This window comes from Dioscorea cayenensis, chromosome 20 (assembly GCF_009730915.1).
Source record: "Dioscorea cayenensis subsp. rotundata cultivar TDr96_F1 chromosome 20, TDr96_F1_v2_PseudoChromosome.rev07_lg8_w22 25.fasta, whole genome shotgun sequence".
NCBI classification, from domain to species: domain Eukaryota; kingdom Viridiplantae; phylum Streptophyta; class Magnoliopsida; order Dioscoreales; family Dioscoreaceae; genus Dioscorea; species Dioscorea cayenensis.
The window spans coordinates 3,895,933-3,949,329 of NC_052490.1; the positions used below are offsets into that span (position 1 = coordinate 3,895,933).

The 53,397-nt window shown below is 40.0% G+C and overlaps 1 long non-coding RNA gene and 2 other non-coding genes across 4 annotated transcripts; 1 reads left to right on the forward strand and 2 right to left on the reverse strand.

The window, feature by feature from the left end:
• Window positions 1-13,322: 13,322 nt before the first annotated feature.
• On the reverse strand, window positions 13,323-13,429 carry LOC120252106. The gene has a single exon (XR_005533654.1). It is a non-coding gene; the product is annotated as a small nucleolar RNA R71 (small nucleolar RNA).
• Window positions 13,430-22,414: 8,985 nt separating this feature from the next.
• LOC120252403 lies at window positions 22,415-22,521 on the forward strand. Its single transcript, XR_005533935.1, has one exon. It is a non-coding gene; the product is annotated as a small nucleolar RNA R71 (small nucleolar RNA).
• Window positions 22,522-28,835: 6,314 nt separating this feature from the next.
• Window positions 28,836-35,942, reverse strand: LOC120251897. 2 transcript variants are annotated; one of them, XR_005533517.1, is made up of 3 exons: window positions 35,900-35,942; window positions 35,401-35,782; window positions 28,836-28,864 (listed from the first exon to the last, which is right to left on the reverse strand). It is a non-coding gene; the product is annotated as an uncharacterized LOC120251897 (long non-coding RNA). The 2 variants fall into 2 exon arrangements; XR_005533516.1 differs by lacking the exon at window positions 28,836-28,864 and having other exon boundaries at window positions 35,241-35,782.
• Between the last annotated feature and the right edge of the window lie 17,455 nt (window positions 35,943-53,397).

Consider the following 53,397-nt stretch of genomic DNA (forward strand, 5'->3'; position numbering starts at 1 on the left):
AAAGGCGAGGTTGATGTGTTATTTAATCTCTCCTCCGAGAGATGTATAGAGTTAGGCATGGTTGACCTTAGATTTGGGACTATGTAATTAAGGATTTCCACGACTCACTATTGCATTAATTAGGAAGCATAATAGAGGGTTCTTGCACTTGAAACGATTGTCATAGGAGGAGAAATATTTGGGTACCTCATCTTTATCGATTACCTTACCTTCTCCTTTACTTGTGCTCTTTTAGTTGTTGTTTTTACTTTTGAGAATTGAATCATTGTTGCATATATCAATATTCATCTTTCACATAGCTAAGAAGCGAAATAAGTGTTTTTATTCTCAACTCCCTGTGGATACGATACCCGCTCATCCGGGATTATTACTTCGACAAACCCGTGCACTTGCGGGATATACGCAATGGGACCTTGTCAAGTTTTTGGCGCCGTTGCCTGGGGGAGTAGGCGTTTAGATATACTTTGCACTTTGTTTTCTTAGCTATTTTACCATACATACTATTTCATATCTTCTTATTCTATTATCGTTCTGATTTCTTTTTCTTTCTTTTTGGGTGTAGCTCCAGGTTATGACCCGAGGGAACCCCTCAATATTGATTGAAGGAGATCCCGAGCTTAAAACGCATACTTTAGAAGAAAAAGGAAAGTGCCTATGCAAGAACAGTCTAATCTAGCTGATTTGAAAGTTGAAGAATCAAAAACATGGCGTAACGTAATGAGCAACAGTGAACATTATCCGATTATGCTGGACCTTCAGTAGTTGGAGACACAATCGAGTATTTTTACGTCCCACATGTTACACCAATCCGCATAGCTAAATGGTTTTGCCCGATGAGGATCCAAACAAATCATATAGAGAGTTTTTCTTGAGGTGTGTGATATGTCAAGATAAATAGGGTGACGGATGATGCCATCAAGTTGCGAGCCTTCCCATTTTCCCTAAAGGGGAGAGTGAAGCAATGGCTACACTCATTACCTAGAGCATCAATTACCACATGGGAGGAGATGGTAGAAGCTTTTCTTGCCCATTATTTCCCTCCCAGAAAATCCCCGAAGCTTAGGAATGAGATCTCATCTATGGGAAAGGTTCAAGGAGCTCCTGAGAAAGTGCCCGCAACACGGATTTCCAGAGTGTATGATTGTTCAGATCTTTTACAAAGGTTTGAACCCGAGTACAAGGCAACTCTTGGATGCGGCAGCAGGAGGTACCTTAGGTAGCAAGACCCCCGATGTGGCCAGTTAGTTAATTGAAGAAACGGGGTTAAACATCTACTAATGGAATGCTAGGGAGAAGAAAAAGGTGGCCGGTCTCCATTAGATAGATGCAGTAATTTCATTGGCGGCTCAAGTTGAAAATTTGAGTAAGATGTTAGATCTTCTAACTTCAAATAGAGTAGCGGCCATGACGAATTGCTCAATCTCTATTGGTGATGTATCTTAAGTGGAGAATGTTGATTTTGTAGGTAATAGCATGAGACCTTAAGGAAATCCATATAGCAATACCTACAATCCGGTTTGGAAGAATCATCCCAATTTCTCATGGAGCAATCAGGGTCCACCAAAGGCCATGGGGCCACCGGGTTTCCAACCACAACAACAAGCCCCGCATGTGGAAAATAGAGTTTTAGGTTTGGAAACCTGAAAGAATGATTTGGAGAAGGCCTTGACTAGATTCGTGCAATTCACAAATACAAGGTTTGAAATTGTTGAGGCCACACTTCGCAACTACACCGCACTCTTTACATAACCTTGAAAATCAGGTGCAACAAATTGAGAAGTCACTTTTTGAAAGGCCACATGGAAGCTTGCCGAGCAATACAGAGACCAGCCCTAGAGATCAAGTGAAGGCGATCACTTTGAGAAGTGCTCGTGAGCTTGAAGGTAGGCTTCCGAGTGAGATACCAAAAGAACACACACCCGAGGTTATAGAGGTAGAAGAGGGAACAAGCAAAGAGAAGGAGGTGGCACCCCCACCTTTCAAGCCAAGAATCCCTTATCCCTCTAGATTGAAAAATGACCAATGGGATAAACAGTACAAGAAGTTCCTGATTTTGTTCAAGCAACTCCATATTAATATTCATTTTGTTAATGCATTGGCCCAAATGCCTAAGTATGCGAAGTTCTTAAAAGACTTGTTGACTAACAAGAGAAAGTTGGAGGAGAGTGCTTTGGTGGTTCTAGATGCTTCATGATCGGCGGTGTTGCAAAGGAATTTGCCAAACAAGAAGAAAGACCCGGGAAGCTTCATCATTCCATGTAGCATTGGCAATATGGGTATAGAAATGGCATTGGCGGACTTAGGGGCAAGCATCAACATCATGCCATACACCTTCTTCCGAAAGTTAGGCTTGGGTGAGCATAAACCCACTCGGATGAATTTGCAATTGGCGGACCGAACGGTGAGACATCCGAGGGGTATCATCGAAGATGTACTTATCAAGGTGGACAAGTATATATTTCATGTAGACTTTGTGGTGCTAGACATCGATGAGGATACGGATGTACCCTTGATACTTGGGAGGCCGTTCTTGCAGACTTCCAAGGTATTGAATGACATGGACGGCGGAGAGCTAACTTTGAGAGTTGGAGATGACAAGCTCACATACCACCTTGCTGAAGCCATGCGGCATTCTCTTGATTTTGATGATACTTTATACTTTCTAGACACTACTGATGAGATTATTAATGAATACATGCAAGAAATGATCAATCCGGACCCGTACGAAGGTTTGTTCGACCAAGAAGAGGATTATGAAGAAGTAATGATGCTTGGTTCGACGGAAAAAGAACCATATACCCGGGGGATCTTGAAGAAGGTGCTTCGGAAAATGAAGAGGGCTAGGAGACGCCACCGGAAATGCTCCAAGGTTGTTGGAGATGTACGTGAACCGAAGAAGTTGGATGAACCATTGCTAGGTGGCCCCAAGCCCGATAATACACCCTCTACCTTCAAGAGATTGCGCTCATCATGCTTCCAAGTCAAGGGTAAGAGGGCAACATTCATCATTGAGCCCCCATGAGGTAAGACAAGGTACGTCAAGCTTAGTGATGTTAAACAAGCGCTTCTTGGGAGGCAACCCAAGTCTTTCCTATTTTTCTTAGTCGAATAATGTAGTGTTTCCATGAATAAATTGTTGAGTGTTGGTGTCTTGATTTTTAGATGCTTGTGCTGTGATTTATTTGAGGTTTTGAGTATTCATCGTGCGTTTTCATGTGGATTTGGTCAAGATAGGTCATTTGAGTTTTATTTCATGTTTTTCACTGGTAAAACTTGCATAAAAGAGCAGACTCTGCGATGAGTAGAGGACTCTCCGCATGACCATCGACATGACTATCGAGGGGGGTTTCTATGGATTCATTGCTTTTACATTCTATTTTTTTTATTGTAATTAGCTCCATGGAGAGCTAAACCTCTACTGGGTACTTGGGTATTTGTGAACCCTAGGATTTATTCGCTTCATTGAATCTCTTTATTATGCTATCAATTAATTGTTGTTTATTGTGAGTTCCAATCTTAAATGCTTGATTGTTTGAATACTCCCCTAGAGTGACACTAGGGTTGAGAGTTCTTGTTGGTAACCTTGTGAGTGAGTGACACACCACAAGTGTTAGACAAAGCTAGGTTGGAGAGGGTGGAGAGGGTGAGTCGAGAGGTATAGGAGCGTCTCCTTTCCCCTCCGATGTGTTAGATACTACCTCCGTTCCTCGAGTTCTTTGCGGCCATAATAGAGTGAATGGTCTAAGGTATGACCTTTCGCTGGGGCTTAGTTGCGAGTGCAATGGAGTGAAGCGTAGAAGTGAGCTTAGTATCTAGGGCTTAATTGTGGTTAGGGACCTTCCACCTAGACCCCTGGACCAAAGGGTTTGGTCTATAACTAGGAAGAGATTTATCACTTGGAATCCCTAGACCTCATTGTAATTCTATGTGAGTGTGAGGTTGAGAAGTTATCCAATCTCTCCTCCGGGACATGTATAGAGTTAGGCATGGTTGACCTTAGATTTGGGACTATGTAATTATGGATTTCCACGACTCACTATTGCATTATTTAGGAAGCATAAAAGAGGGTTCTTGCACTTGAAACGATTGTCCTAGGAGGAGCAATATCCGGGTACCCCATCTTTATCGATTGCCTTACCTTCTCCTTTACTTGTGCTCTCTTACTTGTTGGTTTTACTTTTGAGAATTGAATCATTGTCACATATATCACTATTCATCTTTCACATAGCTAAGAAGCGAAATAAGTGTTTTTATTCCCAACTCCCTGTGGATACGATACCCGCTCATTCGGGATTATTAGTTCGACAAACCCCCTGCGACTTATGGATATATGCAAGGAACCTTGTCACACATATGAATAAGTGATAAAAATCTGATAAAAGTTATGCTCAATGTATGAAAAGAATACTTCGTATTACTTATACACAAACACTTATCAAACTCCCCCACACTTAAGCTTTTGCTTGTCCTCAAGCAAAAATAAAACATTAAAGCATCTAAAAAGGAAAATTATAAATGCTTGGCCTTAGGTTAACCAAAAGTATGCAAAAGAAGCATTCTACAAGTAAGGAAAAATTCCAACACCGAATAAGAGAAATCAATGCTCTAGCTAAAACCTTGCATAAAAAATAACAACAAACTAGATATTGTGTAGTATGTGTAAACTCACTCAAGTCAACCCAGCATTGACAACGCCCTTGCATGTGACCCGCAAGTGCATGGGTTTGTCAAAGTAATAAATCTAGGTGAGTGGGTTATCGTATCCATAAAGAATAGTGAATAGAAACACAACGATTGCTACTTAACTAAGTGAATATGAAACAATAATAGTGTTGAAAAAATCAATGTGAACAAGACAAAAGAAAATAAGAAAGAAAGGCACAATAAAATGAGAGAAAAGGCAATCCATAGAATGTGGGGCACTCGGACATTGCTCACCCTAGGGTTATTGATTTAAGTGCAATACCAACTATTATGTCTCCTAACTGATGCTTAATGAGTTGTGAAAATTCTAAAATACATGGTCCCAAACCTAAGGTCAACCGTGACTAACTCTACGCAATGCCCCAGTGGAGAAATCACTCAGTCTCAACAACTCACATTGCATACAAATGCAAGAAGATCTATGGATTCCAAGTGATAAACCCTATTCCTATATGTAGATCTAACCCTTTGGTCCAGACGAAAGACCACTAGTCCCAATTACGCCCCAGATAGTAAGGATTACTTCGACGCTTCACTTTGTTGCTCGCGCAACTAAGCCCAACTGGAGTTTCTCTCTTAGCACTTCACTCTATTGTGACCACAAAGAACTCTAGAAGCATGGAGGTAGGATAAATCACACCGGAAGGGAAAAGGGATGCTCTACAACCTCTCGACTCACCCTCTCAACCCTCTCCAACCTACCAATGTCTAACCCTCATGGTGTGTCACTCATCCACAAAGGCTACCAAAATGGACTCTGAACCCTAGTATCACTCTAAGGGAGAAATCATTTAACAAGCATTCAAGATTGGAACTCAATTATAGACATCAATTAAGGAAAAAACATAATATATGGTCAATAAAACAATAACATCCTAGGGAAACACAAGTCCAAGTACCCCCTAGGAGGTTTAGCTCTCCATGGAGCAAGATACAATCAATAATGAAATTGAAAGTAAAAACATGTAATCCATAACAAAATTGCCTCGGTATTTGTGTCTATGATATTGTGAAATAGCCTCGTCCTCTCCAATGGTCCTCTTGTCAAGCCTAGGGCACACCTCACCGGATCGGTGCCGATGAAAGCTTCCCCAATAACTATCTTCAAAGATCAATATGTTGTTAAAGCCGTAGAACAACTCTAAAACCCTTGCGAAAGCCCCTCTAAACACTAGCCGCAGGCCTCCCAAAAGTTGGAGAAAAGATGGAGAGAACGATGAAAGATGGATGCCCAAATTGGTACAAGTTGTCGCTTTATAAATGGCTGGAATCGGGCATCCACATGTTTGTGTGGAATTTCCACACGCGCATGTGGATTTCTAGAAATTTGATTTTCTGCGGGCTGTGAACAGTAAGTGCTACAATAAATTGCGACAATAGTACTCTGGCAAAATACTCCGGAATCCACACTTTTCATCGAGGTAACATAAATGGGCACACGTCTATGTTGTAGATCGCATCGCTTCTTCAATAAAATGCCATATTGGTGAATATCTTGCTAACATTGTACAAGTCAGAATAGGCAAATGTGACTGCCTTTGTGCCCCTCCGAACAATGTAATTTCATGAGCGCATGAAGGTTGGCACACATTCATGTATCTTTGATTACAACTTGTGTCTTCACATTTGTTCACTCCATGACTTCATCAACAAAGTACAATCACAATCTAATTTGGCTTCTTTCTTTTATAATCGGCTTCATAACCCTTCATGCACAAAAGTTCACAAATACACATGTATTATCGCTTAAATCTGATAAAAATAATACTCATCTTAAGAAAAGAATACTTCATATTACTAATACACAAGCACTGATCAAGCATGTACTTCCCAAAGCTCTAATTGAGAGAAACATATTTATGTACAAAAAGAAAAGAGAAGGAGGTAGCTTCACAGATCCTCTATGGTAGCCCTTTCCTAGGTAGCCGCCAATGTGGCTTTCACACTATTTGACGTGGTAGCTATTTCTACTAGGGTTGTAGCTTTCACTCATCCCATGAGATAGCTCTTTCTCTCGTTAGGGCATAAGTAGTATCCCACTTATGAGAGTAGCTTCATACTTCATAGGTGGTAGCTCTTTTCACCCCAAATGCACAACTAAAACAAGTATTTTTTTTTTTTTCATTTTTTTAGCACAAATAACACAAGAAATAGCACTAATTAGTCCCTTAAACATCGAACCAGAGTTTCCAAAAGAGTTTAAAGAGCGAGTAGTGCAACAAGTGAACAAGTGTCAATCAGGTAAAAATTCCTAAAAATCCAAGTAAAAACTAGAGCATGAAAACATTCTATGATGAAGATTCTCCTAAACTTAAGAATACACTAATTGCAACTAAGGTGAATCGCCATTAGCTATGTGAGCATGCATGAACAAAGCATAGGTATAAAACATGTGTAATGTGAACTTACACCCCCCCCTCCACACACACACACACACACACACACACACTTAAGATGTACATTGCCCTCAATGTACGCATGCAAGCACAATACAAAGTATATCACTAAAAATGTATGTGGGAGCGGGCAATTGAAACAATACTCCCTTGAAGTCCTAGTGACGCATTTGATGGAGCTAAATCCTTGGGAGTTGAGCTCCAACGGTTTGTGAAGCACACACATCCAAGTGTAAAACACATTGACCGTGTTTATGACTAATCCTCAATTTCCATACTAATAAGACCATCTGTAGGCATACACAAGGGGATCAGTAAAGCTCAACAAAAACAAAATAAAACTTGAGTATATAAAAGTAAAGCAATGAAATGCATCTCGAGACAAAAAATAACATAAACTCAGAAATAAGATCCTTTATGAGTATACAATGCCCGAAATAAAATATGGAAAATGAAATACAAAATCATAAAGAACTAAGAGAAGGATGTAGCAAGTGTTGGTGTCTGCGCTGGCTACTCTAATACTATTGTTGGCGGTGCCAAGTCAAATGGTGTCGGTGGATCTGGTGATGGTGATGCTGGAGGAGCCTGAGGGGTAAAGTGTCTCATAATGAATGGTGGGGCGGTGTCGCGCTCAAGTAGCTACTGCAGAATATCAAGACGCGCCATCATCTCTGTGTGCTGAGCGAACTGTATCGGGCGAACCTCGGCGATCTTAGTCTGGAGCACCCTTACAGCATTCTAGAGCCTCTCAAAATGATCATAGGCTCGAGATGGAGAGAAGATACACACTGGGGGGGCAGCTCCTGTGCTGGAGAAGGTGCGTCGGTCTCCACCGGCTCTAGCTGCAGCTCAGGAGCAGGTCGAGACCCCTTAGCTGCATCACCCTCAATATCTGATGGCTCTGGGTGCGGTATATTTAGCACATACACCCTGTCTCTATAGTGTCTGATCATGCCCATCATACACATGGTCTCTAGGCCGAGGGGTGCTGGAACAATCATCTTCTCAACCCCTCTAATCGCATCCAGTAGACCCATTCCGACAATGAGTATGGTAATGTATGGGCCCGAGAAGATCACCCCGATCCTGGTATACTTCCCCTGATGTCATAAGTACTCGGATACGATGTGTCCTAGATGGATCAACGTGCTATGAACCATCGAATAGAGATATACAGTAGCTCTTGCCGGCTCAAGACTCTAGTACTATCACCACGGTCGTTCACCGACCTACTCTAAATGTTGTGCAAGTAGCAGTAAGCAGGTCAAGAAAGGCTCGTGGCCTTGGACACTCTGAGCTCATATTATTCCTATCCACACAACGCTCTGTATGCGCACTACGGTGTCAAAGTACCGGGGTAATATATTGGTACCTGTTAGTATTCCCGTGTCATAGTGAAGCTCTCCTTGTATATTCCTAATCTGACTGAGAACTGCGTGACGTTCATACTATAATGGTGTCCAAATGCTCTGAACTATATGACATCAACGCTGTCAAATCTCCTATATGATCGATCAAACTTAAAAGATAAAAATACCTCCAAGGTCAAAAGACGAATGGCGGGCTCACAAATGTATAATAATCTGTCCAACCTACCCACCATGAGCAACTACTCAACCTCATTCACAATATTATTGGACAACTACACCTCCCTGAGCAAGCTCAAATCTGGTAGTCACATCTGACCAAACTTGAGCTTCCATAAATGCTCAAATCGAGCCTAGTGCTCGAGAATCTAGAATTCTAGGTACTCCAGCTCAGGTGAGGACTCACGAGGATGTTTGCCAGCCACTTTCTTAGTCCTGGGTGACAAGTCTGCAAGCTTTGAAAATAAAAATTGATTAAAACACTCACAGAATTAACACTATAGAAATCTATATGGTCTTGTGGAAATTCCACACGCCTGTGTTGATCTATGGGGCATGAAAACCGCATGGCCACCATACTAAAAACTTAAAAAATATATCAGAACTTCATTCCAAACTCACTCTAAAGCATACATAAACTATTTAGCATAATAACGAAGCACATTCACCAGTTTAATCAATGCAAATCAAGTAATGGTGAAGAAAAGAGAAAAAAAGGGTTTACCAATGAAATAGAGAATGAAAGCTTGAAATCGGCAAGAAAACACTAATAAAATCCGTCGAAAACAACGGTGCGAAGTCATGAGAGTGAATGATAGTGTTCTCTAAGTGTATGGGAGTGAGAAGACGAAGAAACACGAAAATATTTTAAAGAAAACCGACATCTCTTGGTGTTCTGTACATCCACACAGATGTGTTGAAATTACCCATGCCTATGTGACTCCATAGGAAAACATCACAGCGGCAGACATACACCCGTGTGTACTCTCGAGATAGCACACTTTATCTCTGAATGCATCCACATAGGCATGTGGAAATTTCCCACGCCGGTGTGCCTGACCCATAGCGGTACGCACACACCCCTGTAGCTTCCATGTCCAACCGAGAAAAATTCTTAGTGTTCCACACACCCCTGTGAAAATTCAACACGGGCGTGTGGACCTTCACTGGGGTACTCGCAGGGCATTCACACGAAGCTGTGTCTTCTTGGGATGATGGAGAACTCTTTACAGGAACTCACACAGGCTTGTGGTAATTACCCACGCCCGTGTGTAGTTCACATGGTCAAACACAGGCGTAGACACACGCCCCTGTGTATTCTCGGGATAGCCCTCTGAACCTCTGCAGATAAACAAACGAGTGTGTGACCATCATAAGGTCATTCACAGGGGCAAATGCATACCCCTGTGTCTTCTCGGGATGAGCTTTGAATGCAAACACACGCCCATGTGGAATTTCAACACGGCCGTGTGTTTTCTCTAGATTACTTAGAAAAAATAACAGAAAATTTCTAAACATTTACAAGTATTCAAATCCTATCTATATTATGAAAATGTAATCAGAGAAACATAGAAAACATGCTCAAATGACCAAGAAGCTTCACCAAAACGCAATTAAGCACATGAAAACACCAAAGATCCACAAGAAAATCACAACAATAGCATGTAAAAGATCAAGACACCAACACTTAAGATCTTATTCATTCAACCGCTAACTAAAACCTAGAAAAAAGTAAAGACTTGGGTTGGCTCCTAAGAAGCGCTTGTTTAACATCACTTAGCTTGACGTACCTTGCCTTACCTCACGGGGGCTAATAGATAAAAGTTTCCCTCTTACCCATGTCCTGAAAGCACAATGAACATAGTCTTTTGAAGATAGAGGGGGAGTTATTGGATTTGTTATCGCACAAGGGTTCATCGCCCTTACTCTATTCTTTCGCATCATCATTAGTGTTGGGGCATTTCTTGTGACATCTCCTTGCACGCTTCATCATCCGGAGCATCTTCTTCATGATCCCCGGGGTAGGTTGTACCTTCTCCTCTTGACCAAGCATTAAGATTTCTTCATCCTCAACTCCTTGGTGAGGCTGTATGTAAGCTTGTCGTCTCCAACCCTCAGTGTCAACACCCCGCCGTCCATGTCCATATGTGCCTTGGAAGTGCACAAGAATGGCCTCCCAAGTATCAAAGGAACATCTACATCCTCATAGACATCTAAACACTATGAAGTCTACAGGAAATATGTGCTTGTCAATCTTGAATAGCAAGTCTTCAATGATGCCCCTCGGATACCTCTAATAAGTGCTTGTGTGATATTAATGCGAAGCATTCTCTCCTTATGTTGAGCATTACTTTTCTTGGGGTTTTAAACTAATATGTGTGTTTTTATGTTACTTTTATGCAGGTAGGGTTGTGAGGCTGAGTATGAAGGAAATAGGCCAATGTGGATCATAATGCACCAATTTTGGAGGAAATCTTACTAAGGTTCAAACGCGAAGACATAGGTTGATGTGAGATGCTAGAGTGTGTGCCAACCTACCTGTATTCGAGTTGGCACATCCATTTGGAGGGGCACAAAGGCAGTCACACTCGAGCATTCCGACTTATGCACATAGAACAAGAGTTTCACCAATGTGTACACCATTGAAGAAGCAAGAGATCCACGACGTGAACGTGTGCTCGTTTGCGTTACCCTGATGAAAGCATGGAATTGGGAAGCTATTAAGGCCGAATACTGTAGCAGAGCACTGTAGCACCATTGTAGTATGTACTGTATCAGCATTGTTCACAGCCGGCCGAGAAATTAGAGAAACATAGAATCCACACGGGCATGTGGAAATTACACACGCCCATGTGGAAATTCCGCATGGGCGCGTGGAGCATCCACGCCCGTGTAGTCACCTGATTCCAGCCCTATTTAAAGCCGATTTAGCACTGATTTTGGTATTCTTTTCTCCATTTTTTCCCTAACTTGCGAGAGGGCTTCAGCAAGGGTTTCGAGGGGTATTGGCTAGGTTTTTGGAGAGGTTCTACGGCTCCGACATCGCGCGTCGTTTGGAAGAAGGTTATTGGGACAGGTTTCGTCGGGACCGATCCGGCGAGGTGTATCCTATGGCAGACAAAGGATCCCTTGCGACGAGTAGAGGACTATCCATAAGACCATCGACAAAACCATCGTGGGGGTTTCTTTATGGATTCATTGCTTTTACATTCTATTTATTTGATTGTAATTAGCTCCATGGAGAGCTAAACCCCTAGTGGGTACTCGGGTATTGTGAACCCTAGGATGTATTTATTTCTTTAAACCTCTTTATTATGCTTTCAATAAATTGATGTTTATTGTGAGTTCCAACCTTGAATGCTTCATTGTATGAATATTTCCCCTAGAGTGACACTAGGGTTGGGAGTTCTTGTTGGTAACCTTGTGAGTGAGTGACACACCACAAGCGTTAGACAAAGCTAGGTTAGAGAGGATATAGAGGGTGAGTCGAGAGGTATAGAAGCATCCCCTTTCCCCTCCGGTGTGATAGATTCTACCTCCATTCCTCGAGTTCTTTGCGGCCATAATAGAGTGAATGGTCTAAGGGATGAACTTCAGCTGCGGCTTAGTTGCGCCTGCAATGGAGTGAAGCTTTGAGGTGATCTTAGTATCTAGGGCTTAATTGTGCTTAGGGACCTTTTCACCTGGACCAAAGGGTTAGGTCTATAATTAGGAAGAGATTTATCACTTGGAATCCCTAGAGCTCATTGCAACTCTACGCGAGTGCGAGGTGTTGAGATTGTTCGATTTCTCCTCCGAGACATGTATAGAGTTAGGCATAGTTGACCTTAGATTTGGGATTATGTAATTAAGGATTTCCACGACTCACCATTGCATTGATTAGGAGGCATAATAGAGGGTTCTTGCACTTGAAACAATTATCCTTGGCGGAGCATTATCCGGGTACCCCATCTCTATCAATTGCCTTACCCCCCTTCTTTACTTTTGCTCTCTTTCTTATTGCTTTTATTGTTGAGAATTGAATCATTATCACACTCCTTATCATTGATCTTTCACATAGCTAAGAATCGAATTAAGTATTTTTATTCCCTACTCCCTGTGGATTCGATACCCGCTCACCCGGGTTTATTACTTCGACAAACCCGTGCACTTGAGGGATATACGTAAGGGGACCATGTCATGTTTTTGGCGCCATTGCCGGGGAGTAGGCATTTAGAGATACTTTGCACTTTGTTTTCTTAGCTATTTCACCATACATTCTATTTCATATCTTCTCATTCTATCATCGTTTTGATTTTCTTTTTCTTTCTTTTTGTTGCAGCTCCGGGTTATGACCCGAGCGAATCCATCAATATTGATTGAAGGAGACACTGAGCTTGAACGTACACTTAGAAGAAAAGGGAAAGAACCTGTGGAAGAACAGCATAATTCAGCTGATTTGGAAGGAGAGGAATCTGAAAACATGGCAGGTCAGAATGAGCAACAGCGAACATTATCTGACTATGCCAGACCTTCAGTACTGGGGGCGCAATCGAGTATTGTGCGTCCTCCGATTACAGCTCAGAACTTTGAGCTAAAGCCGGCATTCATCCATATGCTGCAGCAGTCCGCACAATTCAACGGTTTGACCAATGAGGATCCAAATAGTCATATAGAGAGCTTTCTCAAGGTGTGCGACATGCTGAAGATAAATGGGGTTACGGATGATGCCATCAAATTCAGAGCCTTCCCATTTTCCTTGAAGGGGAAAGCGAAGCAGTGGCTATACTCATTACCTAGAGCATCAATCACTACATGGGAGGAGATGGTAGAAGCTTTTCTAGCCCATTATTTCCCTCCCGGAAAATCAGCAAAGCTTAGGAATGAGATCTCGTCCTTTGTTCAGTTGGAATTGGAGTCTCTATTCGAGACATGGGAAAGGTTCAAGGAGCTCCTGAGAAAGTGTCCACAACACGGATTCCCGGAGTGGATGATTGTTCAAACCTTCTATAATGGTTTGAACCCGAGTACAAGGCAACTCTTGGATGCGGCAACAAGAGGTACCTTAGGTAGCAAAACCCCCGATGAGGCTCGTCAATTAATTGAGGAAATGGGGTTAAATAGTTACCAATGGGATGCTAGGGAGAAGAAAAAGGTGGCTGGTATCCATGAAATCGATGCGGTGACTTCATTGGCGGCACAAGTAGAGAGTCTGAGTAAAAAGCTAGATCTCATAGCTTCGAATAGAGTTGCGGCCGTGACCAATTGCACCGGTTGTGGTGGAGGACATGCTCCCTCCGATTGCCCGATCTCTTTTGGTGATGTTTCTTCAGTGGAAAACGTTAACTTTGTAGGTAATGGCATTAGACCTCAAGGGAACCCATATAGCAATACTTACAATTCAGGTTGGAAGAATCATCCTAACTTTTCATGTAGTAATCAAGGACAACAAAAGGCCATGGGGCCACCGGGTTTCCATCAACAATAACAAGCACCTCAAGTGGAAAACAAAATTTCAGCCTTGGAAACCCGAATGACGGATTTAGAGAAGCACTTGGCTAGATTTGTTCAATCTGCAAATACACGGTTTGAATCAGTCGAGGCTACACTTCGTAACCATAACGCTTCTTTACACAACCTTGAAAATCAGGTGGGGCAAATTGCGAAGTCTCTTTCTGAAAGGCCACATGGAAGTTTACCAAGCACTACGGAAATCAACCCTAGAGAACATGTGAAGGCGATCACTTTGAGAAGTGGTCCTGAGGTTGAAGGGAGGCTTCCGAGTGAGAAGCCGAAAGAACATGCACCCGAGGTTGTAGGGGTTGAGGAGGGAGCAAAGAAAGAGAAAGAGGTAGCATCCCCACCTTTCAAGCCAAGAATCCCTTATCCCTCTAGATTGAAAAATGACCAAGGGGATGAACAGTATAAGAAGTTCCTGAGTTTATTCAAGCAACTCCACATCAACATTCCTTTTGTAGAGGCATTAGCTCAAATGCCTAAGTATGCGAAGTTCCTGAAAGACTTGTTGACTAACAAGAGGAAGTTGGAGGAGAGTGCTTCAGTGGTGCTAGATGCTTCATGCTCGGCGGTGCTGCAAAAGAACATGCCAGACAAGAAGAAAGACTCGGGAAGCTTCATCATTCCGTGTAACATCGGTAACTTAGGTGAGGAAATGGCATTGGCGGATTCAGGGGCAAGTATCAATGTCATGCCATACACTTTTTTCCAAAAGCTAGGCTTGGGAGAGCCAAGGCCTACCCGGATGACCTTACAATTGGCGGACTGAACGGTACGACATCCGCGAGGTATCATTGAAGACGTGATTATCAAGGTGGACAAGTACATTTTTCCGGTTGACTTTATAGTGCTAGATATCGATGAGGATGCGGATGTACCCTTGATACTTTTGAGACCGTTCTTGCGGACTTCCAAAGCATTGATTGACATGGACGGCGGAGAGCTCACATTGACAGTTGGAAATGACAAACTCACTTACTGCCTTGCTGAAGCCATGTGGCATTCTCTCGATTTTGATGACACTTTGTATTTCTTAGACACTATTGATGAGCTTGTTGATGAATACATGCAGGAAATATTCAACCTGGATCCATATGAAGGTTTGTTCGACCAAGAGGAGAGGAATGAAGAAGTAATGATGCTTGGGTCGACTGAGAAGGTAACATCTACCCCGGGGATATTGAAGAAGGTGATCCGGAAAATGAAGAGGGCTAGGAGACACCACCGAAAATACTCCAAGACCGTTGGAGACGCACATGAACCAAGAAGGTTGGATGAACAATTACTAGGTGGTCTGAAGCCCGATAATACACCCTCTACCCTTAATAGACATTGCACATCATGCTTCCAAGTCATGGGTAAGAGGGCGTCTTTCATTAATGAACCCCCGTGAGGTAAGACAAGGTACGTCAAGCTTAGTGACATTAAACAAGCGCTTCTTGGGAGCCAACCCAAGTTTTTACTGTTTTCTTATCTTTTAGTTTAGCTTGTTTGCATGAATAAATCGTTAAGTGTTGATGTCTAAATTTTTAGATGCTTGTGCTGCAATTTTATTGTGGGTTTTTAAAGTCATCGTGTGCTTTTTGAGGAAGTGACGAAAGTTTGGTCATTTGGGTTCTATTTCGTGTTTTTCACTGGTAAAATTTGCATAACAGGGCAGGCTCTGAGTGTGCAAACATGTTCAGAAATATTCTGCAGAGCCTGAAGATTTTTCTAAGTCATCTAGAGAAAACACACGGGTGTGTGGAATTTCCACACGCCCGTGGGTGTATACTGCGAGCTCATCCACAGAAGGCACAGGGGTGTGCGGCTGCACCTGTGAATGACCATGCGACTATCACACGCCCATGGCTAATTTCTGCACGGGCGTGTGAATTTCTGCAGAGTTGGGCGGATTTTCCCAAGAGCACACAGAGGCGTGGACTCGCCCCTATGGGTAACCTTGTGAACCATGTACGGGCGTGGGTAATTTCCACACACCCGTGCGAAACTCTACAGAGGAGTTCTCTCATCCCGAGAAGCCACAGGGGTGTGCGGCTGCCACTGTGATTCAGGAGCACGGGCGTGGATGTTTTCCACACGCCCGTACGAGAGCAATCAGAGTCAAAGGAGATAGGGGCGTGCGCACGCCCCTGTACTGTTTTTGGAGTGAGGTGCACGGGCATGGGGAATTTCCACATGCCTGTGGGGATGCACAGAATGCCAAAACTCGTGAGTTCTGTTTAAAAGAGGATAATTCCTCTCTCTCTTCACGACTTCTTTTTGTTTGAAAACACTTTCACAGTATTCTCCGAGGTCAGAGTGCTAATTTGGTGGGATTTAAGTGAAATTTTCTGGCCGATTCTTCATTTTCTCATTCCATCTCATCGGTAAGTTTTGTTTTTATCATCTTCCTTGCAAATTCATGGTTTCTAGTGATTAATCTGGTTAATAATGCTTCGTTTCTTCAATAGGAAAGATGATTTATGTTTAGAACGAAGTTAGAATGACTATTAAGTTGTATTTTTGGATTGTTGAAGCGTGGCCGTGCGTTTCTCACGCCCTGTGGATCCACACGGGCGTGCGGAAATTCCACATGACCGTGTGGATGTTTTGCAGCATTGGTTTATCAACTTGTTTAATCCATTTCGTTTAATTCCTGCAGATTATGGGACCTAGGTCAAAGAAGCAAGCTGATAAGAGACCACGTGAGTCATTTTCTGAGCCCGAGAGCATGCGGTTTGCAATTCCAGAGCATCAGGTTTGCTATGAGCGCCTGTCGAGGCTCCGTTTTGGCAGACTCGATTTGTAGACACGACTATATTGCGAGATCTGCAGTAGGGAGATGAGTTTGCTGATGAGATCGAGGATCTCGTTTCAGAAGGTGGTTGGCTGTAGTTGCTGATTATTAGAGAGCTAGCCATCTGAGAGTTTGCACTGGAGGTGCTTTCATCATTCGAGTTCGATAGATCGTATGCAAGCTTCGACAGTGTGGACACCATTCAGTTCAGAGTATTTGGACACCACCATAGCTTAAGCATCACGTACTTTTCAGTACTACTTGGCTTGTACGAGGAGGCATTCACAGATACAGAGGAGTACGCGCAGTTACCAACTGATTACCCTGGAACCTTGACCCCACAGAGAGCTTACAGAGTGTTATGTGATCAAGGTCAGTATGAGCCAGGGTGTCCAAGGCCATGTGCCTTTATCGACCTGCATACAGATACTTGCATGCCATTATGAGTAGGTCGGTGAATGACCTTGGTGATGGCACTGGTGTCCTGCGCCGTCAGGAGCTACTGTACTTGTACTAGATGGTACAGCGCGTATTGATTCATTTAGAGCACATCCTGGAAGAGTACATCAGACATCAGGGATACTATGCTAGACTGGGAGCGATCTTCTCGGGCCCCTACATTACGAGATTAGTGTTTGGCATGGGTCTCTTGGATTCGATTCTCGGGGCCGAGAAGACAAGTATACCTGCTCCCCTGAGTCTAGAGACGATGCTGAGTGATGGTGGGCATGGTCTGCAGGGTTCGGACAGGGATTTTTGCTTTAATACTACCAGCTACAGAGATAGCTGAGGATGAGGGTGATGAAGCTGGAGCATCTCAGCTCGCTCCTGAGCCTCAACTAGCAACGATGGAGACCGAGGTATCTCCAGTGGCAGAGGAGCCACCCCCAGTGCGTATGTTTTCACCATCTCGGGCCAATGATCGCTTTGAGAGGCTCGAGAATGCTATAGGAGTGGTCCGAGATGAGGTTGCGAGATTAGAGATACGCAGGCTACTCAGTACACAGTGTTCATGGCGCGTTTCGACATGTTATAGCAGATTTTAGAGCGAGACGTCGCCTCATCATTTGTATTGCGGCCGAGGACTACTCCGGTCCCCTCAATTCCTCTAGCACCTCCATCCACTACCCCGGCACCGGTAGACCCACTATATGCTTCTTCAGCAACTGCAGCAGCACCGGAGCCTGAGAGCGACACCGACACTTGATTTTCCCTTCCTTTACTTTCTTGCATTTTATGTTATTTTTCTTGTTTTTAGACTTGTTCACTCAGAAAGGATTCTCCTTCTGAGTTTATTTTCATTTTGCATCATCGAGTTGTATTCATTGCTTCATCTTTTATATACACTTGATTTATTTTGTCTTTATTGAGCTTCACTGAACCCCCTCTTTTATGCGTGAAGATGGTCTTGTCTTCTTGGGAATTGAGACTTAGTCATGGGCACGGCCAAGGTACTGAGGTACTTGGCCGTGTGAGCTTCACAACCCGTTGGAACCCTACTCCCAACGAACTAGCTTCATCAAATGTCACACTAGGAGTCAGGAGAGTATTGTTTTGATTGCTTCTCCCACATTTGCTTTTGAATGATTTATATTTTGAGTGAGCTTAAATATGTATATTGGGGACAATGTACAACTTAAGTGTGGGGGGGAGTTTCATAGTGCACACATGTTTTCTATTGTTCTTGATTGATATATGCTCACATAGCCGATGGCAGTTCATCTTAGTTACAATGATTGTATTCTTGTGTTTAGGAGAATTTCTAACATTGAATGTTTTCATGCTCTAGTTCTTGCTTGAATTTCTAGGAATTTTTGCCCGATTTATACTTAGTGCACTACTCACTCTTTGAACTCTATTGGAAACTCATGTTCGATGTTAAATGGACTAGTTAGGTTTATTTTCTTGTGCTAAATTCTCAAAAAAAAAAAATGGAAAATGAAAAGAAATAACAAAATAGTTTTATTGTTTATTTGTGCTTGTAGGGTGGAAAGAGCTACCACCTATGTAGTATGAAGCTACTCTCATAAGTCGGATACTAGGTATGCCCTAATGAGAGAAAGAGCTATCTCATAGGATGAGTGAAAGCTACCACTCTGGTATAAAGAGCTACCACCTCGAAAGTGTGAAAACTACCTTAGCGGCCGCTTTGGAAAGGGCTATCTTAGAGGATGTGTGAAGCTACTACCATCTTTGAAATTGTTGTCACTTTTGTAGATAAATAAGTCCCTTGTACTTAGAATTTTGAAGAGTATACCTTGGGTTGTTTTGAGTGAGTTCACACACGTACACGATTTCGGGTTTGTTGTCCTTTTTTATTCAAGTTTTAAGCTAGTGCTTTGATTTTTTGTTTTTAATGTTGAAATTTCCCTTACTTTTAAAATGCTCTCTTTGTATACTTTGGTGAACCTAAGGCCAAACATTTTCAATATTTTCTTCATTGATGCACAGAATGTTTAATTTTTGCTTGAGGACAAGCAAATGCTTAAGTGTGGTGGAGTTTGATAAGTGCTTGTGTGATATGAATGCGAAGCATTCTCTCCTTATATTGAGCATTACTTTTCTCGGGTTTTTACACTAATATGTGTGTTTTTATGTTACTTTTATGCAGGTAGGGTTGTGAGGCCGAGTATGAAGGAAATAGGCCAATGTCGATCATAATGCCCCGATTTTGGAGGAAATCTTACTAAGGTTCAAACGCGAAGACATAGGTCGATGTGAGATGCTAGAGTGTGTGCCAACCTCCTCGTATTCGAGTTGGCACATCCATTTGGAGGGGCACAAAGGCAGTCACACTGGAGCATTCTGACTTATACACATAGAACAAGAGTTTCACCAACGTGTACACCATTGAAGAAGCAAGTGATCCACGACGTGAACGTGTGCCCGTTTGCGTTACCCCGACAAAAGTATGGAATTGGGAAGCTATTAAGGTCGAATACTGTAGCAGAGCACTGTAGTAACAGTGTAGTATGTACTGTAGCAGCACTGTTCATAGCCGCCCGAGAAACCAGAGAAACAGATAATCCACACGGGCGTGTGGAAATTACCTACGCCCGTGTGGAAATTCCGCACGGGCGCGTGGAGCATCCATGCTCGTGTAGTCACCCGATTCCAGCCCTATTCAGCCCCGATTTTGGTATTTTTTTTCTCCATTTTTTCCCCAACTTGCGAGAGGGCTTCGGCTAGGGTTTCGAGGGTTATTAGCAAGGTTTTTGGAGAGGTTCTACGGCTCCGACATCGTGCGTTATTTGGAAGAAGGTTATTGGGAGAGCTTTCGTCGGCACCGATCAGGCGAGGCGTATCCTAGGCTGGACAAAGGATCCCTTGCGACGAGTAGAGGACTCTCCATAAGACCATCAACATGACCATCGATGGGGTTTCTTTATGGATTCATTGCTTTTACATTCTATTTCTTTGATTGTAATTAGCTTCAGGGAGAGCTAAACCCCTAGTGGGTACTTGGGTATTGTGAACCCTAGGATTTATTTGTTTCTTTGAACCTCTTTATTATGCTTTCAATAAATTGATGTTTATTGTGAGTTCCAACATTGAATGCTTCATTGTATGAACATTTCCCCTAGAGTGACACTAGGGTTGAGAGTTCTTGTTGGTAACCTTATGAGTCAGTGACCGACCACAAGCGTTAGACAAAGCTAGGTTGGAAAGGGTTGAGATGGTGAGTCGAGAGGTACAGGAGTGTCCCCTTTCCTCTCCAGTGTAATAGATTCTATCTCCATTCCTCGAGTTCTTTGCGGTCATAATAGAGTGAATGGTCTAAGGGATGAACTTCCGCTGGGGCTTAGTTTTGCCTGCAACGGAGTGAAGCGTTGAGGTGATCTTAGTATCTAGGGCTCAATTGTGATTAGGGACCTTTCACCTGGACCAAAGGGTTAGGTCTATAATTAGGAAGAGATTTATCACTTGGAATCCCTAGAGCTCATTGCAACTCTATGCGAGTGCGAGGTGTTGAGATTGTTCGATTTCTCCTACGAGACATGTATAGAGTTAGGCATAGTTGACCTTAGATTTGGGATTATGTAATTAAGGATTTCCACGACTCACCATTGCATTGATTAGGAGGCATAATAGAGGGTTCTTGCACTTGAAACAATTATCCTTGGCGGAGCATTATCCGGGTACCCCATCTCTATCGATTGCCTTACCCCCCTTCTTTACTTTTGCTCTCTTTCTTATTGCTTTTATTGTTGAGAATTGAATCATTATCACACTCCTTATCATTGATCTTTCACATAGCTAAAAATCGAATTAAGTATTTTTATTCCCTACTCACTGTGGATTCGATACCAGCTCACCCGGGTTTATTACTTCGACAAACCCGTGCACTTGAGGGATATACATAAGGGGACCTTGTCAACCTCGCTATTCAGTCCACCAATTGAAGTATCATCCGAGTAGGCCTAAGCTCTCCTAAGCCTAGCTTCTGAAAGAAATGGTATGGCATGACGTTGATACTAGCCCTTGAATCCGCCAATGCCATCTCTTCACCCAAATTAATTATGTTGCAGGGGATGATGAAGCTTCTGGTGTTTTTCTTCTTGTTCCGCATATTCTTTTGCAAAACCACCGAACAAGAGGCATCTAAGTTCACTGATGCACTCTCCTCCAACTTCCTCTTGATGGTCAAAAGATCCTTTAAAAACTTTGCATACTGAGGCATTTGGGACAACACCTCCATAAAAGGAATGTTGATGTGCAATTACTTGAATAGACCCAAGAACTTCCTGTATTGCTCATTGTTTTAATCGTTCTTTAACCTTGAAGGATAAGGGATTCTTGGCTTGTAAGGTGGGGGTGCCACCTCCTTCTCTTTGTTTACTCCCTCCTCAACCTCTATGACCTCTGGTGCTTTAACATTCGTCTTCTCACTTGGAAGCCTACCTTTAACCTCATGACCACTTCTCAAACTGATCGCCTTTACATGTTCTCTCAGATTAGTGTCAGTATTACTAGGCAAGCTTCCTTGTAGCCTCTCCAATAGTGACTTCACAATTTGCCCCACTTGATTTTCTAGATTGTGCTATGACACCATGTGATTGCGAAGTATAACTTTGACTGATTGGAACCTTGTATCCGATAATTGGATGAATCGTGTCAAAGCTTTCTCTAAGTCGGTCATTCAGGTCTCCATGTTTGGGGCTTGTTGTTGTTGGAAACCCTGTGGTGCCATGGCATTTTGTTGCCCCTGGTTATTCCAAGAAAAGTTGGGGTGGCTTCTCCACCCTTGGTTGTAGGTGTTGCCATAAGGATTACCTTATCCTCTTCCCGAATTACCCAGAAAGTCTACTTGTTCAGTTGGGGCTTAAGTAGAAATCAAAATAAGATAGCCAAATGGCATATTTGAACCCCCACAATCGGCACAACTTGTGATTGCAGCTACCCTAGGTGATGTCATTGTATCTAATTTCTTGCTTAACGCCTCTACTTGGGCTACCAATGATTTAACTGCATTGATTTCATAGAGTCTAACCACTTTCTTCCTTTCTCTTGCATTCCATTCGTAGCTATTCAAACCCATTTCTTCAATTAATTACCGGGCTTCTTTGGAAGTCTTGTTTCCCATTATACCTCCTGTGGCAGCATCTAGAAGTTGTTTAATGCTTGAGCTCAAAATGTCATAAAATGCATTAATGATCATCCACTCGGGGAACCCATGTTGTGGACACTTCTGCAAAAGGTCTTTGAATCATTCCCAAGGCTCAAACAAAGTTTTAAGTTCCATCTTAACAAATGAAGATATCTCATTACGAAGCTTTGCCTTTTCCCCATACGAAAGTACCTTGCAAGGAAAGCTTCTACCATTTTGTTCAACATTGTGATGGAAGCTCTTGACAATGAATGAAGCCACTGTTTGGCCCTACCTTTTAAAAAGAATTGGAAAGCCCTCAATCGAATTACATCATCAGAAACCACATTGATCTTCAACATGTCGTAAACTTCATGGAAGTTCTCAATATGATTGTTTAGGTCTTCATCAGCTAACCCATTAAATTATGTAGACTGTTGAACCATCTCGATAGAAGGCCGACTTCAACTCAAAAATTCGGGCTGCTACTGGGTGGCCTCACAATGCTTGATTGTGTCCCATGAATAGTGGATCTAACAAAAATCTGAAAAGAGTTCTTTATTGGCACTCTTGTTCAGCAATGTATTCAGATCCTTCACCCTCTATTTCAGCTGAATGATTCTGTTCTTGAACAGGTTCTATACCCATTCTATGAAGTGTTCGTTCAAGTTTAGGATCTCCATCAACTAATGTCAAAGGGTTCCCTCGGGTCATAACCTTGAGCTGCTACAAAAGAAACAAAAACAAATCAGAAAGATGATAGAACAAGAAAAGGTGAAATAGAATAAACAATGAATAGCTAAAATAGAAAAGTGCTAAGTGTTTTTAAAATTCCTATTCCCTGGCAATGGTGCCAAAAACTTCTCAACACCCCTTGTGTATGACCTGCAAGTGTATGGGTTTGTCGAAATAATAAATCACAGATGAGTGGGTTATCATATCCACAGGGAATAGTAAATAGAAACACAACAATTGCTACTTAACTATGTGAAGATGATACAATAATAGTGTGGATAAAATCAATGTGAACAAGACTAAAGAAAATAAGTAAGAGAGACATAATAAAATGAGAGGAAAGGCAATTAATAGAAATCAGGGCACTCGGACATTGCTCCACCTAGGGTTATTGATTTAAGTGCAAGACCAACTATTATTTCTCCTAACTGATGCTTAATGAGTTGTAGAGATCCTAAAATACATGATCCCAAACCTAAGATCAACCGTGACTACACTATGTCCTAGTGGAGAAATTGCTCAGTCCCAACACCTCACACTGTGTATAGTTGCAAGAAACTCTAGGGATTCCAAGTGATAAACCTATTTCTATATGTAGATCTAACCCTTTGGTCCAGGTGAAAGACCCCTAGTCACAATTAAGCCCCAGATACTAAAGATTACTACAACGCTTCACCCTATTGATAGCGCAACTAAGACCCAACGGAGTTCCTCTCTCAGTATTTCACTCTATTGTGACCGCAAAGAACTCTAGGAATATGGAGGTAAGATAAATCACAGCGAAGAAGTAAGGGGGCGCTCCACTATCTCTCAACTCACCATCTTAACCCTTTTCAATCTAGCATTGTCTAACCCTCATAGTGTGCCATTCATCCACAAAGGCTACCAAGATGGACTCTTAACTTTAGCGTTACTCCAAGGAGAAATCATTCAACAAGCATTCAAGATTGGAACTTAATTAAAGACATCAATTAAAGAAAGCATAATAAAAGGTCAATGAAACAATAACATCCTAGGGTTTACAAGTTGATAAGTGCTTGTGTGATAAGAATGTGAAGTGTTCTTTGCTTATGATGAGCATTACTTTTATCAGGTTTTAGTGCTAATATGTGTGCATTTATGTTACTTTCATGCATATAGGGTTGTGAAGCCGAATGGTAAAGAAAAAGCCAATGTAGATCATGAACGCACTATTTGGAGGAAATCTTGAGAAGGTTCAAACGTGAAGACATAAGTCGGGTTCAAGATGCAAGAATGTGTGCCAATCTCCTTATATTCAAGTTAGCACGATGGTTTGGAGGGGCACAAGGGCAGTCACATTCGAGTATCCCGGCTTGTGCATTGATAGCAAGATCTTTACCAATGAAGCCGTTTATTGAAGAAGCAAAGCGATCTACCACGTAAACGTGTGCCCATTTATGTTACCTCGATGAAAGCATGGATTTGGGAGTGTTTCGAGAACAGTACTGTAGCAGGTTACTATAGCAAAACATTCTAGCAATTCACTATAGCAGGTATTGTTCACAGGCGGCCGAAAAAAGTGAAGTTCAGAGAATCCACAAGGGCATGTGTAAATTATCCATGCCCGTGCGGAATTTCCATAGGCTCTTGTGGATAATCCATTGGGGCGTGTGGATGCCCGATTCCAGCCCTATTTAAAGTCGATTTCAGCGTCGATTTCAGTGTTCTTTTGTCCATCTTTTCCACAACTTGAGAGAGAGCTGCGGCTAGGTTTAGAGGGTTTTGGCAAGGCTTTTGGAGTGGTTCTCCGGCTTTGACATCGCGCTCCACTTGGAAGAAGGTTATTGGGGTAGCTTTCGTCGGCACCGATTCGGCGAGGTGTGCCCTAGGCTTGATAAGGGGACCTTTTGAGAGGACGAGGCCACTCCACACGACCATCAACACAAACACCGAGGGGGTTTTTCTATGAATTACTTGTTTTTACATATGATTTCATTGTTGATTGTAACTAACTCCATGGAGAGCTGTAGGTACTTGGATTTATGAACCCTAGGATGATATTGTTTCTTTAAACCTTTTATTATGCTTTCCTTTATTGATGTTTTAATTGACTTCCAATCTTGAATGTTTGTTGAATGATTTATCTCTTAGAGTGACACTAGGGTTGAGAGTCTATATTAGTAACCTTTGTGGATGTGTGACATGCCATAAGAGTTAGACAATGCTAGATTGGAGAGGGTTGAGAGGGTGAATCGAGAGGTAGCGGAGCGTCCCCTTTCCCTTTCAATTTGATTTACTCTACCTCCACGTTCCAAGAGTTATTTGTGGTCATATAAGAGTGAACGGGGTAAGGGATGACCTTCCGCTGGGCCTTAGGGGCTTAGTTGCAAAGGCAACGGAGTGAAGCGTTGAAGTGATTTTAGCACCTAGGGCTTAGTTGTGACTAGGGACCTTTCACCTGGACCAAAGGATAAGGTCTACACATAGGAATAGGGTTTATCACTTGGAATCCCTAGAGCGTCTTGCAACTGTACACAGTGCGAGGTGTTGAGATTGATCAATTTCTCCACCGGGACTTGGTGTAGAGTTAGTCATGGTTGACCTTAGATTTGGGGCCATGTATCTTAGGATTCCCTCATTAATGCATTAGTTAGGAGGCATAATAGTTGGTTTTGTACTTGAAGCAATAATCCAAGGCGGAACAATATCTGAGTACCCCATTTATATCGATTGCTTTATCTCTCAATTTTATTGTGCCTCTTGTTCTTATTTCTTTTATCTATTTTTATATAAATCTGATTCATCATACCATCGATTTTTACTCATCATAGTTAGATAGCAATCGATGTGTTTCTATTCACTATTCTCTGTGGATACGAAACCCACTCACCTGGGATTTATTACTTCGACACCCGAGCACTTGCGGTTTACACGCGTATTCGGTCATGTCATAGACGGTGTGAGATTTTCTAGTAAGCCTCATGGTCATCTTCATGAGCACAAATTAGTCTATGAGGCTCTCAACAATTCCTTCCAGTTGCATATAGTCTTTCGCTATAATGTCAGCTATAGTATCGATGTTCCAAAACACCATTTTTGGTTTGGATTTCTTCCTAAATGCATTATTAAACTCACCATGGCTTCTTTTAGGCCTATAACAAGAATAAAACATATTTAAGCACAAAAAAGGCATTAGTTCATCAAAATACATGTGAATAGTACAATATTTATATGTATTAAATGCATATATTTAGGCACTTATCATATTCTGCTGGAATTGTACTTGGACTTGTTATTATATTCTTGTAATGTTTAATGAATTGTTTAAGAGGTGAAGCTAGAATGATCATAGGTATGGATTGATTTTTAATTGGGCTAAAAGCCATGTTTGTTTTGATGAATTTCATTAGATTTTGAAGATATTGGTGATGTATACCAAAAGTATACTCAATGCTCTCTTTTGACACTATTGGTATTTTCTTAGGAAAATGGTTTGTGAAACCCTTTGTTCGCAAAATTATACTCTTGCCATTTTTTAATATGAAATTCTAAACATTGAAATGGAAATGTTCCTAGTTTTGTTTGTATCATGGATATGATTGGGTTGTGAAACCCCTTTTTGCTCGTATAATTATAATTTTGGCATTTATGAAAATGAAAATGGTTTTTATATGTTAAATGCAATGTTGTCCTAGATGTGGACATTGTGACATATTGAACATGAGTTGTATTATTCGAACATCAGCTGGTCTGGACATATACACAGAAGTGTTGGGCTACGGTCTTGATGTCGGACGGAGTATGGGGGGTGTGGTGTTGATGGTGATGAGGTTTTTTTACCCACTATCGCAGTAGCGGTCCTCACTGTTCGGCCTAATAAGAGGCGGTATGGTGGACTTGGTTGATGTTTAGTACCCGATTTAGGTGGAACATAGAAATCCCAATTGGGCAATACACCAACAAACTGGAGATCACCACATAGAGTCTTAGTGGGACAACGTCAAGGGTATGAAGACCTTGACAACTTTTGAACTTAGTTGATGAGTCCATAAGTGTATCGGTCATCAAGTAATAAACCTCTTGCGCAAGCACGAGAAGGGTCGTATTCCTTGGAGTCCCAAGAGCTGCTATTACTTCCTCCTAGATGGCATTATCTAAGCTACCAAATATAGGTTTAAAAAAAGGTATGAAAATAATAAAAAAAGTTATAAACAAATGGACTAAGGTACACCACATAAGCACATTATGGAAGCAATTGACAACGAAGGAGCGAGGCCCCCTGGTGAGGATCCCCTTGGGACTACTAACACTAGAAGGATGTTAGAATTACAAAGGCAATGGTGGTTTTGGGTCAAGAGACATTCTAAAGTAGGTTATCCCCAATGGTCAAAGTGATTAACCCCTAATCCCATACAGGTATTAGCTCATAATCTCTTCAAGCCAAATCCTCCTACAATTGCATTACGCCTAGGGGAATCTCTAATTAGTGGCAAACACAATATCTGGGTTCATCCCTAATGGTTGGAGAGGTACGAAATACTCAATGGTCATGGTAGATTTATATATGAATCCCTTTCAAGCTAAGAGAGTATAATACAAGAGCGATGGTCACGCAACCAAGTACAACCTAGAAGTTAAACCATAGAGTTCTCATGCAACCCAACACATCAATGAACACAAAGCTTGAACCACAAACTAAACCAATTGCACTAGAAGTAAATTACAACATCCACACAAGCAAGTTTATCCCAAGGTTAACCGAATACCCAGTTTCCTTGGGAGTCTAGTTCCATATCATAAAGAAAGAAAGCTTATAATATAAGTAAATTATGAAGAATCTCATAAACAAACTCCCTTAGATGTAGAGTAGAGATGGTGACAAGAATCTGGTGGATCGGCGCTGATGAACTCCTAGATGCTCTCCCTTGACTTTGATCTTCTTCTTAATTTCATTTGTCTCTCAGATATGCTTTTTCCAACCATCAAAAAGCCCTAGAAGATGATAGCTAGAAAGGATGGCCAAAAACCCCTTCTATGATGCCCTAGGAATCCTTTAAAACCCCTCTAATGTTTTTTTCACGGCCTCGCTTGCGGTCGCAAGGATGCTCGCAAGCCTCTCGGGATTTCTGCTGAAATTTCAGTAAAGTGCTACAGTGTCATCTACAGTGTTTTGTTGCAGTAATACTACTACATCGATACTGCTATAATACAGGTATGTAATTTCTCCAACTTGCTTGCGGGCATCCTGATGGTCACAAGGTTACCCACAAAGACAAAGCCGAGACTTTATCGTTGCTTCAATCCTTCATGCTACAGTACTTGCTACAGTTTTGCTGTGATACCGGGCCTCTAAAATGTTGTTTTTGTTGTTGCTTTCTTCCGGAATTGTGTTGTCAAGCTCACCTAGGCTTCTTTGAAGCCTATAACATGAATGGAACCAATTAAACTACAAAATAGGCATCGATTTATCACAATATGAGTCAATAGTGTGAAACTTATACTTATAAAATACATACATTTAGGGAGTTATCATTAGTCACAATGGCGGCTAATTTAGGAGAGGTTTTTCAAATTATTTTTTTAGAGTGTTACAGTATAGTTTTTGCAAAACAGTGACTTCTCAAATTGGATTATTAAATTATGGACTTGCTTTTATGTCTTTAAACATTTTTTTGGAAAATGATTTCATTGATGAGCTTTGAAGCAGATTTTGAACTCTTTTAAACTTTGTTCTAAGCCAAAACTATTATTAGTGAGTATTGGATGTTCTTGATGTTTAAATTGAATCTTGAGCTCATTTTGGAACCCATATTTAGATATATATATATATATATATCTTGATATTTGTAAATGCTAAAATGTTTTAATACTATATGTATACTTGTAAAAGCTTGTCTACTTAAATTTTAAATGGTTTAATTTCATATCCTCTTAGAATTACATTAATTCAGTCACTGGGTGACTTTAGTTACTCACCCATTTCCCCTCTTTCAATGTTTTTAGTAATTAGCAGTGTCATGGTGAAGCAAAATGATTGGCAACTTCATACCTCCTTCATCTTAATTTTGAATTTTGTGCCTGATTATTTTTTAGCATAGTTGCATTGTAGAGGTAACATAGATCCACTAGTGTCATTAACTCTGTATTTGTATTAGTTGCACACTTTCTCATTTCCATTTGGTTGTATCTGTTACTGCATGTCTCTTGGAATCCTATCATCATATTTATGGAAGTTTTTCTTTTGTTGTGCTCTTTGTGTCCCTTATTTTGTATGACCCGTATTTGTGATATTGTGTATCGGATTGTATTAATCAAAGAAATTTGTTAGCCTTGCAGCCACTCAAGGGTTGAGTGGTGTGTGTGTCCCTTCCTGTGTTATCTTGGGGGTTGTGTGGTGGTCCTATGGGACAGATTTGACAACACGTGTATCAACACGACCATGTATTGTAACAAAATGTGGTATTGTAGTTGTAGCATTTAGAAAACAACACAGTCTGGAACATAGCTCTAGCATGGGCTTATATAAATCAGCATGCCTCGTGTACTACAACATCAAGATTGTATTCTCACTTAGGATTTCTTGAATTTTAGTTTAAGGAGAGATACAAAGCTTGTCAAGTGCCAACATGTTGACACTGTGCCTAGTCGTGATTTCTGGACTATTAACGGGTAGACATATGTGTTTTGGGGGGTCTTCCTTCAAATTTTTTGCTAGAGTTTTTTGGGCAACCCTTTAAGGTGGTTTTCTAGATGTTTTTTGGATGAGATTTGGCCAATCTTCTGCAGGACTAAAGATGCCTCTTAAAGGAGAGATCCCTAGCAGCTTGTTAGAGAAGCTATTAGGAAGATGGTTTCGAAAAGATCTGTGAAGCACAAGGAAATTTTCTTTGTCATGTTTTTTTTATTCTTTTTGTATTCTCCCTTAATTATATTTCATGTTTTCTTAGTACGAGTGATAAGTGCTTGAGTATAAGTATTATTAAGTATACTTTTCTTACATTGGGCATCACTTTTATCAGATTTTATGGCACATTCGTGTATACTTGTGTTCTTTCAGTGGATTTAATGTTATGGATACAAGTATGGAAGAAAAGAAGCAAAGATAGATCATGAACATAATTTTTGAGGAATCTCTTGTATCGAACAAGGATCAAGGCACAAGTTGGGATCATAGGTATATGGGTATGTGCCGACCTCCAAAATGTACAAGTGAATTTATAAATTGGTGGGGCAGGAAGGCAGTCATATATATATGCTCCAACTTGTTCAATATTGACGAGAGCTTTGTCAATGTGCTTGAAAAAGAAGATGCGACATGATTTATTGCATGGATGTGTACCCAACCATGCGGCCTCAATGGAAGAAGAAGATTTAGGGGGAGTACTAGTAGCAGTTTACTGTATCAATTCATGTGGTCAAAGTACTATAGTAGTTACTGTTCGCAGTGCGCAAAAAATAAGGAATCTAGAAATTCACATGCCTGTGTGGAATTTCCACACGGCGCGTGTGAAATCCTAATTTCAGCCCTTTAAATATTGCTTTGAAGTTTTGTTTTGGGGATCTTTTGCCTATCTTTTGAAGAGAGCGCGGCTAGGGATTGGAGAGGTTTTTACTGGGATTTTGGAGCGTTTCTATAGCATTCGACATCGATTTCCTTTGGAAGAGAGTTATTGGGGGAGCTTCTGACCGCTTTGATTCGATGGGGTATGTCCTAGGCTTGATGAAGGGATCTTTGAAGAAGAAGAAGAAGAGGCTCTTCAAGACCATCACCACGGAAAGCAAAGGGGTTATGTTTATAGAGTATTTGCATTCACTTTTGATTTCATATTTGCTTTTGTATTGCTCCATGGATAGCTAAACCCCTAGTGATTACTTGGATTTGTAAACCCTAGGATGATTTTGTTTCATTGACTTCTATTATGTTTCTTTAATTGATGTTTTAATTGAGTTTCAATCTTGCATGCTTGTTGTTGTGATTTTTCCTTAGAGTGACACTAGGATTGAGAATTCATCTAGGTAACCTCTTGAATGAGTGACACTTCATTAGGTTAAACTTAGCAAGATTAAAGAGGGTCAAGAGTGTGAGTCGAGAGGTAGCGGAACGTCCCCTTTCCCTTCCAATGTGATTTATCCTACCTCTACATTCCACGAGTTCTTTGTGGTCATGATAGAGTGAAGTGCTAAGAGATTGACTCTCACTGGGGCTTAGTTGTGCGAGCAATAGAGTGAAATGTTGAGAAATCCTTAGTGCTGGGGCTTAACTGTGATTAGGGATCTTTTCGCCAGGACCAAAGGGTTTTATCTACATTAGGGAATAGGGTTCATAACTTGGAATCGCTAGAGCCTCAAGCAGTTCCACACAGTGTGAGGTGTTGAGAGTATACCTTTCCTTCGGGCATAGTATACAGGGCTACTCACGGTTGACCTTAGGTTTTGGATTTCCACGACTCATTAAACTTCAATTAGGAGGCATAATATTAGTCTTGCACTTGAAATAATAGTCCTAGAGTGAGCATTGTCCGAGTACCCCATTTTACCATTGGTTACTTTCTCGGATTTCTATTGCTCGTTCTCTTTTCTTTCACTTTCATTTTTATTTGTCTTGAATCATTTGAATCACAATTATCGATCTATTTCACTTTAGCTAAATAGAAACATTATTTGTTTCTAGACATCTATTCCTTGTGGGTTCGACTACCCACCCGTTGGGTACTTTATTACTTCGACAACCCGTGCACTTGCGGTACACACACGAAAGGGGTGTGTCAATGAAGATTTAAACCTCCTTGGGTATTTCGACATTGATAATCCCTTGGATGTGATTGTTTGTATTTGTTATTAGATATCAAATATATATATTTGAGTTTATTTTTATTGTGATTCATTTGTGTGTAATGAATCCCATGATTTCTTTATGGTGAGGCTCAGTTTCACGTCTGACATATGTGTACGAGATTGAGAAATTTTTATAGGTAGATCTTCCACAATTGAAAGGAATTAAGTATAGACCTAGAGGTGGAGAGTTGAGTATAACAATTATCCCAATTAGGATTACCATATAACTTTGTATTTCACTAAGTGTTCATACAATCATATGGATATGAAAGAGAAATCTTAGTCTAATTTTCTAGGGAATTAGTTACTAATCGCCTTGAGAAAGAAAATAGTATAGATTAGGAAGTCCAAGTTAATCTGCTTCATAGGAAGCATTAATGCAATCATAAGTTGTCTAGGTTAGGAAGAGATTACAATCAAGCTCGGTAGTGGATTAGTTGCTTATCACCTTGTGAAAGAGGGTGAGTATAAATTTAGGAACCTTCGCTGTCCAATCGACTCAAATTTAGTCTGATATCCTAGTTTAGCACCTAGTTAACATCCTAGGGGGTTATTTGTCTGGATACCTTGTTTCTATAACTGATTTCCTCCTTGCAAATTTAGTGTTTTTGTAACTTTTGATTAAATTTGCTTTTGTTTATCATCTTTATTTCATGTCAGCCAGATAATAAATAAAAAACTAGTATAGTACTTCCTATCCTTTGTGGGATCGACAAACTTGCATTTTATAGCACATTTTATACTCATCATTTCACATACAACATACATACTAATCTTTTCCAATGGATGGACATGGTGTTTCTCTAAGCAAAACAATTTAGGTTAGAAAATTTGAAATGCTTTTAAGTCAACTTCTTGAACCTGATCATAACGCAATCATATTTGATTTAATGAAAATTGAATATACTTGGTGGTTTGTATCATAAAATAAACAAAACAACAAGTACAACGATGAAATTGATTATCAGCTTTACATAAGTTAGAACAATTAATAATTAATTTCAAAGTTCAACTTATAAACCTTCTCATGAAAATGTTTGTTTATAGGACATCTTAGATAAAAGCTCATATTACACTTAATATACACGTCTAAAGTTCTAAGCTGCATAGATATTTAGAGACAAGTAACCAATATGTGAAAGGAATTATTTCATCATCTTCTAAGTTCTCATTATTCATTGACACGCACTCACGTTGCATGTAAACCGCAAGTGCACGGGTGTCAAAATAATAAATACCCCGGTGAGTGGGATAGTCGAATCCACAAGGAACAAGGTTACTAGTACTATCTTCTTCTCTGCTATCTAGCCTAATGATAAATGGGATAGTGTGGTGATCTAATGTACGAAGACATGAATACCGGAGATGAATATGCAAGGGTAAAACAGAGGGAGATCTCAGTCAATAAATATGAGGCACCCGGGCAATGCTTCCCCTAGGATCTAACATGAAGATCAAGATTCGCTAAATGCTTCTAAACCAAGTCTAATGAGTCGAGGTAATCCAAGAACAATCAACCCTTGCCTCCAAGCCATCGTAACTAGTCCACTACAAGGTCCCAGTGAAGATATCGCTCAATCCCAACACCTCACACCCCATATGACCGCAATGAGCTCTAGGGATACCTAAGAGTGAAACCAATTGCTAAAGATAGATCCAACCCTATTTCCCGAAGAAGGATCCCTAACCCCCTACAAGGCCCGGAGGAGAAAATCTATCAATCTCACGCCTCACACCAAATATGGTTGCATAGAGTCTAGGGAATACAGAGAAAAAAAAACCACTCAATCGGAAGGGATAAGGGATGCTCCACTATCTCATGACTCACCCTCTCAACCCTCTTTAACCTTGGTGTTCTAACTCTAATGGAGACCTCTCACATTAAAGTAACAAATCATGGAATGTAGATCAATCACAAAGATCAATAACACATGCAAGCAATGAAATTACAAGGTTAAAACTCAAATAAACTTGGATTAACTAGAAACATAAAGTAAATCAATACAAACGAATAGATTATAGGGTTCACATGCCCAAGTACCTACTAGGGTTTAGCACTCCATGGGGTAAGTTACAAAACAATAATGAATACAATGAAAAGCAGCAAAAACCATATTGAAAACCCCCTTGAATTCGTGAAGATTGGCCTTGGTGGGCAGTTCAATATCTTGAAGTACTCCTCTCCGAAGCTAGGTCGCCGGTGGCTTCCCAAATGATATGACGGCGAAGGAGACTATCAAAGTTAGTGAAGAACATCCTCCAAATCAGCAAAGACCTCCTCTCCAAACCCTAGCCGTCTCACCCCTCAAGAGCCGTACAAAAAATCCGATAAAAGTCCCTTAAAAATAGGGCAAACGGTGTATTTATAGCTTAGATTCGCGTCTGTCACGTGCCATCACGCACCCGTATGGATTTTCCACGTGCCCGCATGTACTGCAGGAATTTCCATGTGGGCGTGTAAACAGTAACTTTGCTATAGTATTATTATAGTAAAATTGCTGCAGTTCTTTGCTACAGTGGTTTTCATGAACGCAATTCAAACATTCTCCTCTTGAGGCCGCATAATCGGGCACCCGATCATGTGGTAGGCTATATGACTTTTTCTTCATCGACGTGTCTTTAAATGGTCTTGTAATCTTCACAAAGAGAAGGAACGTGAAGATGTAACTGCCTTTGTGCCCTTCCAACTGGTGAATTGACTTAAATCTCCTTGGAAGTTGGCACACATCTCCCCATTCACAAACTTCTCTTGTGTCTTCATCTTTAAATTGCACAAGAACTCTCAATATCGTGCCTTAATAGGCTATCTTTGTTTCCTTTTCGAATTTTCAATGCATTCACAACCAACATGCATAAAAGAACACCCAATACACGATATGAGACATAAACCATATATAAAATGATGCTCAATGCATGTAAAACACGTATAAAAACATGTTTACTCAAGCACTTATGATTCGTGTAAACATATTTTGCATCTTTTAATTTCATGAACGATGACCTAATTAGATTTTGTTTCATTTAAAGCTATATGGATCTAATTATACTCAAGTGATCCATATGCATACAACACAATCTATCTTCAAATCCTCAAGTATTCTTTCTTTCATCACAAATATAAAAATTCTATGGTTAGCGTTATGTTTTACCACTGGCATGAACTATAACAGCACTAAAGAACTTAAATAAAAACAAACACCATTACTTTTTTTCTGGAACAATCAGTGGTGAGGCATGCATATTTAATTCTCAAGCAATCAGTTCTTAATCATGTTCTTGTTCTTGTAATTATCACACACACGCACACATACTGACAGAGAAATATACACCATAATACATGCACACCATACACATACAAAGAAATATACACCATAATACAAGCACAACACAGATATTTATTCATGAAAGGTCAAGTACTCTTGATAGATTTTGAGAAAAGATAGAGTGAGAGAGAAGGCCATGCATGCATACATGCATGGATGCGAAAAGCAGCATACAGAGGCTGGCCGCATCTTATTCAACACACTAGCTTTGCACATATATATATAGAGAGAGAGAGAGAGAGAAGCGCAACTCATAAAAACCTCACACATCAGATATATAGGATTCAGCAAGCTTCATCTTATTCAACTATATAAAATATGCACCACTCCATGATCTGATCATTGGTTATATTCATGGCTTCTTAGGGTTGTTTGGCTTAGGCATTGGAGTAGAGAAGTGGATACCAGTTTCTGGCCAGCAATTCGTTTTCGATTCTGTACCAGTTCCTGCCATTGAAGTCTCCAACAAACCATGATGTGGAACGGTTGCCCTGTCGTCATCATACATGCCTTCTCTGGCAGCCATGGTTGAAGCCATGAGTAGGACAAACACCACTAGGGTTTTCAGCAGCTTCATGGCCAATATGCTTCTAACCCTACAAACACAAAAGATGAACAAATTAATACATGTGAGAATTGATAAAAAGTCATAATATGTATGTGTATAGATTTTCAAACAGTAATTAAGGAATGGTATAGAGTAGATCATGTACTTATTCTCAAGACAAGTAGTCCTATTGATATTGGGCTTACTTGGTTAATGGCGTATATATATATAGGATAAAGGTTGTTAAGATATATGGGCATATATATGGAGTGGAAGGCAAGAACTAGTGGGCAATTATCAAGACAAATAAAAAGTGGCACTGTTTGTCAAACGCTTTAAAGTAGTTGAGCATATTTAGGGTTTGGGGATAATAAAGCCTAGAGAAAATAATTATTTTCACCTAGTTCTTATGTTGCTATCAATTGACCAAAGTGGCAAACTTACGGTGCATCAACTGATGCTTTCTTTTCATTTCTCTGAGTTTTATCAGGCGCTAGCACAAAAAACAATAATTTCTTGTTTTTTATTCAGTTGTTAATATTATGATTATTAAGTCTATTTCAAAGGAAATTAATATGATATCTAGCACCATTTCAATAACATTAATTTTGGAAAATTATATGATTTGAAGAATGCATGAATTCATATTATTTATAATATATCTGAGATTTAAATCCACCTAATTGAAGCCAAACTCTCGATTAAACACTTTCAAAGCAAACTTAATGAAATCCAACTCGATGAATGCCTAACACTTAATGATAAACTATTAGTTGTCTTAAGAGCTTTATAAAAACTTTATTAACCTGCGGTTTAGTGGAGGAATTTTGAATTGTATAAAACAATTAATTATTATCTATTTAATTTGAAGTACGATATATTTTAAATTTTATAATGATGGATTCGTTGTTTTTGTTAGATGGAGGGATTTTTTTTAGTGAGAATCAGCAACCCCTGTTTTTCATGAGTTTTACCCAGAGAAGTTATAAATTTAAGAAGGAATTAGTGTAAATTAGGGTTTATAAAGAAAAGTACCTATGTATCAAACTTGTGTAATGAGTTCTATCATACTTTGGAGATGGGATATATATATATATATCTTTATCTTTCCAAATATCCATCAATATCTATCCACATTCTCTTACAATCTCTTGCATTTATCTTTACAGCAACCAAAATGATTTTTTAATGTAAATAGCCTGCATTAGGGCATAAACTAGTAATTCGTCATTCAAAATTGACTGCTACCGTGGATCAAATTTGTCCAATAATTGGGATAATAGAGATAAGCTAGGGGCATTTATAGAAAAAAAAAACCATAATTAACTTGCTTCACATATTTTGTTTTTGTTTTGTATCAAAATAGTTCAAGTATAAAATTTAAAAATCGCAGAATTTTGAGAAATGTGATTTCAATTCATGGTAAAAGAACATCACTACCACTACTTCTCTGTTACTTTGCTCAAAATAACAACCCATGTGGGGAATATCTTGGAAGTTATAAATTAAATTCCCTCTCTCTGTTTGTTTTTTTCTAATTTTAAATTAATATCTTTTGAGTTATTTAAACCTTATCATATCTATTTTAAAGAGCTAAACCTAATCCAAATTCCAGTTTGAATTTGAGTAAGACTATCATAACTATTGAATATCGACCATTTCATCTGAATTATAAAAGCAACAGATACCCTCAAAGTAAAATTACTTTATATATTTTATTTTGACAAAATGAATGCAGCATAAGTTATTGCTGTCTTTCTCCGACATGTATGTTAGCATTGTTATTGAATTGCATATAACAAGCATAAACAAGTCCTTAAACTGGTGTTATGATTTTTGTGTCATGATTCATGAGAGTAGCTGCATGAAATGATTTAAGGCCCGTGGATAATTGGTAAAATTTTCAGAAAAACATTCAATAAAATCATATGCAATCGGAAACAAAGACAAATTTCGACATAGACTAACTAATGAACACCTTATTTTAATTAATTTTCAATGAATATCATATTTAAAAAATTTTCTCTAGAAAATGCTGAACTCGTATTGTTATTGACCACCTACTATCAAACAAAAGGGATAATGGTTAACCCAAGCGTATGTGCTGATCAAGTAGTAAAGTGTGTGTAAAGGTATGGTATTAATCCACAGGGAAGATTGAGAGTACTAGTATTAATCCTAATTCCGAAAAGTAGCCTATCCAAAGTTGTAATGTGTGCAAACAAACTAAAGAGAATGGAAAACAAGAATACAAAAATAAAATCGATCGAATAGCAAGGGGAAACGGGATGCTCGAGCATAGAATCCCTCTAGTGTTTTATAAGTGTAGGACAAAGGTTGTATAAGTATAACAATCCTATTTGAACAGAGAGAAATCATAAAATATACTAAACCCATCTTGCAAGGGTGAATAGTAACTGATTTAATACAATGCTGATATAGACACCCCACAACTACATTGCACTCTATGAAATCTCAATGTGAATTAACAAGAATCCATAAGTAGGCAATCCTTCTTGCAAAGAGATTGTCCCTAATCCGATACAGAATAGAAATATGAATTCTCATAAAATCTATTCTCTACAATTGCAAAGAGCATGGAATTACTTATTAATTCACTCGAAAGGATTGAGGAAGGACAACTCTCGACTCCAAAGTATCCTATTGCTAGACTTACACACAACCCCCTCTAATTGTGGCTTGCCTATGCTAAGTGGGTATTTCTACCCATCACAAAGCACATCAAACAACAATGGAGGGATTTCACCTTTATAGCATTTCAAAAATTAAAAGCATGCTGACACACCCCTTGCATGTGTGTACAACAACTGCACGGGTTGTCGAAGTAATAAAGTACCCTAGTGAGTGGGTAGTCATATCCACAGGGAATAGTGCTCATAAATACAAGTATTTCTATCTAACTATAGTGAAAACCAAGTTGTGATTTAAGTGAACAATGTCAGTACAAATAGAAGTAAAGAAAGGAAAAAGAAGCGTAATAGGAATAAAGAGAGTAATCGATAGAAAGATATGGTACTCGGACATTGCTCACCCTAGGACTATTATTTCAAATGCAAGACTAATCATTATGGCTCCTAAGTGATGTTTAATGAGTTGTGAGAATCCAAAGACACACGGTCCCAAACCTAAGGTCAACCGTGATTAACCCTATACTATGCCTCGATGGAAAGGGATACTCTCAAAGCCTCACACTGTGTAAGGTTGCTTGATGCCCTAGGGATTCCAAGTGATAAACCCTATTCCCTAATATAGATCTAACCCTTTGATCCAGGGCGAAAAGACCCCTAGTCACGATTAAGCCCTATCACTAAGGATTACTTCAACACTTCACTCTGTTTCTTGCACAACTAAAACCCTAGGGGAGTTTGTCTCTTAGCACTTCACTCTATCATAACCACAAAGAGCTCTTGTAACGTGGAGGTAAAATAAACCATATCGGAAGGGAAAGGGTACGTTCCGCTACCTCTCGACTCACCCTCTCGACCCTCTTCAAACTTGCTTTGTCTAACCCTAATGAAGTGTCACTCATTTACAAGGATTATCAAGATAGATTCTCAACCCTAGTGTCACTCTAAGTGAAAATCAAGTCAACAAGCATTCAAGGATGAAACTCAATTAAAACATCAATTAAAGAAACATAATAAGAGTCAATGAAACAAAATCATCCTAGGGTTTACAAGTCCAAGCACCGACTAGGGGTTTAGCTCTCCATGGAGCAATACACAATCAACAATGAAATCGAAAGTAAATGCATGCAATCCATAGATAAAGCCAATTTGTATTCCATATCGATGGTTTTGGGGAGCCATCTCGTCTTCTCCGAAGGTTCCCTTGTCAAACCTAGGGCACACCTCGCCCAATCGATGCCGACGAAAGCTCCGCCAACCAAGTAAACGCCTCTCCAAACCCTAACTATGAGTGCCTCCAAAGATAAGCAAAAAATTAGAAAAAGATCCCCAAATAGAACTCTCAAAGTGGTATTTAGTGGGCTGGAATCGGGCATCCACACGGGCATGTGGAATTTCTACACGGCCATGTGGATTTGCAGGTTTTCATTTTCTGCACGCTGTGAACAGTAACTGCTCCAGTGATTTTTCTACCGTGTTTAACTACAGTAAAATACTACAGTACTTTGTCAGAATTCTCCTGAATCCATTCTTTTCATCAAGGCCACATGAATAGGCGCACATCTATGCCGTAGATCACGTCGCGTCTTCAATGAAACCACATTGGTGAAGCTCTTGACAATGTTGCACAAGTCAGAATATATGAGTGTAACTGCCTTTGTGCCCCTCCATTTTGCGTATTTAGTTGAGCATAATGGAGGTTGGCACACACCCACATATCTTTGAGCACAACTTTTATCTTCAAATTTGCTCAATCTAAGAACTTCATCAACAATTGCGTCCATGATCTACTTTTGCTTTCTATCTTCCAAACTTGTCTCCACAACTCTAAATGCACAAAAGAACACAAATACACACAAATAAGCGATAAAATATCATAAAAGTGATGCTCAATGTAAGCAAAGAATACTTTATATTACTTATACACAAGCACTAATCGCATGCAATTGAATTCAAATAGATGGATTGCAATTAAGAAACAATTAAAGCATAAGGGTCGACAACCAATATCAAAACAGAATAAACCCTAAAATTGATCTATACCAAAGCATCTATCAAAATTAGCTCTACATTAAAGGATAACAAGCATTCAAACAACATGACACAATGAGAATTAAAGGAAACATGAAAATCCTATTCTCAAATGTGCTAAGACAATTACAGTGGAACTCCCAAGGACCATCCACAAACACAGCCAAGACAACCCTTGGCAGCTTCAATCTCTCTAATCCAATCTAGGTGGTTGATTCTCCCTTTTAATTCACCTCTAAAGCTCTGGAAATCCACCCCCTTTCTTTTCCCATGCCTCACCATCAAATAGAACCAAAAGTTCCCTCAAAACTCTCGTTAGAAATATTCATGATGCTTATGGGCGTAAGAATGCAGCCGTAAGTAGCTGAAGATGATGGGTCATGAGCATTATCGGAACATTTACGGCCATAAGTCCCATCTGTAAGGTCTTCTATCTGGTGTTGTAGTCCAGCTTATGCTTGTAAGTGCTAGACTGAAAACTTTTCTTGATATCCCTTGCGACCACCCTTATGGGCTTATGCAGTGCTCGTAAGCTCCTCTAGAACAGTCCTTATGGTCTGACTTACAAACATAAGTCCTATATTAAGTCCCTTTAATTGTTCCTATGCTTCTCCTTACTTGCATAATCATACCCGTAAGTTTCTGTGGAAGAGGCTTGCAGGTGTAAGCTCTACAGTAAGGTACCCGTAAGTGAGTTTGTTTGGCTTGTTCTTCAATAATTGATGCTGAGAAAGCTCCATCTTTATCATTTTTGCTCTAAAATGCTTCTTTTGGCTTTCTCTCTCTCTCTCTCTCTCTCTCTCTCTCTCTCTCTCTCATCCTTAAGTAGTGCCCAAAGCTTGAGAATACAAAATACACCATGTTTAGCATCTATTCCATAATATTAATCTAATATATTCCTAATTAGTGTGCAAATGATATTAAATGATGTATAATTGTACACTCATGAAATTCTCCCACACTTAAGCTTTTGCTTGTCCTCAAGCAAAAAGAAAACATTATAAACCAAGAGGGATAAGTGCATGACCTCGGGTAACAAAAAATTAGGGAGTTTCAAAAGTAATCCGGTGAGAACAAAAACAAGAATGCGAAAATTTTTGAATTCCAACAATAGCTCAAACTCTATTCAAGGTTATTGCGTGTGTGTGTGTGTGTGTGTGTTACAACTCTCTACCTCACTTCTTTTGACCTATATGACTTTAATAGCAAAAATTCACAAAAAAAAATTCTTCTTCCTTTCAAGGAGGTAGCTTCACTCAACTCTTAAGGTTGCCATTTCTCTCGTGGCCCAATAAAGTGCCTTTCACGCTTAAGAGTGGTAGCTTTTTACACATATTTTTCTAAAATCCGGTAGCTTTCACTCGCCTAAAAAGGTAGCACTTTCTTTTGTTAGGGCATACATTGTATCCAATTTATCGAGAGTAACTCCACATATCTAATAGGGGTATCTCTTTTTGCCTCCAACATTTCTCTTTTTTTTCAAATGAATTCTTTTAAATTTGTGAAACTTTTTACACAATTATATCACTTGAAGTAAAATTAACTATAAACTATACCAAGTCATAGAAGGTTGAAATTGCTACAATAGAGGAGTTGTGTGCTTCAACTTGACAAATAACAAAAAATAGAAGGAAAACTAAAAAATAATAGAACCCAAAAAGAAAACAAAGTCACATGTGTCTACTCTTATACTAAGAAACTCCCTCTAGCTTTCAAATACACCTTCATGAGTCAACTACTTGGCAAGTAAAGAGTTCAATAAATCCTAAACCCCTCCCCCACACTTAAAATCATACATCGTCCTCAATGTGTGTATATGATGAAAATTATAATTGACAATGCAACAATAAAATGGGAGGTAAATGAAAACAATTACTTCCTCAATTTATTGTCCTTGAAATCGGCATGGTGCATTCCTTAATGTGCCTAAGTGGCGGGGGTCACTCGAGGTTAAGAAAAGACCAAGTAAGTATTCCCTTTAGATTGAGGGTGTTGGGTGTTACAATACAAGTCCTACAAGGTCAATTGGAAAGTTATTAAAGCTCAAGAAAAATAAAATAACAAAAACAGAAATAAAAATCCACTAAAATTTTAAAAATAAATACAAAATTGGCAAGACCAACCCTTGCAATAAAAGATGAATGCAAGATATGAAAATAAAAGATAAAAAGAAAAGATAAAAATAAAAGATAAAACTAATGCTTGTGCTCGACTATGTCCCTTGAAGGCTCTGGGTCTATCGGCAAATGGTGTGGTGCCACTGGTGGAGTGGGAGCAGGGAAGGGACCAAGCGTAATGGAATGTCCAGAGCACAAACAAGGTCGGCCACTAGTCGTGCTTGGGTCATGATGATCGCCTCCTAGCAATATCCCTTAGCTGGTAGATATCGGCCTATAACTCCTAAATCTTTGATAGGTGTCAAGGAGCTACGGCAGCTGTGATGGACCTCTAATGTGTGTGTTGAATAAACAAATAATGCCATAGTCAGTCTGTGAATACCACAAGTGTATGGGGCATCAAGTAATACCTCTTGGGTGAGCACGAGGGTAGTATTTCCCCAGGAACAGTGAGAAGCTCCTATTACTTCCTTTTCTCTTAATCAATAACCTAAACGTTTATGTTGTTGCTTTAGTCTATGTTTATAATTTATTAAACAATACAATTGGAGAATTGTTAAGCACAATTGGAAAGAATTGGGTGGTTGTATGATAGTTATCTTAATTATTACTTATGATAGACATTGAGTACGACAATCATGTTCTAGTATTGGACCGAGTGAATTCAAGGGCCTACTAGTCCCAATCTCTTGGCAACTAGGTCTAAATCACTAGAAACTTAAGATGGAATCTCTTCCTACCCCAGCCTTAAGTTTTTGTCTTAAGTACAAGAATTCCTCTAGAAGGGACAAATCAAACCCTAAGCCTAAGGGGCAATCAATCCCTAATCCAGAAACCTAGCTATGCCTAATCTCTTAGACCATGCATAGATCTAACATAGCATGTGTGTTCTAATGTAGGGGCATATCCTCCTCATCTACATTAACAAGAATATCACTCAAGAAACATGTAATGAATCACATAAACTAGAAGGATTGATTGAATTTAACAATCTAAATTCATAAGCAATAATCGAGGTATCTAGAGAAAGATTTATTGAATTTAATAATAAAAAATCTTAAGTAATAATTGAGAGATCTTGGCATAGAATTCCCCTCGAATTGGGTTCTTATGTGGTCACAAATAAAGATATAAATAACGATAGAACCATAAGATCTAATAATAACATTAAAGAATTCCTAAGCTAACTCCCTCTAATAGTTCTGCAAAGGTTGAGGATGAAAGGATCACAAGATTGACAAGACGGCGCCGAATCTCTTCTCGTGCCCTCCTCTAATGATGAACGTTGACTCTCTCTTGAAAAACTCACCTGAATTTGCTGAACAAGTGAAGAAATTTATCTCTAGCTACTCAAACCTCTGGAACTCCGGCTGCTCAACCTTTTTCGGCGAAAGAATCTCTCCCAAATCAGAAAAACCTAGGGTATATATATGATCAAGGCTACAATAGCCTCACCATGAGCATTATGATGCCTATGGTGAGTAAGTTATTGTGTGGGATCTAAGTTGCATCCTGGCATAATTTCTCTGCGCATTATGTGGGTGGATCACGGTCATGATGGGTTCACAATGGGTGTGATGAAGCCATTGTGGTTTCTATGTTACTACTAGTGATTCCACATAGCCATGACATGATAACAGTAGTGTTAAGTATGGACAGCGGCTATGGTGAGATGTCGCCACGGCCATTGTGAGCCGTGGTGAAGCTTTGATTGAACAACTTAGTCCATTTTGCTTTAAAACACCCCTGAATTTACTTATTTGTCCCTAAAATAGAAACAAAGCACATGGTGAACAAAAGAATGATTTTTAATACTAATTTTGTGCTAAACATGTCGAATTTCATGATAAATACATTATAAATGATATGAAAATATGAACTTTCTAACACTTATCAAGCTATCGGATTGGCGGTGGGTGATGAGCGTCCCTCAAGAGCAAGGGGTAGTCAAGTAATACCTCTCATGCAAGCACGAGAGGGTCGTATTCCCTGGGTCCAAGGAGCTACCCTTACTTCCTCTGTACTCGTTGTCTAACTGATCAACTCAAGTTTGGGAATTAACACTACTAAAGAAATTAAAACTAAGTGAACAGTGTCTACACGCCAACTAAGAGGGTGAAAATCAAGGAATGAGGGTTAGAAGAATGCTAGAGTTGCTAAGCAAGTGGTAGTTCAGGCCGAGAGAAATCTGAAAATAGATTAACCCGATGGTCACAACGGTAATCCCTAATCCCATACAAGTATTGGCTTGGAATCTCTTCCGGCCAAATACTCCTATGATTGTAATACGCATAGACAATCTCTAATTAGGGTTGAAACTCAAACTAGGTCCAGCCCTAATGGTTGGAGGGGTATGAAGTACCCGATGGTCAAGGCGTACTCACACATGAATCCCAATTAAGCTAAGTGTGTCTAGTATAAGGGCGTTGGTCACGCACCAAGTACAACCTAGAAGTTGAAATACAGAGTTCTCATGCAAATAAACACATCAAAGATCACAAAGTTTAAACCATGAAACAAACGACATGCACTAAACAACTCAAAGCATTCAACAACACGATTTCACCCCCAAGGTTCACCGACATTTGGTGACCTTGGGGTCTAGCAGTCCATACAAGCAAATACACGAGATAGGTTCATGGAAACAACTATAAAAAGCATAATAAAACTCCCTCAAATGTTGGAAACAAGAAGAGGAGAAGGAGTGCCATGGATGGCTTCCATGTACGCCACAATGGGGGTGGCTTCCCTCGTCGTCTCCAACCTTCCCAAAGGTTAAATTGATGAAGATCTTACCTAAAAATGTTTCTCCCTTTGAGTCCCCCTTTCTAAATTGTGGAAAATGGCCTTTAAATGCCCTGATGAAGTCGTCTTCTCTTAGGACTGTTTAGGTGTGAGAAGAAGGATCCATAGCATTGAGCCCTAACTTTCTTTTTAAAGAGTTCCGCCAGAGCCTCACGGGCTGTATACGGGCCGGGCCGCATGGAGCCCGTGAGGCTCACTATTTTCTGCTCGCAAAACTGGGTCGGTGCTACAGTGTTTTTCCTATAATACTGGTCCCAAAATTTTTAGTAGAGCTCACAAGTTTCATGTGGGTGCACGGAGCTCATGAGGTTTACAGCCGAGTAACTGCATCCACCGATTCTTTTGCTACAATGCTGCTTCGGTGTTCTTGCTTCAAAAATGTGATTTTTGGTGTCGATTTCTCCCCAATTGCGTTCTCGAGCTCATTTTGGCTTTCCTGAGGATGTAACATAAATATAACTAATATAGCCATAAAATGGGCATCGATTCATTCAAAAATGCATGCTAGCATGTATTAAACCTATGCATAAATACATACATTTAGGCTCTTATTAGCGGTTGATGGGAATGACGAGCTACTATCAGACTCATTGTCTAACTCTTCCCCCACGTCTTCACCCTGATCTGTCTTCTTGGTGTTGTTCGGGGTGAGGACATACCAGGAGCTATGACACATGACCATCCCCATTAGCCATAATGTGTTCATGCATAGGGGTGTCGTATCACTAATCAGTGTATAATTGTTCATTATTTTATATCATTTTATATACTCATTAGGTATATATTAGAGTTATATTTTGCACTTCGATGTTAAACATGGTGTATTTTGCATTCTTATCCTTTCGACAATACTTAAAGACAAGAGAGATTCAATAGAAGCATTTTGATAACAAAAATGATGAAGATAAAGCTCTCTTCGCATTAATCAACTAAGGACATGCCAAACAGACTAACTTACGGGCCCCTTACAAACATGCTTACAAAAGTAAGCTCTTTTTGAGAACCTTGCGGGACATGCTTATGCCCATAAGGAGGAGCATAAACATATTCAGAGGGACTTACAGGCAAGACTTACGCCCCGTAACCCAGGCCGTAAGCATCATTCAGAGGAGCTTACAAGTAGAGCATACGCCTATAAGGGCTGTTGCAAAGGCATATAAAGAAGCTTATGGTACAGTGTTTAAGACAATAAGCTGGATTGTAACACCATACAAAAGACCTTACGGATAGGATTTAAGATCATAAGTGGTCCTGTAAAGCTCGAGACTCATTATCCCAAGCCCCTTATCACCACGTCCTTATACCCATAAGCGGCCTATAAGTGATCAGTATAAATATTCTTGACTAAGGTTTCTACGGCATCTTTCATTCCATTGAGAGACGGAGGCTTAGGGAAAGAAGAGAGGCTAATGCTAATTTCTAGAGTTTTGGAGGTGATTCTAGAGATGGATTCATCCCATCTACCTTGGAGAAAAAGGATTATAGCTGTCAAAATTAGCTTGGCAGCATCCGTGTAAGGTTCATGGGTATTCTTTGGTAATCATCTTCTAGCATGATTGAGAAGGAGGTTTTCATGTTTTCTTTTATTCTCTCCATTTTTCATTGTTTGGATGCTTGCACTTCATTAATGGCGTGCTAATTTTGTAGATGTTTAAGCATAGTTGAACTCTAGAGTATTATTCTATTTGACATTGGTTGTGGATCTTGTTGATTTAATTGTTTCTTAATTACAATCGATGTTATTTGACTCCAATTGTGTGTTTTGTGGCTTGATTGCTAATAAAATGAAAGACCTAGTTCTTATGTATGATGTGCTTTGTGTTGAGTAAAATACCCACTTAGCATAGACCTGCCATGATTAGATAGGATTGTGAGTAAGCCTAGCAATGGGGTACTTTGGAGTCGAGAGTTCTCCTCCCTTAATCCTCCCGACTTGATTCACAAATGATTTCCATACTTTTTTTGCAATCATAGAGAATAGATTTTAGGAGAAATCACATTTCTATTCTTTATGGGATTAGGGGTAATCTCTTCGCATGAAGGAATATCTAATTCAGAAATTCTTGTTAATCCACATTGAGATTTCATAGAGTGTAATCGATTATAGGGTGTCCATATCTGTAATGTACTAAATCAGTTACTAATCATCCATGCAAGAGGGGTTTAGTATATTTTAGGATTTCTCTCAGTTCAAATAGGATTACATTGATGTACTCTGCTGAAGTGCACGGATCGTTACAAGTAATACAATGGTACCCCGTGAGGGGTAGGGTTGTTGAACCACATGGATTGGAATTCTAGTACTAATTAATCCTCTAATGTCTTGTCAATCCAAAAGGGTGATAAAGTGGTAAATTAATAAACAAAGAAAAAGAATTCAAGGGTGGAAGAACCAGGTAGACTAGGGTTGAGTTTCGAAAATAAGAGAGTAATGCCCCGGGATGATTCCTATGTTCTCAAGATACCGACTTGAGTCTAATGCCTACAAGGGTACATTCTAAGATCCTTGTGGGTGCTCAAAGTTCTGTTGCATATACGACTTTCAAATATGTCAAGTTTTGCCAATGTAACAATGAGCTTTATACACACAAAGTTTTGCAACTACCAAAGGCAATCACAACTATGGTAATCCACACACGCCTAGTATTACACAAGAAAGTATGCAAATCAAGCATGCTAAGTTATGCAAACACATTAATAACACAAGAACACTTTAGAACTCCATAAGCATTCGAAACAAGTAGTTAAGTATAAGAAGTAACATAGTTCACAATCCCTAGCCAGCGTTGAACAGTCAGGCCTTTATGAATTCATACAACTGAGAGTAAAAGATAAATACAAACAAGAGAGAAATCATGACTTCCCCCTTTTACAAAGATCTCTTCGGTTGTACATCAAGAACTCCATGGAATGGGCAAACTCTACTTCACCAGTGTCTCTAGCTCAACCTTGATCCCCTTAGCTTGTGCGGTGATGGCTGATCATCATTTTATTAAAAGCTCCCTCACTGGAAAAGAAGACTCCCGAACAAAAGATACCTCAAAACCTTAAATCTAGGAGATAAAAAGAACTTTTTAGGCTCAACATGGTCTGACCACAGTCATGCTAGACTGTGCTAATCTTGGAACTTCTAAGTAAAAAGGGCTAAGTGTCATCCAGATTTAATCACGAGGAGCACACGGTCATGCTTTCCTCATGCTTAGCTTGAGTACACTCATGAAAGGAGCATGCAGAATGTGATTCCCCTGAAAAACATGACCAACTCAAATCTAGAGATAATCACAAGGAAAGAGCACCCCCGTGTTTCCGTTGAAGAGCAAAGGAGTTCCCATTCAGAGATAGCCATGGGGAGATGGCATGCCGTGCTCTATACATGCTTGCATTGGACACTTAGAAAAATTGTCTTCTTTCATTGATTTTGTACCTAATTTCACTGCATATGTGTTATGAGCCCTAAAGCCTGCACCAAAGACAAACATACCCAGAACATCATCATTTAAAAGATGAGCAAAAGAGTGCATTGGAGGTATGTAAAATATGATATGAAATGCACTCATCAAATACCCCCACGCTTGAATCATTGCTTGTCCTCAAGCAATCACAATTAGTTTAATATAAAGAAAAGGATGAGCGTATGACCTCTGATCTCATTAATATAGAAAGCTCTAAAGTCTAGAGTGATCAAAGGCAGTTAAAGACAAGATCATGAATGCTCAAATGAAAACCTTACTCTAATTTCAAAGACCTTATGAGTGTGTGCAAACACTAAGTCGAGTGCCCCATGTACCACTGGGTTAATAAAGTGAACAGAGACTTTAGTTCTTACTAAACTAACTAGGTAGTAGCTTCATACACCTTGAAGGTAGCTTTTTTTCCGGTAGCTCTTTCTACCATCTTTTCACACAATTTATACAAACAAACGATAGGACATTCCACTAGGATTCAACTTTCCAGTTTTTTTTTTAAATTCGGAACACACAAGTCTCTGAAAAAATAATTCAACCCCAAAACAAGTTGCTCCATGAGTAGAGTGATGTGAACTGATCTAGGTGTTTAAAACAAGAGTAAGCAAAAACAATTTGGCTCCTAAAGACCTTAGCACGAACAATCCCCCGTGGACTTAAGAATTTCTATCAACAATAATTATAGATCATTCTAAGTCATGCAATCATCCATGAAAATAAAACAAGAACCCTCCCCCACACTTGAATGGTGCATTGTCCTCAATGTACAAGTATATCCAATAAAGTATAAAGATGGGGAACCAAAATAAAGATAGGGTTCATACAACTTTCCTGAACATGGAGAGTGATGTGGCCACTCTCAACGTGCATTCAAATAGCCATTCAACCACAAACAATCCTGAGATTAGACAAGAGGCACATAAGTGAAGCTTAACATTCCGAATAAAACTAAAAGAAACAAGAACTGAAAATGTAGAAAGAGAGTGTATAAAAGTAAACAAACCATAATGTCAATTTAGTAGGAGACTCCCTTTACTAACTGAACTCACACAAGTCCAATGAACTTTAAAATGAAATACAAGTCCAATAACTGAAAAATGAAAAGAAGATAGCTGCACGACGACCAAAATAGAATTCTCTCAGACAAAGATGAAACCGTGGCATCGGAGGAAGAGTAACCAAAATCCTCAGCTCTAGTAGCAATGTATATCCCCCCTGAGGTGGTAATCTGACAGGGAAAGATGACTTAGGAGACAGATGAATCCCCAAATGCTCAGCAATCTTGGTGATACTCTCTATAACCACTGGAATGCCGAAGCAGAACAAATAACCTAGTTAATGTGGTGATGGTGGGGATCTTTATCGAGCAGCAGCAGTAGTAGAAGGAGGTGAAGTAAGGGTAGCAGTAATAGTAGCAGTATTAGTAGGTTATCGTACATGGTAGCCAACCCCTCGTCTGATGTGAACTCGCTGCAGCGTCCCTATCAACCTTAGTGTCTTAAGGGACATGGAGGTGACTCCGCCTACCACTCTCATGCGGTCGATCCCCTCGAGAATGCCCATTCCCTGGATTAGTTTGGTGATGTATGGACTGACGAAGAAGGATCCGATCCGAAGATTTATCCCTTGATGGCCAATGGAGATGTCTACCTTGTACCCCAAGTGCATCTGAAAGCCATTGAGCATAGATAGCAAGAAGTCAAAGTCTTGTCGGCTGACAACACCTATACTATCAACCCATCCTATCAAGGTGTGGCTAAGAATGAAATGAATGTACCTCAGAGCCAGAGAATGGAGGTTGGTAGTCTTAGACCAACGTGGGTCATAGGCAGGGTCAGTACTAAGTCTCCTCCATGCATCCTACTAAAATTCTCCACTTGGCTTGGATATCAATAGTGAATCATATGCAAGAGTTCAAGTAAACTCTGCAACATAAATTCCTAGCCAAATGGAGAACTCGGTGAGACTCATCTGACATAGTGTGCTAAATACCTAAAACTCAATCGTGTCTTCTCGATGAAAGGCTACAATGCCACGGGAAAGACCAAACGTAGCCAACACCTTGAGTGCGAACTGATCGTAGGTGTTGTTGGTGATCATGAAGAGCTATTGGAAAGCTCCAGCATTGAGCATCTGTCTAACCTCTCTCTCACTCCAACCTCATGGAAGACAAGTACCAAATTGGTGGGTGGGCTGGCTTCTCACATTGAGGCCTTTCTGATGATGATGGCCCAGACGATGTGTGTTTCCTCTACATGGTCTACAAAAGAAATTTAACTTAGTTTAGTTCAAATATTGGAAATTTCAAGTGCAGCACGACCATGGCAGGAGCGCACAAACCATTCTCGGCAGGAATACAAGAGTGTGCTCCTTCCCCTTTTGGGTGTTGAACAACACAAGAGAATGATCATGCTTCATGAAGAGCATGACTGTGCTTCGGGGGTGACCATCTTTCCCCCCAAAAAAAATCCCTAAGAACTAGCAAGATCACTAAGCTTTCGACATCATCAATATTCATCTAATTTAAGAATTGTGATGTACATTAAGAGTTTGCAAGAATAAGGAGCATGGTATCATTGAAATATAACAAAGTGAAGGGCATACCAGAGTAGAGGAGAACACGCAAGTAAATGAGGAATAAATCGATGAACAGATAGCGAGCGCCGATAAAACTCTTGACCAAACGGGCGAAAGAAGGGAAGAGAGAAAAAAAGAAAAAAATGTGATGAAGGTCAATGGTAAGGCAAGGAGCATAGAAACCATGCTCAATGGTAAGCATGCTCGTGCTCTCCTCATGTTCATCCCGGAATGCTTCAAAAGATAGAAACAGGAAAATCATGACTTAAGCATAGCGTGCTCTACCCGTGCTTAGCCTGAAACAACATAATACCAGGCAATCCTCTGCTTTACTCAATAAAACAACACACTCGTGAGAAAGACACAGAAAAACATAGGCCAAAGATAAACTACTTTAGAAATAGGGCACACAAAAAAGAATTGCACTGCTATCAATCATTTCAAAACACAAAGAAGTTATAAAACTAACTAACTAAAACAAAAATAAAAACTTGGGTTGCCTCCCAAGGAGCACTTGTTTAACGTCACTTATAAGTGCTTATGTATGAGTAATATGAAGTATTCTTTTCTTATATTGAGCATTACTTTTCTCAGATTTTATCGCTTATGCATGTATATTTGTGTCCTTTTGTGCATGTATGGTTGTGGAGACAATAGTGGAAGAAATGAACCAAAAGTAGATCGTGGATGCGATTTGTTGATAAAGTCTTGTAGTGAACAAATGTGAAGACACAAGTTGTGCTCAAAGGCATCTGGGTGTGTGCCAACCTCCATGGTGCTCAAGCGATTACGCAAGTTAGAGGGCCATAAAGGCAGTCACACTCATGTGTTCCGACTTTGTGCAATGCTAGCAAGGACTTCATCAATATGACTTTTATTGTGGACGCAACGAGATCTACTACATGGATGAGTGCCCATTCATGTGGCCTCGATGAAAAGTGTGGATTCAGGAGCATTTTGGCAAAGAAATGAAGCAATTACTGTAGCAATTTATTATAACAGTTACTGTTCACATCACGCTGAAAACTCAATTTCTGGAGATTCACACGGGTGTGTGGAAATTCCACATGCCTGTGCAGATGCCTGATTCCAGCCCTATTTAAGCCATGACTTGAAAATCTTTTTTGGATCTTCTCCCTAACTTTGGAGGTGCTCACGGCTAGGATTTGGAGGGGCTTTGGCAAGGTTTATGGAGTGGTTCTACGGCCTTCAACACTGTGCTCCTTCGGAAGATAGTTATTGGGGAAGCTTTTCGTCGACATCGATTCGGTGAGGTGTGCCCTAGGCTTGATGAGGGAACCTTTGGAGAAGAAGAATCTACTCCACAAGACCATCGATATAGACTACAAGATGGGTTTTACTTACGGATTGCATGTTTTTACTTTCGATTTCATTATTGATTGTATCTTTGCTCAATGGAGAGCTAAACCCCTAATGGGTACTTGGACTTGTAAACCCTAGGATGATTTTGTTTCATTGACCTTTCATTATGTTTTCTTTAATTGATGTTCAAATTGAGTTCCAATATTGAATGCTTGTTGAAGTGATTTTCCCTTAGAGTGACACTAGGATTGAGAATCCATCTTGGTAGTCCTTGTGGATGAGTGACACACCATGAGAGTTAGACAAAGCTAGATTGGAGAGGGTTAAGAGGTTATGTCTAGAGGTAGCGGAATGTCCCCTTTCCTTTTCGGTGTGATTTATCCTACTTTCTTGTTCCAAGAGTTCTTTGCAGTCACAATAGAGTGAAGTGCTAAGAGAGAAACTCCACTGGAGCTTAGCTGTGCGAACAATAGAGTGAAACGTTAAAGTAATCCTTAGTGCTGGGCTTAATTGTGACTAGGGGTCTTTTGCCTGGACCAAAGGGTTAGATCTAGATTAGGTAATAGGGTTTATCACTTGGAGTCCCTAGAGCTTTATGTAACTTTGCACAGTGTGAGGCGTTAAGGGCATTCCTTTCTCGGGGCATAGTATAGGGCTAGTCACGGTTGACCTTAGGTTTGGGACCGTGTATTTAAGGAT